This window comes from Acinonyx jubatus, chromosome B4 (genome assembly GCF_027475565.1).
Source record: "Acinonyx jubatus isolate Ajub_Pintada_27869175 chromosome B4, VMU_Ajub_asm_v1.0, whole genome shotgun sequence".
NCBI lineage: Eukaryota > Metazoa > Chordata > Mammalia > Carnivora > Felidae > Acinonyx > Acinonyx jubatus.
This window is the reverse complement of record NC_069387.1, coordinates 111,961,360-112,033,448: the sequence shown is the minus strand read 5'-3', so window position 1 is coordinate 112,033,448 and position 72,089 is coordinate 111,961,360. Positions and strand designations below refer to the sequence as shown.

General features: G+C 41.3%; 1 long non-coding RNA gene across 1 annotated transcript; it reads right to left on the bottom strand.

The window, feature by feature from the left end:
* Nucleotides 1-23,434: 23,434 nt before the first annotated feature.
* On the bottom strand, nucleotides 23,435-29,230 carry LOC113602884 (uncharacterized). The gene is made up of 3 exons (XR_003424415.2): nucleotides 29,094-29,230; nucleotides 26,567-26,711; nucleotides 23,435-24,899 (listed from the first exon to the last, which is right to left on the bottom strand). It is a non-coding gene; the product is annotated as an uncharacterized LOC113602884 (long non-coding RNA).
* Between the last annotated feature and the right edge of the window lie 42,859 nt (nucleotides 29,231-72,089).

Below are 72,089 nucleotides of genomic sequence, written 5' to 3'. Positions count from 1 at the left end.
GATGAACATTTGAGTGGTAGACTGAATAAAGAAGATCAACTTCACCAATACAAGTGGACATCCACCACTCAACCCACTTAGGAGTTGAATAGAATATCAAGGCAGTGGAAGGGACAATTTAACTCTGCTTCAGCTGACCTATCCATCTTCTGCTTTCTTCACATCAGTGTTCCTGGTTCTTGGGCTTTTGGACTCAGACCAAGATTTAAACCACTAGTTCCCTAATTCTCAGGTCTTTGGACTCAGACTGAATTACACCACCAGCTTTCCTGAATCTCCAGCTGGCAGACAGTAGATCATGGGACTCCTAGGTCTTTATAAATATGAGCCAATTTCTACACTAAATCACCTCTTATGGCTATCTCTATATATTTCATTGGTTCAGTTTCTCTGTTTCTCTGGAGATTGATATAGAATGTTAGATGTGAAATAATATAAATGATTTGAAGGTAAAATTTTGCAAATAGTAGGGAGTGATTCACAAATTACTGTGATGAATATTTATTGAATGCTTATTTTATGGCATGTCTTGTACCACGAACCCCCTAGTGGTTAAGAGTAGAACTGACCCTATTCTCATAAGGAATTTACCATCTGCAGGAGACAGACATTAATCAATTAACCTCACATATGATATGAAATTTAAACTTGGGTGAAGGTACTGCAGGAAGGTACATGGTGCTGTGAGAGGGTAAGATAGAGGAGTCTGACTGTCATGGTGGAGTGGACCTGGAGGGAAATGGATGGGTGAGAGAGATGTTTTAGAGGGATAGCCAGCAACATAGTAGATATGGCTGCCCCCTTCATTCCATCCCCTATCAGGGCTTTCGAGGAGGAACAGGGATTCAGCATATAGGTATGTAGGAAGAAGGGATTTCAGATTGAGGAAATAATTTATGCAACTGCATGGAAATAGAACACTGCATACTGAATCAGGAATTGCAAGGTATTTAGTATGGCCAAGGTGGAAGGTACAGGGAAATGGTACAGAATGAGGCAGAAGAAGGAGGTAGGGATGACCAGGTCAGGAAGGATCTTGTATGTTAATCTAGGGAGATTGGACTCATCATGCAGATAGTGGGGAAACACTGAATAACTTGAAGCAGAGGAGTTACAAGGAAGTTGTGTGGGAAATGGCCAGTGGCAGAGGGATGGGACAAATCTGGGAAAAGGGAGGCCATTTAGATAATTACTACAAAATCCCAGAAGGGAGGTGCCAAAGGTCTGCTCGGAAACTTGGGCATTGAGATCTTGATGTCTTACTTGCATTGAATATTGTCAAAATGAGGGAATGATTCTGTTCTCATACTTTGCAGAGTCTGGCTTTTGGGATCTAGGTTTTCAGATGAGTTCAGTCAAAGATGGGTTTCCACGATTATTTACATTTGGACTTTCCAGTTGCAGACCTCAGAAAGGATTTGAATGTAAGCTACTTATTGGGGAAGTGACCCTAGGAAGGGTTGTTAAGGCAGTGGAGAAGTAAAACAGTGACAGACAGAAAACATCCAATAAAGAATGTATTAGAGATGAGATTAGTGCGGTGGGCAATTGAGAGTCAATCCCTCTAGGGATCTCTGGAAGGTAGTATAGACCATTCGTCCCAGAATTATCCCATCTAATGGTGCTGGAGCTTATGTGTTGATTCAAAATTCTATCGTTACTTGAGGGATGGCTCTTCTGGACTGCCTGTTTGTAGTAAGAGTGGGCTCCAACCTCAGATACAGCCATAGGCAGTGGGAGGTCAATGGTATTTTTCTAGGCTTCACCCTAGATTTGTGGTCTCACATGAAATAAGTCTTTGAAGTGATCTGAGAAATTCCAGGCACGTTGCAGGAAATTTCTATGTCACAGGAGACTTTTAAAAAAATCTTTGGCAATCTATCTTGTGGACTCCACTGAAGTGTGTAACACTGGGTACAACTATGGCTCATGTAAGTAACTCCACAGGGTACGGAGATCAATAGTGAGAACATTAAGAAGGCATTTCTTCTGGTGGGAGAGATCTAGAGGCAGAACAGGAGGCACAGGAGGAACTCTCACAGATTACATGTCACTTACGTGCTAGGACAGTGCTAGATAATTTCATATACCTTATCTAATTTTATAAATTTAGTCATAGCAGCCACCTTGTGAAGAAGTCATCGTGCATCTGTTTCGCAGATGCGAAAATTGAAGGAAACTAAAGCTTGCATGGTAAAGTGATTTGCCCAGTATCACGTAGGATATCGGTTATGTTTGGCCACAATAATGCTGCATAACAAAACCCACAAACAAAACCCAGTGCCTTAAAATAGTGTTTATTTGGTTCCCCAGTCTGTAGGTTGATGATTTAGGCTGAACTCAGCTGGGCAGTTCTTCCGGTCTGAGCTGGGCTCACTTAACATGCCTGGACATCGGCTGACTGCCAGCAGATTGGGATTGCTTTGGCTGGGATGGCTAGGATATCTCCATATGCTCCCCTCATCTTACATTATCTAGTAGGCTGGGCCGGGTGGGTGCTCATGGCAATGGCTGAGTACAAGATCACAAACTGAAATATGCAAGCACTTGTTCAACCTCTGCTTGCTACATGTCTGATAAAAACCTGTTGGCCAAAGAAAGTCGTATGGTTGGGACGACAGTCAGACCTGGACACAGAATTGAATTAATGTCATCAATCTACCGAGTTGGCCAGTAGGTGTCACCTGAGGCTTGAACCCAAAGCCTGGCAGGCTATTTGTTGTGCACCATGATGCTTTGCAAAAGGAAGTCCCTTGTTATCTGAATTGGGCCTAGAAAATGTCATTACTGGTTTCAGACAAGGTGCATTTATTTAATTCTTTGCATGTTTGTATTGTTTCCAATTCACCCTCTGACCCAAGATGAATTAGACTCTATTTTTAAATTTTTATCTTGTGTTTTGTAAAGAGAGAACGAGTTAGGAGAGAAGAACTCCAAGGCCATTTTTACTGATTGAAAACTTAATTCAGTGACCACTGGACTCAAACCTTCCTGATGGACCATGATGGATGCGTATAGTTTTATTTTTCAACAGTCATTTTGATAGTTCTAAGAGGAGGGGTAAGGAGATGAGTATGGTTAATTTGCATTTAAAAGGACTTTCTTAGAGTTCAATATAAAAGGTCAGAAATATTCGTCCACCAACCAAGATAGTGTAGCTAAGGAGTGCTGGGTTTGTTCCCACTGCCCTGGGAAGCCTCGATTTAGGAATGCATTCTTCCTTTTCCTTTTAAAGAGAAGTTGTGACCAACTCTTTGTGACCTGGCAGGAGAAAAGAATAAGATTTGACCTCCTTTTGTTCCAACAATAGCCCGCAACTGCCTCATTCCATTGTCTCAACGTGCATCATCTGTCATTCATCAACTGTCCTTCCAGGACAGAGCTGCATTCTCCTTGTGTTATCGCTCTGCTATGTGGTGTCCTTTTTCATCTGGTTTCGGAATTTAAAGGGGAAGAAAAAAAAAGACCATGAAAAATGTGTAAGTTGGATGCTATTCATTCACTTATTTATAAATAAATGGAAACTGACAGGCACCTCTTCAGAAAATGTTTACTATATGGACAAGTGTTGATGACATGGGCTGAAAGACACAGTCTGGTGCCACCAGGACCAGCTGCTCCTTCAGTAGTTACCATTGTGTAGCCTCGCTTTCGTTTTGGCTTGGCACATGCATTTTCAGCCTGCCTTACATTGTGTCTCCAGGATACTTTATCTCTGGCACTGTCTGCCAGAGACAATAGATGGGCCTTTTGACCAGGCCTGAAAGCTTGGGCTTTGTGTGCTCTTGATCTCTGGTGTTACCGCTGCTTACATAATGGACCTTGCCTGATGCCAACGGATGCATCTGCTGTTGGCCCAGTAACTTTGCTTCATGGAAATGGCACTCGTTTTTGTCCTCATGCTGCTGTGCTGACATTTGCTAAGCCAGACGCATGTTTTTGTTTTGGGAGGAGAAGGAACACTGCTCATTGCTTAGCAAGGGGAGCAGTGGATTAAGCTGTTGGATTTATAGTAGATCTCAAACTGGCTCAAATCACAGATCCTGGGTGATCCCTCCTCAACTCTTCTAAGTGGTGCCATTTGGGAGGCTGTTGGGGAGTTGGTGGTTGGATTCCTTGAGGATGTGTTGCTCCCCTGTATGAGGTCTAGATTTTTATGGGTCTGTTACACAGTTACAACAGAAGAGTTAAGTCCTTGTCTATCAATCAACCAACCAACCAACCAACCACCAACCAACCAATAACCATATACACAGTAGCCCTCGAATGCAGGGAACTGTGTTGGCTTCTGGAAACATAAAAAGGCATAGGTTAAATCCTTGCTTTAGAGGTCTACAATTTGATTCCGAAAAATTATGCACATGCATACACACATATCATCTATCTATCTATCTATCCATCAATCATTTATCTATCTATCTATCTACATACACACACACACACACACAAACACAAATTACACAAACACACATAAGGTATTGTTTATTGCATTGTGGTGGGGAGGGAATTCAGAAAGGGGAGATCATTGTGAGTGGAAATGTCTGGGGAAGGCTTCCTCAAGAGAAACGAAATTTAAACCGAATGTGAAAGACCAACTGATACGTTGAGAGTTGAGTGAACCCAGATGGATAAAAACACACAGTCATAAACAGAGCTATTCTTGGATGTACAAAGGTTGTCTTAGAAAAAACACCCTATGCCTTTAAACATCACATTTTTAATCCACAGGATGCACCATGTCATTTGTGTTTATTTGTGGTATTCTCTAGAGACCTCAGTAAGTTGAGGGGAAAGACCTTACCATCTTCTGTTTATTAACCACCGTTTATTAACCACCTTCTGTTTGCCATGCACTGTGCTATCTGCTTTAGTATGTTATCTCATTTAGTTATTTTGTAGTCCTGTGAGCCATGCACTATTGTGCCTCATTATAGATGAGGAAACTCAGGCTCAACGAGGTTAAATCACTTGCCCAGCTCTCATGGTTTTCCAGTGACCGCTCTCTGCATTATTTATACACAGCCAATAATCTACTCGACTTTTAAGTTAGTCGAGAGAGTAGCAAAATACAATATCAAGGCTGTTTCCAAACAAATACTTACAATGCTGTCTCTGAGGTATACGTTGTCAGTAATGACAGAAATGAATTATGTGGAAAAAAAGAAAAATAACTGCAAAAAGAAATAAAATAAGACAGTTGATGGGTATCCTTTTGGGACACAAATGCCATAGAGCTTGTCATGCAGCACAGGTGAGCAGGATGTGTGTGCATGCGCCCATGTGTGGTGTTGGGGACTAGAGTCTTCTGAATGTGGTACACTGCACATTTTGGGGACTTACTGATAGAGTCAATGTCTGAGGTCTTGGAATTCAGTCACAAAGTGATGAAGAGCACTTCCACTCAGACTCTCAAGGTGACAGATGCTCTATAGTTAAAATATTGCTGTGGGAAAACCAGAATAGATCCACTGCACCTAAAATAAGAAGCCAAAAATATAAGGGAAAAAATAGAAAATGGAGACTCAATGGCAAGGCAGAGCATTATATGTGAGCGATGGTTCTCCGATTTTCTTGGGTGGGTCATACTCAGTTCTGGACCATCTGTTCTCGCATGGGCTCTTCTTGTCGAGTTGTGGCCCTTCCATACTCTTGGCCCCCCAGCCTCTGCTGTCTTGCATGAATGGAGTAATGGAGATTGCTGCATGCCAGCCCCCCAGGCAATGGTTTGGCAGAGCAACAGACTAGGGAATGTCATCATGTTACTTGTACAAGCAGCTGCTTGCAGACTATACTTTTGCCTGGTGTCCTTTGCCTATTCTTGGTAAATTTCCAGAAGGATAATCCCTTACGGTAAAGCCCCATTCCCTTCATGACCTCTGTTTGGAAACATCACCTGGCCCTGTATATCTTGCTCTTGCATTTTGGGCTCCTGCACAGATCAGCTGAAGTGAGCATCCTTGGGGCCTACAACCAGGGCTAGGGAGAAGATGACGACTTAGTCACTCCTATGCCACCTTCTCAAGTATTTGTCCTTTTGGATCTTGCTGAAAAGTAGCTCAGCACAAGTGTTTCTCTTACAGGGACCGCCTGACTCTATAATCTATAGCAGGCTGTATTTTGTGAAAAGAAATGGCCAGACTTTTGTTTTAAAACTTTGTCATGGGGACATAGGACACACATACAGAAAAGTATACCAAAAAATGTATATGTTAATGAATTATAAAGTGAATGCTCATATGAGTACCACTTGGGACAAGGAATAGAACATGGCCAGCATCTCAGAAGCTTGCCGAGTGTTCCTTTCCAAGGAACAAGATAGCCCCTGTTCTGAGATAATTTGGTAATCATTCCCGTGTGTGTGTGTGTGTGTGTGTGTGTGTGTGTGTGTGTGTTGATCATTTCATCAATAAACACTACAGTTTGGAAACTGACAGGCTTTTTGGGCCTTTGACTCCCTTTAGCTTAACAAGGTGAGACCCTATAATACATAATAAAACACTCAAAGCACTACATGATTGGTTTTTAGAGCACCGATTATAATACATATTTATGAAACTATTAATGTAATTATTTTTAAAATTTCTAACTACCTCACCCTACCCCAGATTGTCAGATTCTTGAAGAAAATATTTGTGGCTTAATTTTTTCCCACTACTTTATCCTTGCTATAAACACTATGTTGAGCCTGTCATAGACCCCAGTAAATGCTTGCTGAATGATTTCATCTATCTATATAAAGTGGGGGAAGGCATTTTAGGAAGAGGGACAAATAAACAGAGTGAAGGCACCTGTGGGAGCCCTCAGGGATTATGATAAACTGAAAGGGCAAAGTACCATGCCCTATTGTGTGACAGCAGTGACAGAAATAGTCTGGCCCCTCTGTATTTTACATTGTATCTATATCCAAGAAATAAAGTGTTCCATTTCCAAGAAAGCTTTTCAAATCTTTGAAAGTTGTGGGTGATTTTGCAAATCACCTTCAGTGAGTTCTGCTTATCTTTCTCTCTGCTCACCAGTCAGAGCCTGTGACTTTCCTGAAAGATTTATTTGCTCCTTTTTTGGACAAAGTCATGGCCCTCAATCTGGTGGATTTAGTCAGTCCCTGTGTCCTGCTTTCCTCTCTCTTTATTCTTAGTTCTAATTTCCTCTCTTTTTGCCACAGTGTCATCAAATGCATGACTTTTTTTCCCCCAATGTCCCACAAATGTTTCTTGGTATTTTCCTCCCTTCCACCCTCCCTTTCTCCTTCCTTCCTTCCTTCCTTCCTTCCCTCCCTCCCTCCCTCCCTCCCTCTCTTCTCCCCCTTCCAATAGAAGCAAAAATATCCCTCTTTATGCATATCCACACACCCTGTATCTCTGGAAAGCTCTAAAGACTTGGACAACCATCTTCCTTCAATGATTCCTTATTTATACTTTTGGTATTGTAAGACTTGTGCATTCTGTGCATTATGAAAGTGGTAGATAATAGACATTTCGCAGGGCACAGAGGCTGGGGCTGGGGGTGGGGGTGGGGGTGGGGGGTCAGTCCCAGTGAAGGTTAGGCTGGGGATGCTCTGGGCTCCTGAGCGGGAATGAGAACTTGATGGACTCTTTGCCTGCAGCGCCCTCACCGCACCTGCCCGAGAGCACCCGCTGCAAGCTCTCCATTCGCGCCACTCAGTAAAACCATTTGCTGAGTACTCCCTGTGTACCAGACAAGGTGCTAGCCATATTTCTTGAGGTACGTATTGTATCATCATTTCCCGTGACAAATGCTGTTGGCGCCCTGCCCAGCTCCCCTTTACTGCCACTCACCCATCCCTTGGCTGCTGTGAGAAATGGCTGATTAACAATTTACCACCACTTCCTTGGGGATGGGGAGCAGCAGGCTTCCCTTGGCCAATGGGAACAGCCTCCCCACCCAGACTTCGGCCCACGACTGACTGACCCGGGAGTACAAAAAGCCCGTTCCCTTATCTCAAGGCCAGACAAACCGATGTCATTTATGCCTCAGAGTTTCCTTGTTTGGTTTTTTTTTTTTTTTTCCCTGCCCCATCCTGCTTCCCCTCCTCCCCTTCTCTGGGAAATACTCTTTCCCAATAAACGGCTTGAATAAAAGTCTCCAACTCAAGCTCTACTCCTAGGGAGCCTGACGTAAAACACCTCCTGTTTTACAACTGAAGAAATTTGAGCTCAGAGTGATGAAGTGCTTTGCCCAAATCACACAGGAATACGAAGTCCAGTTCCATATGACTCTGTTCAATTATCGTTTCGTAATTTTTCCAAACGTCAATTTTGAACAGCCAACTTCCGCCGCCAGGGGACATGGAAATTTGCATGTCCCCGTGGGCAGCTAGCTGGGGGCAAGCCCCGAGCTGCCGAGCTAGGAGGCTGTGATCTAACCAGGGACCTGGCAGGTGCTGTGTGTGAGCAGAGGCTTTACAAAAGCGGTGCTTCCCCGCCGGGGCCGTGCTCTCCCCTCTCCCCACCTCAAACTAGGCTCAGTTTGGAAAGGTGTATGTATCCGTTTTTCTGCTCTTCACCTACACCGTAGAAGGGTCCTAACCTTAAATGAGCACTGCCAGGGATGTTAAAGCGTCTGCCACCTCAGGGGCAGTTCTGCTCGACAAAGAATTGTTCTGCACCGAAGGCTCACAGGGCCCCTGTTGAGAAACACTGCAAAGTGTCTGGGGTCAAAGAGCCAGTGAGCCAAATGCAGTCCTCAAGCCCAAAGGGCAAGGGAATGACGGGAAAGAGAAGACAAAGCCAGAGCAGAGACGGCGGGGCAGCTCTGGGGCTGGTGCCAGCCGTGCAGAAGGATGGGGAGCAAGTGTGGCCACTGGGCTCACAGCATGTTGTTCTCAGCATCCACTCTGGGGGCCACAGTCAGGGCTGCTGTAAACGTTCAGGACAAAAGGAGTCAGGGTGGATGCGAAGGGAGCCCAGGAAGTAAGAAACGATGTGGCCTTATAGCCATCATTCGTGTAGTTATTCCGACAAACAGGTAGTGAGCACTAGAATTTTCTGGTGCCGTGGTGAGCGCTAAGCGGACCAACGCACAAGAGAACTTGGCTTCCAGTCAATGTGAAGCAGTAGGTGCGGCAATGACTTTTGCTGTATTTTAATCTTGGCTGCCCAGCATTTGAACCTTATGCTATGGAGGAGTTCTTTACGTTTTAAGTCTTTCTGGGCACGAGGCCATCTCTCATGTGAGAAGCTGAAAGTGCTAGATACCAACCTTCCTTCCTCCCTTGCAGACAGGCCTGGGGAGCCGTCCCGGAGTTTTTGGGGGGAACTCGTTCCCAAATTGTCCCAAACTGTGGAGGGAGAGGGCAGAAGTGTCTTTTTGCCAGATGAATGCTGTCCATCCGGTGTTCTTTGGGGCGTTGTTCCTAGCCGCACAGACCTAGAGTCTGGAACTTCCGGCTTTAGGGAGATTCTGGGAACTATCCAACATTTTTTCATTTTATTAAAAAATTTTTTTAATGTTTATTTTTGAGAGACAGGGCATGAGCAGGGGAGGTGCAGAAAGAGAGAGAGAGAGGGAGAGAGAGAGAGAGAGAGAGAGAGAGACAGAATCTGAAGCAGGCTCCAGGCTCCAAGCTGTCAGCACAGAGCCTGATGCGGGCCTCGAACACATGAACCGTGAGATCACTACCTGAGCTGAAGCCGAACGCTCAACCGACTGAGCCACCCAGGCGTCCCCTACTCAACATTTTTAAGATGCATTCTTGTCTTGCTTAAACCAGCCACTATTAGTTTCTTTTGTGGGCAGATATGAACACCTCCTATGTACCAGCTGTTGGGAAAACAAACATACATCAGACAAAGATCCTGTGTTCTCCGTCTGGGTGACAAACAGGTACCCCAGCCAGACTCAGGGAGTGATGCCATGTGGATAGAGCCAAGAACTGAGGAAGCCTGGAATGGAAAACAATAATGATGACCCCTATTGCAGTCAATTAGTAGGGGAGGCAAAGAACCAGGGAAGCTAGTATGAGGCATTGAAAAATAAGACAGAGAGAGAAACTCATGGACATCTTGGTATGATGAGGTATAGAAATGAGTCACGTAACAGACCAGCCTGATTTTAGGAGTGGATGCTGCAAGCAGAGTTTATAGTGGGAGAGGGCTGCAGGTGCTGGCTTCCTGGGCTCAGGTTCCTCTTTGCTTTCCTGAGAAAACAGAGGACTAAAAGCTGTGTACATAACAGTCAAACTTTTGGCCCAGGCTAGCAAAGATCCTAAACTTTCCAGAGATTGCTTTATTTCTTCCACTGTAAGTTTGAAATCTTATGATTTACAGTAGACAATCAGCCTGCTATGGTGTGTGCTATCTTGTATAAATTAAATGGAATTTCATTTTAGGGAGGTGGGGTAGTTTAGGGAGGAGGGGAGTTCAACGCTCAATTTCCCTTTTACTATGTCACTGTCATTCATTGAGCATCTCTTCCGTGACAGGATGTTTCCACGTGTTATCTGTAATCTTCAATCCTCCGTGAGGTCTTCCGGGGTTAGTTTTACAGGGGCGGCCTAATGAGTTGGCCAAGACCACAGAGCTGGTTGGTGACAAAAAATTTGAACCCAGGTAAGCCTGGATCCAACTTGACCTGCTTTCCATGACACATACCACAGTGTCTCCTTCCCAGATATTGTAAATCCAGAAATCATGCATCCTGCCCTAGGGATAATATGTCCATCGATCCATCGGAAGTTTGTAACTCATTCCTGGCAGGTGTGCCTAAAATACGTATCAAGGGTTCTTAAGGGATTGATTAAGATCAATGACATAATCAAGAAAGATTAGTGGTGCATAAGTCTTTCTGACTTAAAAAAAATTCTAAGATTAGGACACTGGATTATAAAACCTCTTTCAGGCCTGACTTCCCTGAATACTGATTAACTTGGAGAATGCTGCTGATAGTTGGAAGAATACTGTCCTGAGGTCTGAGGCACGACAGTGGGACTGTTAGCTCGGATTTGCCCCCCCCCCCCCAATGCTCCAGGAGGACAAGAGGACAAGCTAGTGGGAGAAAACTGTTAATAGGAGCGGTAATGATAATAAGTAATACTGTTGACCGCTCACAATGCGTTAGCACTGCAATGCATCATCTTTAGTTCTCTGCACAAACCTATGAGGTCCCACTTTAAAAAAAATTTTTTTTCAACGTTTATTTACTTTTTTTGGGACAGAGAGAGACAGAGCATGAACGGGGGAGGGGCAGAGAGAAAGGGAGACACAGAATCGGAAACAGGCTCCAGGCTCCGAGCCATCAGCCCAGAGCCTGACGCGGGGCTCGAACTCCCGGACCGCGAGATCGTGACCTGGCTGAAGTCGGACGCTTAACCGACTGCGCCACCCAGGCGCCCCGAGGTCCCACTTTTTAAATGAGGAAACAGACTCCCAGAGGTTCAGCAACTAGGTAACATCACAGCTGATGGGCTATCAGACCAAGAGCTTTCTGCCTCTAAAGGCAAAATCTCAGGGTTTCTGTGATATTACCATAGATAAGCGGCTCAGGTACACCTATGAAGAGTTACTTTTTTTAAAAAAATTTTTTCTTTAAGCTTATTTATTTATTTTTGAGAGAGAGAGAGAGAGAGAGAGAGAGAGAGAGAGAGAGAGAGAGAGAGGAGAATGAGGGAGGGGCAGAGAGAGAGGGAGAGAGAGAATCCCAAATAGGCTCTACACTGGCAGTACAGAACCCAACACAGGGCACCAACTCATGAACCACGTGATCATGAGCTGAACCAAAATTGAGAGTCAGGCACTTCACTGACTGAACCACCCAGGCGCCCGTGTAAAGAGCGACTTAAGAGCCTTGGGGTACTTGGGTGACTCAGTGGTGAAGCGTTCGGCTCTGGTTAGTTTGAGCTCTGCGTCAGGCTCTGTGCTGACAGCTCAGAGACTGGAGCCTGCTTCGGATTCTGTGTCTCCTGCTCTCTCTGCCCCTCCCCAACTCATGCACACGCTCTCTCTCAAAAAACGTTAAACAAAATTAAAAAACTCAAACCATTACCCTTTTATTCAACAATGCCTATTTTATGATGAGCAATATCCTCCTGAACAAAAGAGAGATGGCCTCTGCCTACATGGCTAAGGAGAAAATAAATCGAATAAGCACACAATTACACACATAATTATAAAGCATGCTGTGCGCTACAATGGAAAGGCACCAAAAGGTGGGACAGCAGGTCACAAGGGGACCTAATCTAATCTCCCGGGCCAGGGAAGACTTTTTTTGGAAGCAATGGCAATTGCGTAGATACCAGAGGGATGTGGTGGACTAGGAGGAAGGGAAGGGGAATGGGAAAGAGGATTATCGGCAGAATGAAAGACATGTGCAAAGGCCCTGAAGCAGGAGGAAAGAGTTTTTTCGTCTGTGGTCATTAGACTGCTGGCCGGGGATAAATTTAGTTTGTGGATATTTGTTTTGGCTCACAGGTTCCTCTGGAAAAATTCGAGCCTCAAAGAGGAAATGTATAAATATTCTGACTTCAGACTCTTCTTGAAAAAGCGTAAGATCTGGCACCCCTTGGTCCTCAGGGCTTCTCGCAACAATGACAAATTCCAGGTGTCTGATCAGCTTGGGTGGCACATACACTCCCCGCTTCCTCAGCGTTCCTTCTCCTTATTGTCTTCCCAGCACTTCAGTTACCACTCATCATGTTTGACCTGCTGTTTTTCTTATAGTGGAGTTTTCTCTCTATCCTGGTCTTGATCACAGATGAAAGGCACACCAAGAAAACCCTGTGCCTTTCCCGAAACTCAGAGTGTGCCACTCATGTACCATTTCTTGGTGCCCATGGGCGTTTAAATTCCCCCCGCTCCTACTTTGGAGGAGACGAAATAAAGATCAGTCGCACATACTGCTATGCAGTGGCTTAAAATATGTTGACTTTTTTCTCAACATACAGAGCTGCAAATACCTAGTGAGAACGGGATGTACTTTATATGTTACAAATTCTACCACCATGATAGGCAGGGAGAGCTGAAGATTTGATCAATTTTTAATGAAATGTATAAAAAATGCTGGTTCTATGTTTCTAAATGTAGTTCTGCACCAGTTTTTAATTGCCCTTCAATTTATGAAGCAGTTCGACTACACTGAGCAAAGTAGATCATAAGATAGCCCTGCTCCAGAGACATCTTTACCCATTCCTCCCTTGGCCAGATAAAGTAATCTTGCTATCTCCAAACCACTGCTCCTTACATGTTAGCAAGACAGCAAAAAATTAATTTTGAGTTTTTTCTAAACATTTATAAACATGTCAAGTAATACAGACACCCCCGGTATGGTGTAAGGACCCTGGGCTGTGATGCAAGTAACCACTTTGTTTTACACAGTTAATTCGTTCCTGAAAGACAGAGTGAAAGTCACATCGCATGTTAGGAGCACAAGAGAAACTCACTGGGGGACCATGTGATGGACCATTTTGCAAAGCAGAGAATTTGAATGCAATATGCGCAATCCCTCATTAATATATCCTTTTTGTAAGAAGAATGTATTTTGTTAAGAGTTAATTACGTATCTATGCATCAGCTATGTGGCATGATGCCTAAAATGTCCATTTCCTTTCACGTAACTAAAATTAGTCGGTTTTTATTTGTGTTTGCCTTTTACCTCCTGGTCTAGAGTTTTCACCTTGCTTTCTATTCTCTCCTTTCCATGTATTATCAGTGGGACTAAGCCCTGCTACAAATCAGATCTTCAGCGCAAAATCGACCAGCAGAGGGTACTGTTTGAGCACTTAAGTGGACTTCTCATCCTTGTCCTACCCCATCCAAAGAGAACAATATCTGAATAATAGCCAGAGATGATATTCAATAGGCAAGGTGCTGGCAAGATAATATACATCAGTGATCATGTTTCAGCATCATTTTGCAGGAAATTCCCTTTGTTCTCTGCTGCTCACAAAGGACATTCCACGCAAAATGCACCTGTGGCTCCTGGTGATAAATGTATATGAAGGTAGATGAGGAAAGGTTGTGGTAGTGGAGTGCAATTCACTTCTAAATTTACCAAGTACTTATATCCACTTTAGTTTAGGGTTCTGAATCAAGATATCAGCCCCATGTGTTCTCAGCTTGCTGGTGAATGATCATGAATAATTCCTGCAGTAGCAAATGACATAATAAAATAATCAGGCAGCCCGTGCACATTGTAAATCGATGAGCGCAGATGTCTCCAAATGGAGGGGAAATTTGAAGATACATTACATCTTGGGTTTGGAACACGTGAGAGTTCGTTAGTGACTGTTTACCAAAATAAAGTGAGCATCTCCCCATTCTGATAATATGGTTAGTTTTAGATATAATTAAATGTATTGGAGAAGAATACTTTGTCACTTAATTTTTACAGAAATTTGATCAGTTTGTGTATAATGGTGGATTCTACATTTTGAAATAAAATCTATAGACTTGGATTTTTATATTAATAATTAAAGAAGGTTTACCAAAGCAAAACTGCACAGGGCAACAAATGCTAGAAGCGTTTACACTGAAAAGCAATAGTTCCCTGTCCCATCCTTGTCTTTAGTATCTTCTCACATGTGACTTATAACTTATATAGCATTTCTTTTTGTTACTTACCTCTGCATCTCTAAACAGTACTCTTGTACTACTCATTCTTGGGTTATTAGTTTTAGTTATTGTACATTGTCTTCTTATGCTGATAGATGAGACTGTAACTCAATTAGGTCACTCAATACCTTCTGTTAGTCATATCTTTGCTTTAGATATTTCTTAGTTACGTATGCAACTTTAGATAATATACTTATTCCTCTAATAATAGACAATTTAAGTCCCCATCTTTTTAGTACTTCTCTTTCACTTCTCTATCCCAATTATTGTAACCTGTACTTCTACAATATCAAGGGCATTAATGTTTGCCTTCTGCTCTATAATCCAATTCTGACATCTTGTCTATAGGTTGATTCTAAAATTGTAAAGCAATAAATGGTGTTTACCTTTGGGCTCTATATGGTTTATTGCAGCGTTACATAGTGTATTGTTATTATACTTCTTGTACAGCTTTTAATTTTCCTAGAGTTTCTAATTGCATTTTTTTCCCGTATCCTACTTGCCTTTCTTGTGTTCTCATTTTGCTGTTGTTGTTGTTCATCCAGAAACTTCTTTCTTCTGAGCCTCTTCATCTAGCTATTCTTGTCTGTACTTGTTCTACAGGCCTGCTACACAGCTATCATCTTAGTGTTACCTTTTTTGGTATATTTCCTCATTTCTGGAACTCAAGTCTTTTGCTCTTTGTTTACTTCCTTTTTGCTGCAGTACATATTCAACAAAATTCTGAAGAAATTGTGAGATGTCACTGTTCTGATTCTTTGAATGTAGGAAAATCAGCACACACAAGTGTGGTCTATGTTCACATGTGAATAGTAATTTAGTTAGGTGTAGAAAATGTAGTTTAACAATAACTTTCCCCAGAATTTTAAAGGCATTGTTCCTTTTTCTTGACCACTCAGTACTGCTGATGTGAGATTTAATGCCAGCTTGGTTCTTATTCTTTGATAATCTGATTTTTATTTTTTTTAAACTTATTATTGAAGTAACTGACATCCAATGTTATTTTGGTTTCACGGGTACAACATATTGACTCAACAATTCTATACATTACTCAGTGCTCACCCCAGTAAGTGTAGTTACCCCATCTGATTTTTCTTTCTGCTTTTTTCTTCCAGCAATGATCCAGATGGAGGTCTTTTTACAGCCACCGATAGGCTAGTCCAATCTCGGCTATTAAGTCTTTCAGTTATCCAAAATTCTCTTGTGTCATTCAGATTAATGGCTTCTTCCCCTCCAGTTTGGCTACTTATTTTTTGTAATTCCTACTAATTATCTATTGGTCCTCCTCATTTGATCCTTTTGTCTATTTTTATTTTACACTCTGAGAGATTTTCTTAATTTTATATTCTAAAATTTTTCTTTTTCCTCTTAGCAATCATTTTTTTTTAAGTCAAGTTTCCTTCTTATTCTGTTTGTTCTTTTTTGATGGTCTATCTTTGTTTGTTCAATGGATGCAATGTATTCTTGGATCTTTCCAAGGATATTAGAATTCGTGTAAAAATATCTTGTCTTCATATTCTTTCTCTCTCTCTCTTTTATCAGTATTTCCCATTTGTTTATCTTGGTCAGAATCTCCCATATTCGAGACTTTCTCAAATGTATGGGAATTGTTGGTTTTCTGTTCACATTTTAGATGGAGGCAAACATCATGACTGGGGTTATGATTTATATACTGGCTAAATCAACTGTCCCGTAAACAGAATTTTGATTGACTTCCCCGATTTTTCAGTTTTATGTGTCACTCCCACCCCTACTGTGTCTGAGTTTCAGAATTCTGAGCATCTCAGTGGTTCTTCTAGACAGCTTATCTCCATCTCTGTTACTACACCACCTGACCTTCCTTTATTTTACTCTAAGCTAACCTCTTCAGATGCCTTTCATCTGTTAGCCTGTCTCCATTCACTTGTCACCTTCTAAAAATTTGTTGAAATTTTTTTTATCGGCTAATAACCACTTCTTATTCTTATTTTATCTTGTGAGTTTTTACTCGTTTGCATTCCTTTAGTGACATTTTACTGGGCTTCTGGATGGCAGAGAATATAAATATAATGCGCACGAGCTGCTGTCTTTATCTGGAAGTTCGTGTTAAGTTTTGAAGGCACATTTGTACGACCTGAAATTTCTAGATGCATACTCAGTATTTGTTTATGGCCCGCGTCATTTGTAAAGCTGCATTTTCGGTGGACGTCTTTAATATGCCTTTTAATATGTGTCCTCTCTTTGGCTATTTTTTTAGCATGTGGAGGCGTGATAACGAGGCAAACATCTGCTTAATGCGTTTGAGACATAAATGACTTCAAATGCTTACATTCGGTCTTTAAAATAGCACTGTGAAGTAGGTATTGCTGTTTGATTTTCCGGATAAGAAATGGAGTTTCTGAGAGGGCAGAATGACAGGCCGAAGAGCATAGAACTGCCGAGGGCTGACCTGGTGCTTGGATGGGAGCCTTCCAGTGCTTTTCCTCTTGAGCCATGCCTTGTCCCCTGTGTACTTGATAAAACCCAACGAATCCACCAGCACACATAAAATAACTTAATCTGTCCACAGAACAATTTTCTGCTTCCGTAAAGCTTCACGTGAAATGCTTGGTTTTCGCCCTGGCTGCGCTTTTTAACCGCCGTTTAAAATTATTCCTGAAAATGCGATCAGAATGTAGCATTCCTAACTTCTCCTCTCGGTGAGCTTCCTGAAACCTCACACTGACAAAATACGTCATGTTGCATAAAGGAAAAGCTGCTGTTTCCCAGCATTGGGGGCGGGGCTAAGAGAGAGGCCGACTATTCCAATTGCCTTCAACTATTATAGAGCTTCCTACATTTTAGGTCAGATAATCTGGCTCATAACATTCAAAACTGCATTAATTATGGGATTTCATAAGGAGGTTATGCAGTATATGTTTGCCAATTGGGAAAGAAAGATAATTACGCTTGAATGTAGGTCACATTTAAGAAACTCTCTTAGGCCTAATGGGAACCATGTTTCCTTAAAAATCAAGAATTAATGACATTCAAGAGAATGGTGTCTCTCTCATCCTGTGACCCAATTCTTCTGGTCAGAGGTGTTGTTTCCCTTTCCCTTTTCTTCTTTTCTTTCTTTCTTTCTTTCTTTCTTTCAGCTGTTCTTAGGGAGAGAAATTTGCATAATTTCCCATAGGGCATTTTGGGCCATTTGGGGTAGCTGCTGAATTGGATCTTGTTGGTTGTAAGGGACTGGTGAATGAAGTATTACCAAGCAGGACACTGACAGGCACATTTCTAGAGTCGATACCATAAGCAGATCATTCTAACTCACCTCAAAGTGTTTTACGCTGACTTTTATATGACAAGAAGATTTTTGTTCGCCGTGTGTTTGTCTTAGTCTTTGCCCTTGAAACATTGCTGGTATGTTCAAGCTGTCAGCGTTTTCTGTTTTTTGCTTTTTGTTTCCCCTTGAGCTATTTTGGTTTCAGCATTACCAAATGGCATATCTGGAGAACCCCATTTAAAGGGGTGCCTGGGTGACCCAGTCGGTTAAGTGTCGAACTCTTGATTTTGGCTCAGGTCATGATCTCAGGGTTCCTGAGATCAAGCCCTGTGTTGGGCTCCACAGTGGGGAGCCTGCTTGGATTCTCTCTCTCTGTCTGCCCCTCCCCTGCTCATGCAGGCACTCTCTCTGTCTCTCTTTCAAAATAAATAAAAAAACGTCAAAAGCAAAAAATTAAATGGGTGTGACCTCCCCTTAAAACTTAGAAGTTTGTTTTAAGGATTTGACAAAATTTTGTAGCATCTAAGGAATCTCTTGTACCCTAGTGAGCCAGTTTAATTGAAGCATGAAAAAATGCTCCGCTGACCAATTTCCCAACCTCTGCCCTGCTCCGCCCAAACCCACTCCTCACCACCAAGAGAAAGGCAGCAAAGAAATGACTGACAGTTTAAAATTTGTTGCATGGTCAAAGAAGAAACAATGGTATCCCTGGATTTCCTTGGAAGGGTGGATGACTTTACAAGATATGTAACAAAATAGATCTCAGCTCCCAATTTCCAGAGCAAAGCTTTGATTTTACCACTATAATTTAAGTGGGTTAGTGGTTTAACTTGTATTGAGGTTGGGGTAAATTTTCCTTTTAAAAGAAAGAGAAAAAAAGAAGAAAAATAAAAGGAAAGCAGTTAAGAAAAAAGAGAGAGAGAGAGAAGAAATCTAAATTTTAATTTATAATCTTAACTGGGCTGTGATTCTGGTCAGTTTGAAATGTGTCTGTATTTAGGTAATGTGTTCATCTTTGCTGTATCTTATTGCTAATAGAATATTATAGTTAACCAGTAAGCTGATAAACTATTCCAAGGATGGATTTTATAGCCTGCATTTCTGTTTGTCTCTTTTCCATCTTTAAAGAATTAAGGTGCTTGAACAAGCTGCTTTAAGGAACTAACAATATTATACAATGCACTGTACTTTAAGATTTTGGGGAATTTTTCAGTCAGACACCAAGTCTTGGAAAGACATATGACACACAAAGAATGATCAGGGCGATGGAAAGATCTAGGTACTGAAGTGGCTCTCCTGATTGGATACCCAACTCCTCTTCCCAGAAAATACTTGGCCTGCAGGGCTAATACTTAGTTAGCTTATACGGTATATTTATTTCCCATTTCTCATCCACCCCACTTTCCCATGGATATTTATGCGCAACTAGTTTCCTTAAACTGGTTTGATTCTCTCCATTGGCTTCTCCATGAAATGGACTGAACATGACAAAAGCTCACAGCAAACTGTGCATGACCTGGATGCATGTCTTAGCTGCATATTTAGACCAAAAAAAAAAAAAAAAATCTTGGAATTGAGAATTGAGAGAATACAGTTCTTTCTAGGTCTATTCAGACCCATCTAGCTGTTAATTTCCACTTCGGATTTCTTTTGTGATGATGCATGAGTGATATGGGAATTTCTCAGGGTTTTGAGCTTTATGTGAATAAAGAACTCTGAGATCAGCTCTCATGAATAGGTGAGCTGGCGTAGTAATCCAGCTGCTACTTGTCTTTAGGGTCTAGTGTGTTTAGCTAATCCTACTGCATATAATTCTAACTGGGTGGCTCTTGTTAAATCTTCGAGGAAAAGATGTAATCTTCAGGCGAAGAGCACATGAAGAAAATACTCCAACTCCCCATGTCTCAAAGCAAGGACTCGATTCACGCCTTTAAACAAGATTTATAGGCTGCTCAGACTGATCTCCACTCCAACATTGTGGTTGGAACCTAACCAGGATAGTAGAAACATCGCTTTCATCAAGCAGGGCATTGCTTAAGGTTGTAATGCAGGATGAAGTTGAGAAGTAATGTATATCATGCTTTAAAGACATGTCTAATTGCTGAGAGATCATTCATGCAGGTAGCAGCTCAAAGGTTCTGCCCCAGTGATTTGTGGGAAGACATTCTTCATGCTGGGGAAGAGGGAGATTTTTAATAAGGGAAAGTTGGTGCTCAGCTGAGTCTCCTTAAATTCTTCTCAAAGCCCTGGAATGACTTGTTAGGGTGTGTACCTGACAGAAGAAATGCAATTGTTGCTGAGGCTCCAAGACTCTGTAAATAAGGGGCTTTTAGGTAGATTCAAAAGAATTTGGAGTAGCAGAAATGGCGGGGTCTGGGTAAAGAGTATCACAGGGCGAAAGTCTAAATCTGGTGGAAGTAACAGATTCTATCTTTCCCTCTTTGAATCACATTCAGTTTTGAAATTATAATCGTGAGACCTTTGGAGAAAACTTTAGACTCGAGAGCAAGGTGTCTGTTTTAATATTCAACATAGCAATTTATTTCTCTGAGGAGATGAATCATTTTTGGATGGTTTTTGGGTTTTTGAACACCATATTTGGTAACTCTATTACAGACTTCTGGATATACATTTCACTCCATAAAATAGCTACAACAATTTGGAATTTTTTTCAATACCCAGTGCCGTTACGTGCTATAGTACTTGGAATTGACTCATAATGCTTCACAGTCCAAAGCAATCTCTAGAGCCCAAACCCTGGGACTGATTCCAACAGAACAGTAGGTCAGCCCTGGAAAAGAAAAAAAAAAAAAAATTGTTCCCCCATTGCCACAAATGGAAACAAGAGAAGAGGAATACTTATGGGGTAAATAAACTCTAAGTCTTATTATTAGTAAGGGGGCAGTGAGTGGGTGGAAGGAGAAATAGGTAGAGAACTGACATTTACCAAGTACTCACTCAATGTCTCACATGTTATTAGATGCTTTAGCACATTTTGTTTTTCATCTAGTCCTCGCTAAATCCTGAAAGGTTTATCGTCTTGGTTATTACTGATCAGGACACTGAAGAGACGTTAAGAAAATTGCCCAAGGCCACACAGCAAGCAAATGGCGGAGATGTTTGTTAACTCAGCTAACTGGCTCTAAAACTGAAGCTCTTCCCAGTCTGCCGCCGGAGGGTATTATTTCGAGGAGTTGTTATTCATGTCTGTTGTAGATCTATAACTGCTTAGATCAGTGTGCCGTGGCCATGGGTGATCAAATCATCCTGTTTTCTAGGGCTTGATAAAAAATGCAGGCATAGAATACATGAAGCCTCGGTAATCAGAATTAGCCATACACCTTGGGCTCCATTCACTCATTCAAATAAATATTTGTTGAGTTCCAACCGCATGCCACGTGCTGGGCTAGGTCATGCTGCTGCAACAGGAAATAAGAGAGAGGTAACTCTGGTCTTCATGAGCTTACATTCTAGAAATAGTCCACAAGTTAAGAGGCAAACACATTCAAGCCATGAAAACATTAGATCACATAATGTTATTCTAGTGTGCCAGGTTGCTACAGGAATGAGATGCACAAGGAAACAGAATGTTCTGGTTGTCTACACCGACTTTATCAAAAATTGAATCTGGCCCTAACTGCATGGGAAAACCGATGGATTGTTTTACCTCTGTATTAGCTTCTATAAAACGGTCTTCCTTGTCTTTCTGTGGAGCTACCACTCAACTTGTTACTCCTTTAAATTTTTTTTTCCTTTGGGGGACTTTCCTTAATTCCACTGATACTAAAACGATACTAAAACCCTTCAACAGAGTTATGATATCTTTATTTTGGGGTGGGGGTAGTTTTTCAAGAAAGGGAATGGGCTCGTCTTTCAAAGGTCACACTGTTTTGATTTAGAATGCTCTTGAAGACATATGGGTAAATAGAAAAATACAATTTGATACAATTTGCACATTCATTTAAAAAAAATCTATCAAACCATACTGCATATTTTTAAAGACACATACATATGCAGAAAAACATCTAGAAGGAGACACATCAGAACTTGGGGAGAAACTTGGGAGTGCAGCTGGTGGTCAAATGGGATTTTGTCTTATTCATGGTATTTTGCTATTTTATTTACCTATAGAGTGTATTCGTATATTATTTTTGTAATAAAAAAATAATGTGAAAAGAGGCATTTAATGGAGACCAGTTAAGAAGCTGTTGTAGTATCGCAGAAAAGAAATGATTCCGATGTGAAAGAAAAATGGAGACAGTCTCGCCTAGCAGTTTTAGAGAACAGAGAACAAACCCCACGTTGCTTGGGCTTGAATGTCAGCTCTCACACTCACCAGCCGTGTGCCAGCTGGGTAAATTACCTAACCTATTTGTGTCATGGCCATTTCATCTGTAAATGAATATGCAAAAAATAGCACCTACTCATAGGGCTGTTGTGATAATTAAATGACTAGTACATGAAAAGTGCTGAGAACAATGGTTAGTACATCATGAGGCTTCTATAAATACTAGCTCCTATTTTCGGGGAATAAACAAGATTGGGTTGGGGAAATGGGAAGAGTGACGGACAACTGAAGAGGCTAGTGCATTGGGTACCAAATTGATGCTGAATATCTTGTCAGGTCTTGTGAATCATCATGCTTTTATGACCGTCCCTTCCCACCGTATGCCTGGAGGTCACAGGGCTGTAGAACAGCTTATAATGACTCTCCACTAATTCTGTGGCAGGTCCTGGAAGTTGCTTTTCTAATCATGAATTGCAATCTGGAATGAGATGGTCACATCACTTAGCCTCCTGTCGAGTTCTCTAATTAGTAAGTTGGTAACCATGTCACTTATTTTTAGTGCTTAGATTTTTTTTTTTTTTTTGGTAATTAATAAGGTGACTGTACACGTTTCAGTGGATATAAAATGCCTCTTCTCCAATTTCCCCTGTGTACTCTATTGCATTTTCAGTCACTGATAAATCTGCTTCTCTGGATAATGTTGTGGAAAACAAGACAGGTCAAAGGAAAAACTTATTACCTCTCAGGGTCTGTTTGTGTGAAAATACAAAGATAAATATCACTTGGGGGCTAATGTGGGGGAGACTCTGGCACAGTGCCTAACACTGAATTATTTTAAGGATCCAATAAGGAAAAGTATGCTTAGAGAAAATGTAAAGCACTGTGTACATTAGGAGTTAGTCTATTGGCTTTCTGTTTGTCTTTTATTTTCCTATCCCATGTGAAAATACTATAGAAGAAATTCTAAATGGCTGCATTCTAAATAAACAGCATCCACTGAGTTCGTATTTCTCTTTAGTTTTGTCTACTTGCCTCATCTTTGAGTTTACTGACTATTGAGTGATTGTTTAAACCTTGGCATTTTATTCCCTTCAATCTTTGTCCCACACTGGTAGGACAATTGCTGAATCTTTGGAAAAGGACAAATATTTAATTTAGATGTTATTCTACCTTCTCTACTCAATGTATCCCTATACATTTTTTTTCTAATTATGATACTGAATAAACTTTTGATGACATTAAATCTTCCTCATCTGTGCTCAGGAGACTCTTGAAGCTTTTTCTGGAGGCCCTAATTTGCCTTTTATTTGTCTTAACTTGGGTCAGAATGTAGCCCAATGTCTAGCCTCTTATATAAGTCTACAATAATCTACAAACTATAATCATGATTCTAGTCCTTTCTCTATGGTGGTCCATATTCCAGCTCAAAATGCCTTCTTTCTTTCTACCATAAGAAAAAAAAAATGCTTCTGTAACTATTGATTTTCTTCTTCTTCTTTGCTTACCAGCAATATTTACATATATCTGGGCTTTCCTTATCTTGTCTCTTCTCACTTATGTACCAGGAAATACCTTAATATGTTATCACGAATTTGAAATTTGGTTCTCAACTCAGAAGAGACTGATATTTTGAAAAAAATTCTAAAACATGCTTTTTAAACATACCACTTTACTGAGTTACAACTGGTATATAATAAACTGTACACATTTTGAACGCATAATTGAAAACCTTCTTTTGAATAATAAACCTCAACTCATTTTCCACAGAAGCCCTGATTTAGGTACCAACCTATCTTTCTCCTTGTCTTCAAAGCTAAGCTTGTCAAGGGCACTGTTTGAACTCACTTTCCTTAATTACTCATCTTCCAGTAAAGTCCATTCTTTGTCCCTCCCAGTCATGCTTCCGTCCTCATTCCCCAACTAAAATCGCCGTGGCAGTGTTCATCTGCCAAATCCAGTGGATATTTTCTGGTCTTTTCTTTGGATTCTTTGTGACATTTGCCACCATTGACCATTGTCTATCATCTTGAAAAAGTCAACTTTCTTGGCACCCACAGAGACACAGGTAGGTTCCTCTTCTACCACTGACATGGTTCCTTCTCAGTCTCCTTCTACCTGCCCTCAGCTGGTGGCAGCACCATGGCTGTGCCCTTCACTGCTTATCTTCTCCATCTCTAGTCAACCCAAGTGAGCTTGTGCACTCAGTTTCCGATTCATCCTGAACATATGTTGGCGAATCACAAGTAGGCAATTTCAGTTTAGATTTCTCTTCTGATGTCAGATCCATAAAAATAAACTGCCCAATAGACATTTCTACCTGCATCTACTATAAGCAGGTAAAGCTTAATATCTTAGAAATGCACTTCATTATCATTCTTTCGCAAACCTTCTCTTCCTTCTCTATCCCTTGGCCTACGACATAGGCCTTCCCTGTGGGAAACTTATTCTCTTGGCTGGTGACACAAGATACAAGTGCATGAAATAATCACAAACAAGCTTGTGTTGTTAATGTCAGCTTGCTATAATAAAGCAGCGAAAGACTCAGTGGTGCTATATGACCATTAGGGAAGAGAGCCTTAGCGAACAAAGTCCTGGTGATGGGGGAACGCTGATAAGTGCAAAGAATACTCACGAAGGTGAGAATGTCAAAGTCAGGAAGGGAAGGTTTATCAGGGAAGATTTTGGAGAGCCAGTGCAACTTTATTCCTTCATTTATTCCACAGATGCTTGTTGAGGTTTTTCCATGGGTCGAGAACTCAGGTTCTGGTCTCAGTGGTCTTCTTGCTCCCATGGGGCTGATATTCTACCATGAAGAATGAGACAGTGAACATGGAAAACATTAACAAAAATACAATTTTGGATAGAGATAAATACTACAGAGAAGTTAATGGGCTGTAACGAACTAGAAAGTGATAGAAAGGTGAAGGGATTCCTTTAGGCATGATGACAAAGGAAACCTCAGAAATGTGACATTGGAGCTTTTTGCTGAATTAGTGAGTGTATCTTTCCTTCTTTCTAAGCTCTGAAAAGAAAAAAGGTTTAAGGACCAAATTGAACCATTAGAAGAATCCACAGAGTGGGTGTGAGGCACTGAGTTTATTAGAATCCCACCAACAAACGTGGAACAATTGTGTCTTTGTTCTACTTTCTTCGACCTCTAAGGTAAGACGCAGACTTACTGGACTTTTCTTTCTCACCCAGATATTGTGCTTGTGCTTGCAAGGTGGAGAAAATAGAAAAGTTCTGAGTGAGGAGACCCTCTCTGTAGTGTCTGAAGTGAAAAATCCTTACCAATGAGAAAACTTTGGTCTCCTATTTGTCGTAACGTTATCCAAATCTTAGTTTCTCCAACATATAAGAGAAAAATATAACAGAACTGTTTTGCAAGCGGCATCCTGAATGTTTATTCAGGGAATTGAATTCAGCATGCTGGTTTCTGGGGAAATAGCAATAACTAAGACAGATTCACATAAAGGTCATATCTTCTAGTAAGAGAAGAAAGACAGGAAAGAAGTAAACAGATCAAAATATAATGTCAGAAAGTGATAAATACTATAGATACATAAAATAAAGGGGAAGAAGGTTAAGTGATGGAGTAAGAGCAATTTTAGGGGGTATCTCCTGGGAAGTGATATTTGAGGGAGACCTGAAAGATGGGAAAGTACCAGCCATACAAGGGGGGCGGCGGTCAGGAGGGGCAGCGAGTCAGTTGGCTGGGAGTCTGGTTCATTCGGCAGACAATTTCTCACTTCAATACTTTGCTATCTACACCACACTCTTTCTACAAATATGACATTAGACCAGAAAGGGAAGTTCATTTGGCCTACAGACTTCTTATATTAAGAAGAATTACATTAATTTTCCCCCTAAAGTTGTCTCATCATTTTTAATGAACTGATGTCCTCAAAAAGTGCACACTCCATTCTTCTGTAGGAAATAAGATTTATAAAGAGTTGGTGCACTGCATATTTAGTTTTGCTATAGCAGCAGGAGGAGGATAAAGGGGACTAAATACGAAACTGACCTTTTATGGTCTTGTTGACTTTAAATTCAGTGATATAAGATGTAAAAAAATGCAGGAGCCTGGGTGGCTCAGTCAGTTAAGCATCTGACTCTTGATCTCCACTCAGGTCACGATCTCAGGGTTCGTGAGGCCGAACCCTGCATCCGACTCTGTGCTGACAGTGTGGAGCCTGCTTGGGATTCTTTCTCTGCCCCTTCCCTGCTCATGCTCAGTTTCTCTCTCTCTCTCCCTCTCTCTCTCAAAATAAATGAATACAATAATGAAAAAAAGATGTAAGAACCTGAATGCGCACTAAGCATTGTTACAGGGGAGGAAGGAGAATGCCATTCCTCAAAGTTTCATTTCCTAAGCTTATGTCTCTTTGCTCTGCCCTTGGAAAGCCCACAACTCCCCTTGAGGGTTTTAGTTTTTTTCACATGGAAAAAGGAGAAAGAATTAAGACTCACCACCACTGAAGAGAAACCAGCAGTCATTGGTGTGCTTGATTTTCATTGTTTTTGGTTTCTGTTTGAAGATGCTCGCTCTTGGCGAGCACATACGCTGACCTGGGAAATTTCTGCTTGAGGTTTTCAAATGATCCAGATGAGCTGGCTGACAAGACAGAATGCTTGTCTTTAAAGAGCATTTTAAGAAGATGATAGGATTTGAAGTCAGAGCCCGAGAGCTGAGTCCTGTCACACATTATATTTGCTTTCGGCGAGTCACAGAACCCATGTTTTGGAATACCGAGGACCCAATGACTATGGTGTTTGGAAGTCACAAAACACTTTGAAAACATTAGTTATTGGCCATTATTATGCGGATAATCGTTTGTTTGTTTTAAATCGTCTTCACAGATTTCTCTCTCTAGGGATTCATTTTCCCCAACAAATTTACTCATTTCAGTTTCCCCATACCATCCTTGTTTGGAAGGAGTGTGTTCAAATTACTTAGTTCAATGCAAAGGTCTAATTTGAAAAATAAAAGGAAATTACATATCAGAAGAGGTCAACAAGACACAGGAGACATGATCTTAATCTAACGCAGGCTGAGAAAAGAGCCCAGGAGGGGGATTTGAGTCAAGAGTTAAAGGAACGGATTTAAGTCAAGAGTTAAAGGGTATGAAGGGTGAGCTCCGTCGTGGAGAACCAGAGAGAGACGCCGTGCTGACGTGGCGGCATAGAGAGTGCTCAGTTATACGCTCAGAGGTAAAACAGGCCGAGAAGAGCCCCGGCCTGGAAGTAAGCCAGCCCCCTGCGTAGGGGCAGGCGTGGGCCAGAGTGGGCAGGAAGTCCAGAGTTGCACGTATGCTCTGTGTCTCATGAGCATGGCAGCAGCTAACATGTGATTTTCCAGTACAGCTGTCAGCATCAGAAGGCTGAGAGCAGGAAGGAAGAGCAAGTCCCCACAGGCCTAGTGACGGGGGCACAGGAGTGAGTGATAATAGCAGCTTCTGGCCGCCAGGCAGCAGCTGATCAGGACCAGAGAATCTGGCCTGGGTAGCAGGATCTCAGGAAGCTTTCTCACCATCACCCCTCCCCTCCCCGTCCCACCCCCCTACACACACACACACACACACACACACACAGCCCCCAGTGTCTCTTCGACTGAAAGTAGAACTATCTATCGAGCACAGCCTCTGGAGTCAGAAGGCCTGGATTTGACTCCTGGTTCCATCATCTATCGGCTGTGTGAACTTGTGCAAATTTCCCAAAACCTCTGCAACACGGTCTACAGGCTGTGCAGGGATCCCCAGGGGTGCTGTGAGGAGTGTGAGATCACGTGTGGTGGGCTGTGTACCACAGAGCCTGGCACATAATACATGCTCAATGGATCCGATGAACGAAAATGAAACCGGTGCTGGAGGCAAAGCTGGGTTCACATTAGGAGATTCAAGATGGTCTTGCATGGAGATGTACTTGAGTCCCGAAGCCTGGAGCAGTGGCAAGGATTAGCTAGTGCTACATCTCAGAGGGCCGGCTGAGTTACCTTTATGTCTCCCCTGCCCGATTCAAGGCGCTTCTATAGATTGACACGGGGGGCCCTTCAAGTGAGGGTCAGGGGGAGGGAGGCACCTGTCTGGGAACCTGACAGGGGCATGTATGCAGCAGGACAAAGGCACACACACAGTCAGGTGGGGAAGCCAGGTAACAAGGGCTGAGGGAGGAGGGGGTCACTAGGAGGAGAAATCAGTGATCCAGCCGGCAGGTCCCCCTGTAAAGTTCCAGAAAGTGGGAGGTTGGCGAGAAAGATAATCAAGACTGAGTGAGAAGCCTTCAGGAGAGGGGAGACTCGAGGAAACTGTTGATTTAGGGATACACGGCGGAAGTGAGAAAGAAATTAAATAAGTAAGAGAGAGCGTGACTGGTGGGACATGTTTACGGAAGAGAGAAAAGGAGACGGATCACGTGGTTAAGTTGGAGTCACTTTTGGAATGAAGACATTCCTCTCCCAAACAAGGAAGGTGAAGATGTAGAAAAATAGTGAGATGGAACAGAGAGAAGGTGAGGGGCCCTTTACCCAGTGGCCGCAATGTGGGACAAGAAGAAGAAAAAGTCATCTGGCGGGGAGGGCGGGGGATGGGAGGCAGAGGCTTAAGTAAATGGTGTCAAATAGTTACCGCGGGGAATTTGGTAGGGAGCCAACTGGGGTTGAATCAGTCCGCCGGCGTGATTTTGGTGCTTCTGGAATGCACCTGCCCAGGCGGGCTTGGATGGAAACTGAAAGTCGCCTATGCGGATGGCCTGAAATAGCAAGCCCAAGCTCATCCCGCCCTGCTGCTGCTAACACAGACTGCTGCACCCACCAACCCCACTTCCTACCGCAGATTCGCCCCTTCTCGTCCTCTCCAGACAGCAGGCGCTGCTCAATCAGAGGTCGCCCAGGCAACCGGAGTAAATGCTGCCCCTTCTCACTTCTCATTCTTACTGCCATCCCCAGAGAAGCAATATCCTCTTTCTCCTTGAAATGCTCTCCCTCTCCTTCTCCCCCTACCTTTTGCACGACAGGTTCCTTCCCATTTTGCAGGTCTCCTTTTAAAAGTCATCAGCTCAGAGACGGCTTTCCTGAAACTCTAACAGATGGTTCTTTCCTATACTGTGTTCTTATAGAATTCCCCTCTTCCACTGCTGTAACATTAAAAAAAAGAAGAAGGAAGAGATCTGTTGGCTTTAAAAAAAAAAAATGTTTATTTATTTTGAGAGAAAGAACACCAGCGAGTGAGGGGGAGGGGGAGAGAGAGAGAGAGAGGGAGGAGGGAGGATCCCAAGTAGGCTGGGCACCATCAGCACAGAGCCTGATGCGGGGCTCAAACTCACGAACCATGAGATCCTGACCTGAGCTGAGATCAAGAGTCAGATGCTTAACCGACTGAACCACCCAGCCACCCCAGGAAAAGACCTGTTGCTTTGCTCATTTTCTGGGTCCCCAACTAGCCTGTAAGTTTCCTGAGGCCAGAGATCCAGCATTTAACACATAAATATGTGTAGAATGAAAGAATGGACAAATGAATGGATTAACTTTGTATCACCCCTTTCCCCTCCCACTTCTTCTTGCCATTTTGTATCCTTACCCCTGACTGACGGTGGCAAAAGGACCAATCGCCACATCAGAGGTCCCAGTGTAATCTTCCCACTGTCAGTTCCATCAGCCTCGGGATCCCTTCCTCTGTCAGGCCCCTCTGGTCCCCTGGGCTGTCCTATGAAGGCATACCGTCCAGTTCTGTCCTTCCTTTTGAGAGCCTTCCTTTCACTAACACATCTATTACTCTAGATGCAGACATTTCTTGTAACTTCAAATACTTGCAAGAATACACTCTCCAGCTTCCCGACAAACACAAGCGTGAGACATAACGAGGGCCGAAGAGATAACCTGATCTAGAGGCAGCCCTGAAAACTGCAGCCACGATGTGCAAGCTGGGAAGCAGACTGAGCCCTAGTGGCCATAACGGTGAGCATGAGACATACTGCGAGCAGGTAGGTCAGGTAGCAGAGAATGGGCACTACTCATGAGTCAGACGGTGGTTTTCTGCAACTATTTCTCTCAGCCTCAGAGTAAGCTGATAGGGAAGACTCCCGGAGAAGCAACTGCTTAGGAGTGTGGCCTCTGGAGTCAACTGCATAGAGGCAAATGCCAGAGTCGCCTCTGACTAGCAGGGTGACCTTAGTCAAGCCACTACATCTCTCTGTCGGTCAGTTTTCGTAGCTGTGAACAGGTGACAGCCATTGTGCTTAAACCGTAGGGTGTTTGTAGATGTTAAGGACTTAGTGCATCAGGCACTTAGATCTGTGCCCGGCACGTCGTAAGTGCTCATAAGTCAGCTTTTAGCCGTGGATGAGAGTCCAGTCATAAGCAGAGGGCCTCCAGGTACGGTGCCCGTGGGACAGGTACCTGGGCTCCGTGCATCAGAACCAAGAAGAGTGCCTCACACCCTGAGTTTCTGGTCTGCAGCACTGGGTAAGGCCCAGAACATATGCATGTGCTCCGGGCTGAGGTTCCCACCGACCTTCCTGTGAGTTCTCTGCTCACATGATAAGCTTCCATTGTTCTTCACCAGGGTTGGGCCCTTCCTGGACCCCTAGTCCCGCTGGCTGCCTAGGTCTCCTCCTTGATCAAGCCCATATGTGTAAGGATCACACATGAGCCTCCCACAGATTCTGCCACGGGAAGAAGGGATGGGGGCACCGAGGTTCTAGTTACCCTACTGAGGAGAAGTTAAAGATCATCTTTCCTGCCATTTTAATCTTTCCCACATCGCTCTGCTTGCACTCCTTTGTGTAATTATGAAATCAGAGATTGGGGTGATTATGGAACTCTGCAGTCAGCCCACACCTACGTTTCCAGAATTTTTTTCTGTGACCATCGTACTAGCACCTTAAATGCTTGCAAAACTTGTCTATCTGCCATCCCCCAAGCATATTTGAGAAAAACTGTGGAGTCTTTCTCTTCTGAACTTTGGCTGCTGCTTTTCCTTTTCCTCTGCCCTCACATGGCCCATAGTGAGAGCTCAGCCACGTCTGGAGCTCCCTTGCAGGGTGACAGGAGTCCCCCACGGACATGCCGTTGGTTTCTGAAATGAGTGATAGACCCTTTCTCTGAAGTCCTAGACGTTTCGGTTTAAAGCATCATTTGTCAAATGTGCCTACCAAACACTTAGGGAATTTTGGTGAAACGCATATGGGTCTGGAAGTTCTTGGTGGGGCCCGAGACTCTGCTGATGCTGAGGGTCCTTGTGCCCATTGATGACACTTTCTAATTGTGTCCTAAAAGTGTTACCTGTGCTGTTTCTCCCACTGTATTTTGAGCTAGTTGAGGGTGGCATCGGTACCTTTATACATCTTTATATCCTCCTAGGTGCCTGGGCCATTGTCTCATTGTTAGTGCACAGTAAATATCTGTAGAATTCATGGCAAGTGCTTAAAAGCTCTACTTTGTGTCAGACTGGGCTTAGATAGCCAAAGCTGCCCTTCTCCCTTACTTTTCCTTTATTGGTATATCCCGTGTCACTTCTACTAAAACATGTAACCTCAATCCTGGGCCCAGTCTGTCACTAGAAAGAATCTCCTTGATGCTAAATGCTGACGATTTTGAAGTATTACCTACCTCATGAATATCTGACAGAAAAAAAGATCTCCTGAGAGGTCAATGTTTACCATAGATGATACAACATCATCTATGCGATGTTTCTCGTGTTGCTCTAGGTAATGAATTTCATAGCCTCTTGCTGAGCAACAGCTCTCCTGGGTATATCTGAACCATGGGAGAAACTTTCCTACCACAGAACGTTATTAAGAACTTCCAGGGGCGCCTGGGTGACTCAGTCGGTTGAGTGTCCGACTTCAGCTCGGGTCACGATCTCGCGGTCCGTGAGTTCAAGCCCCGCGTCGGGCTCTGGGCTGATGGCCCGGAACCTGGAGCCTGCTTCCGATTCTGTGTCTCCCTCTCTCTCTGTTCCTCCCCCGTTCATGCTCTGTCTCTCTCTGTCTCAAAAATAAATAAACGTTAAAAAAAAAAAGAACTTCCAGAAACGGGAGATCTTTAATTATATAGATACCAGAGTTGGATAGACACTCACAGTTCTTCTTCTACCTGTGCTTCTGGATAACCACTCACCTACCTGGTTACCTGGGGTGGGTTTTTGTGGTTCAGGCTTCACAACTTGCTGCTGTCCTGGCTCTCTGGTGAGCGGGCTGGTGGTAGTTCTCTCCATGGTCCCACACGGCGTCACAGGGTATGCTCAGTCTTGGAAGACGGAAAATAAAGAAACAAACAAAACATGTCTAATCCTTCCCAGTGGAATTTCTGGGGCTCGTGCTGCCTTGGCTTCAGTTGCTGCTTTTAAGAATTGACAGGCCTTGTGGTACCTGTGTGGCTCAGTTGGTTGGGCGTCTGACTCTGGCTCAGGTCATGATCTCGCGGTTCATGAGTTCGAGCCCCGCATCGGGCTCTGTGCTGGCAGCGCAGAACCTGGAGCCTGCTTTGGATTCTGTGTCTCCCTCCCTCTCTGCCCCTCCTCACTCATACTCTGTCTCTTAATAATAAATAAACATTAAAAAATTTTTTTGAAAGAATTGATGGACCTTGTAATCAATGCATAGCCTCCTTCCTTGTAATCAATGCATCTCCCTCCACTCATGGCTCAATGTCCACAGATTCAGACGCTGCAGGGAAGAGAGGGAGAAATCAGTTCGTTTCAGACAAGAAGTCACTTACTTTCACTTTCTTTACCATCTGAACTATGGCTTGCTGGAGAGAACTTCTGGCCCCCCCTTGGGGCCTCCTTCATCCAAATGTCCCTTTGCCCATGTCAGCCCTCCAGCCTAATGTCCCCTCTGTGGCACATACCTCTGTGACAGCAAGGACATAAAGAACTGAGCTCTCATAATGGGATTCCAGGGCCTTTAACACTTAAGCAGTAGGACATATTTGAGCAGAGGGGGTCTTCCTAGGCCCCTGACCCCATTCCACGTAGTGAGTCATTCCCCGTGCCTATGCCTAAGTTGTGCCCTGGCCAGAGGGGGGCATCTCATTGAATGGATCGTTACTTTGGGATCTGCTTTGTCCTAGTAGCCTCATGTTGGCACAACAAAGTTTCTGAATGTGGCTCTTTCTCAGGCTACAAACAGCCTCCTGCCTTGAACAACTGATGTATAGAACTGCATGTGATGTAGTGTGTAGGGCAGTTTGCCAATGGAATATCACAGATTGAGACAAAGAGGCTTTCAGAGCCCTCTTCTTTAGAGATTCCTTGCCCATTACCTCAATCCTCCAGTGTCAACCTTAGTTTTTATTCTGGCCACATTAGTAATCATTTGCCCTCACACAAAACACAGGCGTCTTTGTGCATCAACATCACACCTTATTCTCTTCTGTGGGAGAGGGTGAGGCTGTCATTCACTCATTTAAAAAGAACACGTTCAGGGTGTGGCCAAAGGCTCATCTGAAACCCTAGAAATTGTAGGTGGAGGGTATTTCACAGCATGTTTGGGGAAGGCCACCGGGGGGAATTATTAATAGTCATGAGCAATAACAATCATGTCGGCTGTTTCAGAAATTAACTTAATGTGAAAATAGAGGCCATCTGACTTGCTTAAATGTCCAGAAAAGGAGCATATGGGCCCAAATTTGGCTTCAATTTCCCTTTGAAGTTAATGGGTGTGGCAGGCGCTTATCTAATCATTACATGTGGACCAATGTTTTGCACATTCAGGACTTTGTAATGAGATGCGGTGTTTATTTATGTTCCATACGTCTCCCTACAGACTGTAAACACACCCTTTGCAACCCTGTCTAATCGTTGCCAGTGCTGACAGTCAAAGCTAGTGACAGAAGGTAGGTTTATGGGGCAGTAACACTGCCCAGTTGGCATAAAAGATCTATTCCCAGAAAAAAAGGTTTGAGCAATCATGTGGACTTCAGTCTAAATAAGGGAGCTTCAGTGGCCTGGTGATTCCAAAGTAATGATCTTTTGGTCAGATTGGTAGTGAAATAGGAATGTGGGAGAGGTGGGGAAGGTTGTAGTTGATGGTTGTTAAATATGGAGAACATGAGTCTCATCTCTTTCAAGGTCACCCTTAAATCCCAAAGTCTGTCTGGTGTTTCCACCAAAATGCTCACTGGTCACTCCCTGAATTAGTTTCTATTTACTAAACATTTACTAAATACTCACTAAATTCTAGGGGCTGGGGGAGCCTCAGGGAGTCAAAGAGAAAAAGATGTGGGGCCTAGATTTAGGAGTTCTGTGTCTTATTCTGAATCCCTACAGGACAGTTTGTATAGAGAATGATTCCCAAACCCGACTACTCATTGGAATCACCACTGTAGCTTCTAAAATACTGATGTCTAGATCTTTCCCCAGATATATCAAATCTGAATCTCTGGAACTAAGGTCCCCAGACCTATATATTTAACGAGTTCTTGAAGACAATTCTTATGCAGGTCAGCTCTGCAAAAGTCTGCAGATCTGAGTCTGGGGACCACTCACCGACACTGCTTGCTTCATACATGGCAATGTATTAATTGTTTTATGTGTCAAGCTTATACATACAGCTTGATTGAAAATTACTTGAAGGACTGCTTCTTATATTCTCAAAACAAATCACAGTTTTGTGTGCAAACCTTTGATAAATCAGTGTTTTTAAAACCTTGAGTGCCTATTAGAATTTTTTGGAGAGCTCTTAAAAAATGCTGATACTAGGACCTCACTCCATACCAACTAAATCAGAAATTCTAGACACTGACTCCTGAGCATTGATATAACCAAAAAACCCCCACCAAATTTTATATATTATATATATAATATATATAATTATATATATATTTATATGAATATAAATTATATATATATATATATATATATATATATATATATATATATATATATATAATTCTCCAATTGATTCTAATATGAATCCAGAGTTGAGACCCATTGGAATAAACATTTACTGTTCATGAGAATAAACTTGCGAAATTAGTTTCTTCCTGGAACCAGCATGCAGCTTTTGATAATTCCTTACATTTGTGTGGTTATTTTCAGCTTTCAAAGTGCTTTCATCTGTCTACCTAAAATGTTGTGAACCCCTGGAAGAGACCTTAGAGATGGTCTATGCCAGAGGTCAGCTAACATTTCTACAAAGAGCTAGATAGTAAATATTTTAGGCTTTATGAACCTTATGTCAAAACTACTCTGCAGCTATGGAATGAAAGCAGCCATAGGGAATATGTAAATGAATGGGTATGGGTGTGTTCTAATGAACGTTATTTACCAAACAGGTTGGAGCTGGACTTGGCCCTCAGGATGTTATTTACTAACCCCTGGTCTACCCAATGTTCTAATTTTACAGATGAGGAAACCGAGCTCCAGTTGGTGATGTGTGGGCTTAGATCTCATGGCTAGCAAAAGGCAAAAGTGGGCCTGAAGTTTAGGTGTTTGGACTTAAAAAAACCAAAACAAACCCAAACAAAGACCCATAATCAGCGAATAGTATTTTTTTAAATTAAAGCATTTAAAAAAAGTTTTTCTCCTCCTTGTCCTCTGTGTCTGACTGGCTTGTGTCCTGGTGGCTGTGTCCATGTTTATCACTGTACCCAGAATGCAGGCACCTAGAGACTAGAGGCGGAACTTGTCCAGTGATGTCCCTGGGGCCCGGGGCAAAGTAGTGCCCAGTCCATGTAAGTGAACTGAGTGTATCAGAGCCGTGAATTTGGAGCTCTGTCTCAGGTGTTTATTTCAAGGCAACCTAACCCCGGCTGGCTCATTGACTTCCTTAACTATCTTATGTTAATATCTAGCTTACTAGGCTGTGCTTGTGCTCTTTGTAACTTCAAATAATGTTTACATAATGACAGAAAACGTTTTGGGGCTGTGGCAGTAGATAAAGCAAAGGTCAGAAGTCTAATTATTTTGAAAAAGTTGACCTTCGTGTTTTGCCAAAAAACTGTAAGAAATCAATTTTTTTAAATTTATTTTTGAGAGAGAGAGAGAGAGAGCGAGCTGAGGGGGGGCAGAGAGAGAGGAAGACACAAAATCTGAAGCAGGCTCTAGGCTCTGAGGTGTCAGCACAGAGCCCGACATGGGACTCGAACTCATGAACTGTGAGATCATGACCTGAGCTGAAGTTGGACACTCAACCGACTGAGCCACCCAGGCACCCCAGAAATCAATTTGACCATCATTCTCTCCAAAATTGTTTCCTGTTCACTTTTTCCTCAGTCCAGGCATGTAGGACATATACAATATGTTTCTCTCCTATGTTACATCCAGAAACCTTTCTCTCTGCACCCCCTCTCCCCCCTCACCCCCCCCCCCCCATTGTTGTACAGTCTCTCCAGTTTGACCTTGGAAGAGACTGTTTACAGTTGGGTGAACCTGGGACTCTCCTTTCTTGATACAAGCTCAGCAAATGGGCAGGAAAAACCTGCAGAACCTGTTCAGCAATTTCAGACTATAAGCAAGCAATCCAAAGGGAATAGGGGGTGGGTATTACTTTATGAAAGCAATTAAAGCCTTCTCTCCCTAAGTTGTCCACACACCAGGCTGAGCAGCAGCCTGAGAAAGTTGCTCATTTACCAGGCAGGTTTTCTGGTTCGCATGCAAACGATGCCATCCTGCTTGTAAAGTGCAACATGCTGTTATCCCGTGTCTCTTGCCTTATCAAAACATGTTTTTCACACACATAATGTCTTAGTGTGGAAAAGGTGCAAAACAGAATGTTATGGCCTTGCAAGGGACAAAAAATTTTTTTAAAATTTTTTTTAAGCTTTATTTATTTTTGAGAGAGAGAGAGAGAGAGAGAGAATGAGTGGGGGAGGAACAGACAGAGGGGGACACAGAATCCGAAGCAGGCTTCAGACTCCTAGCTGTCAGCAGAGTCCAACATGGGGCTCGAACTCACAAATGGCGAGATCACGACCTGAACTGAGCCCAACTGACTGAGCCACCCAGGCGCCCAACAAGGGAAAAAAATTTTAAAGATGATTTATTCTGGGGAAGAGGGAGTTGAATGTTTCGGAAATAAATGAGGAGGAAAATTTAGCCAACACATACAAAGTATGGCTCTAAAGTCATAGAATTTTTGTGTCCATTGTATAGAAGCACATTATTTGAGTTAAAATGTTTGTACCACCATCCGTAACTTGGGAGATAGAAAAAAAAAAAGGAAAAGAAAAGAAAAGACAACATGATTCCTGTCCTCTACTAGCTGACAATTATTTGAGGAGAAAGAACAATAAATGTGTGGGTAACTGAATGAATACATAGCATATGCATTTAAAAAAATGACAAAGATCTCAGATGAATAGAACAGACCAGTTTTAAATGGATTCAGAGAAGAATATGGCTGAGAGAGGGTAGTGTTTGATTCAGTCTTGAAAGACAGATTTGGAGGGTAAGACGTGCCAACCTAGAGGCTAAACTAACAGAGACAGAAGTGAAGCAAGCAATCTGGCTTGGGTAGTGCATTTTCCTGGGGCATGGAGTTGCCTTGGTTGTAGAGAAGGGGGAAGTGGCTTGTGGAAAACCAAATCATGTCACAGGAACATCTGTGGGCTTGGATTCAAACCCCAGCTCTGCCACTCTCATGACTTGGGGAAAGTAGCTTACTCTTTCAGTTTCCTCGTCTGTAAAATTGGATACTATGAGTATCCATTTCATCGGTTATTTTGAGGACTAAATGAGATAATCCATGTTAAACTCTGTGCATGCTTAACATACAATAAGCAGCCAATAATAATAGCTATAAATTATGGCAGATCTTGAAGGTCAAAGGGAGTCATAATTTCCCAGACTCATATTTATCTTTTTAAGGCATTTGCTTGGGACCTAAAAATCACTTACTTCTTTTCACTCTTAACCCTAATTTAAGTAAGGGTGTCTCCATCATGGAAAGCTTCTCTGTGAGATCACGGCAAGATGCTCTGAGACTAAACATTAGACTGGCCATTATGAACCAGGACTTAGGAGTTCTTCTTCATTTTTTTTGACCTAATATTTTAATGAAAAAAGTTAAAAGTATTTTAAACAGAAAGGAACTCAGAAGAGAATCCATGAGACTTAAAGAATAATCATTGCTTACCACTGAGAATTTGATTTCAGAGGACCTCATTCATGATACATAAATATATATGAGCAATTATTAGGCTGAATATATAGACTAGCTCTTGTCCTTCTTTTATGAAGATAACAGAAGAGAAGTTAAATTCAAGTGATATTAATTTATAAAAATTAAAATTAATTTAATTGATTAAATACATGATACAAATAATTTTTTTAGTCAAAATGATATTACAAGTATGTATTTATTGGCATGGTTATGTTTTAATACTAAACTGTTTATCAAGTAGCCACTAAGAAATAATTTCTTCTCTGAATAATTTCCTTTTATTAATTTCTTAATAATGTAAATTTCCAATTTTAGGTGGGATACCAAGCTTTCAAAATATGGTTTTCTTCCAAGTTTTTATTTAAATTCCATACAGTGTAATATTAGTTTCAGGAGGATATAGTGATTCGTCACTTACATATAACACCCAGTGTTCATCATAATGAGTGCCCGCCTTAGTACCCATCACCCATGTAGCCCATCCCCTCCCTTTATCAACCCTCAGTGTGTTCTCTGTAGTTAAGAGTCTGTCTTGGTTTGCCTCTCTCTCTCTGTCTCTCTTTCTCTCTCTCCCCACCCCCATGTTCATCTGTTTTGTTTCTTAAATTCCATATATGAGTGAAATCTTACAGCATTGTCTTTCTCTGACTGACTTATTTTGCTTAGCATAATACTTTATAACTCCATTCAAGTCATTGCAAATGGCAAGATTTTATTCTTTTTTATGGCCAAGCAATATTCAATTCTCTCTCTCTCTCTCCACACACACACACACACACACACACACACACACACACACACCCACCCACACACACATCCTATATATACCACAATTGCTTTATCCAACAGTCAAAGGGCATTTAAGTTCTTTCTGTAATTTGGCCATTATTGATAATGCTGCTATAAATATCAGGATGATTCCCTTAGAATCCATATTTTTGTATCCTTTGGGTAAATACCTAGTAGTGCAATTACTGGATTGGAGGGTAGTTCTATTTTTAGCTTTTTGAGTAACCTCCATACTGTTTTCCAATTGGCTGTACCAGTTTGCGTTCCCACCAGCAGTGCAAGAGGGTTTCCCTTTCTCTGTATCCTAGCCAACATCTCTTGTTTCCTGTGTTATTTTAGCCATTTTGACAGGTGTGAGGTGATATGTCATTGTAGTTTTGACTTGTATTTCCCCGATGATGAGTGATGTTGAGCATCTTTTCATGTGTCTATGGGCATCTGTATGTCTTTTCTGGAAAAATGTCTATTGTCTTCTGCCCATTTCTTTACTAGATTATTTGTTTTTTTGGTGTTGAGTTTTATAAGTTCTTTATATATTTTGGATACTAATTCTTTATCAGATATGTCATTTGCAAATATCTTCTCCCATTCTGAAGGCTGCCTTTTAGTTTTGTTGGTGGTTTCCTTTACTGTGCAGAATTTATCTTGATGAAAGGACTTGAGAATTCTAATCTGAGTGATATAACTGACGCCTTCTCTGTGCCTTTGATGATCTAGCCTGTCCATCTATAAAATGGCCTTTGATGCTGATACAAGGAGATAATCAATATCTCCCTATCACCATCTTTCCACTCTCTGAAAGGTATAAAATTCTAAGTAAGAGTAATGTATCTCTTTGTATGTATGCCTTATTGAATGTGTGCTGAGCCTCAACTAAAAATTTTAAAAGGGAAAAATAAATAAATTAGGGTAGGAGTATTCCAAAGAACTCACAAGATGTCCCCTTAAAGAAAAGGTTTATATATGAGGAAACCGAAGTGCAGATGGCGGACATAACAAGCTCAAACTCACACGGAGCAGATCTCCTGATGTAAATTGGAGGGCTCCTTGTCCATCATATTAATTCTATTTGCTGATTTATAGAGGTTTTAGCCACTTTATCTTCCCAGTAATTAGGACCTCAGGACAGAGAATAACTCTTGTTCTTGGGTCCAGAAAGAAGTATGCCAAGTAAAGATTACACATGGAACTTTTGTTATGCAAAATGCTGCCCTTCATAAATACAGAGACCCCAGGGGCTGTGTTCCCCTCCCTGGGCCTGCCAATGTGTCTCAATTGCCGAGAGCGCCTCCCACCAGCCTACGGATATGGGCTGCTCCTTTGATAGGCCTGTCATCGCCGTTTGATGGCTATGACATACCATTTAGAAGAGGGGTTAATGTCTTTTTGTTGTTGATCCTTAACCTTCCCGGAGCCTGAGCCACTGAGGGGTCTGCTTTCATGCCATGTGTGCAGAAAGCTTTTGCTCGGCCTGAGCCAGTCCGCTGCTGGTTGCCAGGGCCAGCGTGCGCTCACTGCCACTGTGTTTCCCACCAGCGCCAGTGGGGTCTTTTTCTTCACACGTGCACCCCTGGGGCAATTCTTCCAGGGCAGCGTTGTGTGTGTCCCTCTGCGGGGCCGCCCTGTTGGTGGCTGGGGGTTATGTGCATCCAGCCCTCTCTCCCCTCGTGTCTGAGCTCTTCCGATCTGACTTCCAGGGCAGTTGCAGCTTGGCCGCTGCCCGGGACATCCTCTTGAGGCTTACCCTGTCCTGTGCTGTTTGCACAGCCTAGAAAAGTCCCTTGGGAAGCTTATCAGATGGTCTGATGAAAATAGCAGGAGTCTGTTTCCCATAGTCAAGTTGCCATTTTCATCATCGTCTTTGCTGCTGGGTTTCTCTTTCAAGAAAAATTGTAAGACAAACATACTCTTTCCCAAAGAAGTGTGGACTTTTATCGTGACGGTTCAAAGGAGCCTCCCTGTGTAAATACCTCCTTCCCACTCTCATGTGGCAACTTCTCTGTTTGCTTTGAACCTGGCTGGGTGAGGCCAGGTGGTTTTATCATCTCTCTTCTCAGCCTTTGGTCTCCCTGGGTTTCTGATTCCCAGGCAGTGCGCTTGAGAATGGGTTGGGCCAGGTAATTTCTGAAGGTATCTGGACACCGGAAGACCCGGAGTGGTCACAGTGACCACAGAGCAGTACATGATGTCTGAGAGAGACTGACCAGGCCTGAGGTCTGGGAAAATTTGACACAGTAATAACCGTTAGCAAATATTGAGCATTTATGGTTTGTCAGACCACAGAGGAGCAATTTATAAGCATCATGTTACTGATGCTCACAACATTCCAAGAAATTGTTTCTTCTTCTTTGTTTTAAATATTTATTTATTTTTGAGAGAGAGAGAGAGAGAGAGAGAGAGAGGGAGCATGAGTGGGAGAGGGGCAGAGAGAGAGAGAGGGACAGAGGATCCAAAGTGGACTCCACGCTGACAGCACCGAGCCTGATGCGGGATCTGAACTCACAAACCATGAGATCATGACCTGAGCCGAAGTCGGATGCTCAACTGACTGAGCCACCCAGGCGCCCCAGGAAAGTGTTTCTTCTATTATTCTCATTTAACGGATGAGAATATGGAGGCTCTGAAAGGCTAAGTGAGTTGCCTGAAACCGCATAGTTACTGTCAGAATCAAAATTTGATCTCCAGGGCTGTTGGACCCTGGTCCCATACCCTTCACCACTATGTTCTAATGATTTAGTTCTGGTGTGTGGAGACACTTGCCAGGCTTAGGGATAAACTGTATCTGTATATAAATAAAGCACCACTGAGGGTATGTCCTGCTCATGGGCACATTCCTTTCAAACTCCAAAGGCTAAGAGGTTATCCTCGTGACTTCGATAGGAAACAGAAGACAGGTTGTCAAGCTTCTTGGGTAATTCTAGGTATTTGGACACCTGTTCAGCTATTCTGGGATTCTGTGGTCGAGTAAGGGGAACATGGGGAGAGTGAGGTCATTATTGCAAAAACCATTTCCTGAGGGCTCGACTTCAGGAAATGCTGGGGCATTAAAAATACCAGTTGTTAGGTCACAAAGGATTTGGGGGAACACAGGGGATATTCATACAAGATTGTGTGTGGGGGCGGTTCTGTATGAAATTTTTAGTAGGTTGAGCAGCATGGTCAAATTTTGAGAAGAGTGACATTTAAAATTTTCCATGGAAATGGTGAAACTTGACTCATGCATTTAGACACGGACTCACAAATAGCAGTTGGCCACCTACTAAGTGCAAGGCCTTGCCCTGGGTGCTTGGGGGTGATGTAAGAGGAATTAAGCATGGTCCTAGCCCATCAGTGAAGTCTTTATGAACCAGTGACAGTGAGACAGGCTGTTTCTCGAATTCCTTTTGTCTTTCACCTCGTGACACTTTGAGTAAAGGAGGATTCGTTCTTAAAGAAAAACATTTTGTATTCTTTTCTAGCATGAATAATTTCCAAAACAATCTGGTCTGGAAACTCCTGGGGCTTCTTCTCAGGAGGCTATAGCCGTCAGGAGGAAAGAATCAGGAGCCTGGCCTGGCTTATGTACCTCTGGTCACTGTAGAATGAGGCAGGGGAGAGAGAATAGAAAGTATTAATTGACTGCCTCACGTTCTGTACCTTTGAGGATTTTTTTTTTGCTTTGTTTAATAGTTTAAAATTACGTTTTTATATAAAATTTGACACATGCTAGAATATACTAATATAATGATGACCCACGAAATCACCATGCAACCTAAGGACCAGAATATTATCCATCACTTGTATCTCCCTGTGTGTTCCTCCCGTGGCTCTAACCATCTAACCACCCCCTCCGGCCTCTTCTCCCAGAGGTAGCCCCTACCTTGGAATCTGTATTTACTAGATAAGAGTGTGGACATTTCAAATCTGTCCATCTGTATGAGATGAGGGAAACAGAGACGAAGCTTAGTGTCCAGGGCTCACTTTGCTGCTGCCGATAGATTTGTGACTGTGTTTGTTTCCAGACAAGGACACCACTGACCTACAAATGAGGTCCCTCCTGGAGAGGCTGCATAGCACAGGGGTAGGAGTGTGGAACTAAAGTCTGGTAGATCTAGCTTCAACCCTCACCTCCATTGGCGTGAAGCTCCGATGTGACCTTAGGCAAGTAACTCAACCTCTTTGAACTTCAGTTTTCTCATCATTAAAATGGAGAAGAAGCAGGTAGTACCTGTATCTCCTGGTGGTGATAAGAATTAAAGGAATAAGTGCAGGGAAACTGTTTGGTATGTGGGTGGCACTCAATGCAAGACAGTCAAAGGGAAAACTAACTGTTTGAAATGCTGTACGGTGTCTTATCATTACTAGGGAAATATACAGATTATAAGTTTTGTAATCCATAGTATTTCTCCTTTTGCTTTTTACTTTCCCTTCTTATGGTCTTTCACTTTTCCCCACTGGGTCTTAGCACGGTTGTCAATATTATATACAGGTCATCAAAAGAAAAGTAACTAGAACAGTAGATATATTTTAGGCAAGATGTGATATGGTGAAATCCTAGGTTAATAAATGCTAGTGGTGAGCAAAAGTAATGTAAATTAAATATAACCGTAAGGACTGATTTAATTCGCTCTCCGTTAGTTGTACTGATTAACCAAATTCACTAATTTTTTCAAGTATGTTAATACAAGTAAAACATTTTTTTAAGTCTCCTTATTTTTTCCTTAGTAAGCAAAACTTTTCTTCCTCTTTGAAAAACTTTGCCCCTGAGTAACATATATATGTATAATGTGGACATGTAAGTGTATACGTATGTATTTGTGTATTTACTAGGTTTTCAAGTTCCTTTTGCCAGACTTGACAAAGAAAGTGGTATTTGGCTGTGAACTGTTGCTCATGAATTACCTACAAATAATTTTAGTTTGCTTTTTTTAAATTAACTGAGCTCTTTCATTCAATACAATATTCAGCAAACATTTATTGCATAATTATGAAACAAGTGTATTTTCAAGGGTTAGAAATAAGTCATAAATGCCAGGAGACATAACACTCTAGTGGTTTTCAAGTTGGATTTTAATCACAAAGTCAGTACATTTAAGAACTATCCATTTGAATACCCACTTATAATAGAAACATTACAAATTTAGGAAAAGAAAGATAGATTCTCTTAATGGATAAATAATGCACTCTGGATGGAAGTAAAATGTAGTAAATGTCGTGCATGCCAGGTACTTTACACCTGATGTCTCAGATATTCCTATGACCTTGAGAGGTAAGTGTTCATATCCATGTGTTATTGATGAAGAAACTGGGGTGCAGAGAAATTGAGGGATCTGTTCTGGGTTTCCAGCTAGTAAGAGACACCATCAATTCCAAGTAAATGTCAAATCTTGTTTCAATGTCCTTTCTCCTGTTAGAAACTTTCACTTTTAAATCAGTAAGAAATAAAAATGACCAGGGGCGCCTGGGGAGTCAGTCACTTAAGCATCCGACTCTTGGTTTCGGTTCAGGTCATGATCTCAAGGTTTGTGAGATTGAGCCTCATGTCAGGCTCTGTGCTGGCAGTGTGGAGCCTGCTTGGGATTCTCTTTCTCCCCCTCCCTCTCTCCCCCTCCCCCACTCGCACTGTCTTTCTCTCAAAATAAGTAAATAAACTTAAAAAAGAAAGAAATAAAAACGACCGTTCTCATATGTGTTCAATATTGTTTTGGAAGTTCTGTTCACTGCAGGAAGATGTCAAAAAACTAGAAGAATTAATATTTGCAAACAAAATGAAAATGCCACTTTTAGATATTGTGATTGTATTCTTTTAACTAAAAAGAATAGTCTAAAAAAACTATAGGTGTCAATAAAGCAAAAAGATGAATGCAAAACAAATACAATATATTAATCACTAGGAGCTCTTTATCCCATGTCAGAATAATGACATGATATCTACATGATTTAAGAATAAGAAAGTTGCATGTCTTATTTAATATAATCATAAGCATAAAACTTTCTTGAATATTAAAGATGATGCATAAAGAGGTATACTATTGTCCTTGAACATAATGATGAATCAGAAAGACTTCTATTCTTTCAATCAGTTTACATGTTGAGCATAACCCATCTCAAAAAAATCTCAATAGGACTTTTGACTTTAATGAGTATAATTTTTTTTTTAATTTTTAAAAATGTTTTTATTTATTTTTGAGACAAAGAGCATGAGCAGGGGAGGAGCAGAGAGAGAGGGAGACACAGAATCCAAAGCAGGCTCCAGGCTCTGAGCTGTCAGCACAGAGCCCGACGCAGGGCTCGAACTCACGGACTGTGAGATCATGACCTGAGCCGAAGTCGGTGGCCCAACCGACTGAGCCACCCAGGCTCCCCTAATGAGTATAATTTGTATGTGCACAAACAGATACTATTTATTCAGCACTTACTTTATGGCAGGCACTATTCCAAAGGCTTCACATACAGGAAATACCTCATATAATTGTCACAGAAAACAGAGGCCTGTTTTTATTACCCCCATTTTACAAATAGGGAAACTAAGGCCGGCAGAGTTTAAGTAACTTGCCCAAGTTCACATGATGACTAACAAATTGCTGAGCCATGGTTAAAATCTAGGCTGCCTGTCTCTGGTGACCACGTACTTACCACCACCATGCTCAACTAAGAACATTAACTAGTATTTTGCAAAATGAAACATTAAAGTAGAGCTAGGTCTTTCCTGAAAATGCATGTTTTCATTTTCATGAAAATGAAATGGATAAATGGAATAGCATAAATAAATAAACAGATAAATGGAACAGCATAGTTCAGAACGAAGCATACTGTGGGTAAGGATATAATGCATAACAAGACAGATCTCAAAGGAACAATGAAGAATTATTTAATACTCATTATTTAGGACACTTAACTAACACTTTTTTGAAAAAAAAAGTCAATTCAATACCCCAATTTCATACCTCATCATCAAAATACGTTTTATTTATTTTTTATTAAAATTTTTTTAAATGTTTATTTATTTTTGAGAGAGGGAGAGAGACAGAGTGCGAACAGAGGAGAGGCAGAGAGAGAGGGAGACACAGAACCCAAAGCAGGCTCCAGGCTCTGAGCTGTCAGCACAGAGCCCGATGTAGGGCTTGAACCCGCCAACTGTGAGATCATGACCTGAGCCAAAGTCGGACGCTTAACCAACCAAGCCACCCAAGCGCCCCAAAATACATTTTAAATGGCTAACGTGATAGATAATAGAAAACATGGGAGTAAATATAAGTTATTGCCTGTCAGGTGTCTGGAGAAGCCATTATTTTATTTTTTTATTTATTTTTTCCTTTGAAGTGACAGAGGAAATCACAAAGGAAAAGACTGACAGATTTGGCTACATAAAGAATTGTAAACACATGTCCAGCAACAAGAGAAAAATAAGGTCAGCAGATGGGAGAGGATCACATCAAACATGACAACCAGAGCTATCGTCTGTGGTGAAAAACCTCAAAGGAGAAGTGAAAGCAGTAGACTGGTTCTTCTCCATGTGCGGGGCTGTGGGGGTTCAGGAGCCCCAGCTTCCAGCGGGAGGAAGTGGGGCTGGTGTCGCGGGGACCCAGCTGGGAACTCCCCATGGCACGTGGAGCATCCACAGGGACAGGGGGCTGACCTGATGCCTGCCTCAGTCTAGCAAGGCTCTGGGGAACCGGAATGGTCTGAGGGTAGGGCAGGATGTGGTCACCCAGGCATCTTGTCTCCTGGGAGTATCCTTAAGTCAGTGCGGAGAAAAGAAGGGAAAATAGAGGATACAGCACTGCATGTGCAAAGAACTGGGAGTCCTGGAAAATGACCTCAGTGATAAGGACAGAAATTAGTTCCCCAGACAAAGAGAAAGACAGGAATTGTGTCGCTCAAAGCCCTTTGGAGGGTGGAGGGTCTGCAAGCAGGTAAAACAGGATCCTGCAGCAGGTGGGATTTTCTTAGCCGTCAGTATATTTTTTATGGGGTGGTGACAGGGCAGTGATTGCTAAGGTTAATCAACTCAAGACTCAGGAGGCCACGTGGGAAGTTGGAGGGAAATAGAAGCTGCGATACATCTGATGAGGCTTCACATTAAGAACTCACGTGATACATGGAAAAAATGACACAAATGAGTAGTATGCAAGACTGCAGTGACCATCAGCCAAGAAGCACGGAGTGGTGATCGCCTTCACATGCAACCAAGAATGAGGGGCTGATGCAACACTGAAAAAGACGTTATGTCAGGGCGCCTGGCTGGCTCAGTTGGTTGAGCGTCCAACTCTTGATTTCAGCTCAGGTCCTGATCTCACAGTTTTGAGTTCGAGCCCTGCGTCCAGCTTTGCACTGACAGTGCAGAGCCTGCTTGGGATTCTCTCTCTTCCCCCTCTCTCTGCCCCTTCCCTGCTTGCTCTCTTTCTCAAAATTAATAAATAAACTTTAAAAAATTAAAAAAAACCTCAAATGACTTTATATCTGGTAAACCAGCCTCCTTCCACAAAATCTAAGTACCCTGCAGGAATTTTGGGTTTTGTTCATATAGTAGATACTCAATAAATATTTATTAAATGTAAAACACAATGCCTAACTGTCCCATTTGAGACAAAAGCTTAAGAACTTAAACACTGCCGATGGTATGTGAAACTAGTTCATTATTTTGGGAAAACAAGAAGGCGATGTTTCATTATATCTATGCAGATGTTCAAGTCTTTGGAACCCATTTGTGGGCCCTTGGAAATTTATTCTGAGAAAATGACTGATATTATGTTCACAAACCCCGCAGGCCAAATCATCGAGCTCCTCCCTGCACCGTGTGTCCAACTGCAAGTGAGATCTTTTTTAAAAAAGTGCTTGCTTGTTTGCTTATTTATTTGTTTGTTCGCTTATTTGTTTGTTCATTTGTTTATTTTGAGAGAGGAAGAAAAAGAGCATACATCCACACGGGAGGGGCAGAGAGAGAGAGGGAGACAGAGGATCCAAAGCAGGCTCTGCACTGACAGCAAAGAGACCGATGTGTGACAACAGGGAGCCTGATGCAGGCTTGTACTCACAAGCCCTGAGACCGTGCCCTGGACTAAAGTCAGATGCTTCACCGACTGAGCCACCCAGGTGTCCCATAAGTAAGATTTTCTTAGGAGTTCTCAAAGTTCCTCATGGAAATCTACCCCCAGTGGCTGTGACTCTGGGCATGCCCCAGCATGTCTGAATCCTATGCTGGCAAGAACTACTTAGGCGCAAATTAGGACCACTGATAGGAAAATGATCTTTTTGTTAAGTAGTGAGATGAGATATGTGCTTTTACTTGAACACTGTTCTTATATTTTATACTTACATTTTAATGTAAAGTACAGAAAAGTGAAAAATCACTGCTACCTGTTAACTTCTTGACGGTTCTCAACTTACAATTTTGTATTTTGTTCTAATATGTTTGAATTTAATTTAAGAAGTATAAGGTAAGGAAGGTTTGAAACCATCCAAAGATTTACAAAGGAAAAGTTGATATTCTTCCCTATGCCATCCAACCCATTTTACTCCATTTGATGTACGTCTCTCCTCACATTTCTTTTTCTGTTTACTTAGACAAGTAAAACCTAAATGTGTGTCCTCTTACATGGGAAGGCTGTGTGTGTTGATAGAATCACCCTATACACATAAATTTGACACCTGCTGTTTTTTACTTATCAATTCATCAGGACATCTCTTCTGGTCAACTAATACAGACCCCACCAATTACATTTCTAGGAGCATAATATTCTGTAGTATAAATGATTCATAGTTAACTCAGCTAGTTCTCTATTTTTTGAACAATCAACTTATTTTTACAATAACTTAAAAATGCTACAATAAATACTCTTATATATCCATATTTTAAATACATATGTAATTACAAACATACATATTTGCACATACATAAAAAAATGTTGGTAGTTTTGTTTCTCTCAAATATGAAATTGACATTGCTTCATCATGTGTTTTACATTTTAACATCTGTTGCTATGTTTCCCAAAATAAGATGGTAATTTACAACCCCATCAGCCACATACAAAGTGGGCACATTTGTTTCCTTATCTCTTCACTGAAATTGAGCACACCTTCATTTTTGCCAGTTTGATGGGTGAAAAATGGAATCTCACCATTATTTTGAGATTTTATTATTTTATTTTAGAGACAGAGAGCGTGTGAGTGAGGAGAGGGGCAGAGTGAGAGAGAGGGAATCTCAAGCAGGGTCCATGCTCAGCTCAGAGCCTGATGTAAGGCTCCATTTTATGTCCCTGGGATCATGACCTGAACTGAAATCAAGAGTCAGACGCTCAACTGAGTGAGCTACCCAGGTGCCCCTTTCACCATTATTTTAATTGGCATTTCTCCAACTATTGTTAGGTTGTGTATATTTTCATTAGTTTATTGTCTCTTGAATTTCTCTTTCTGGTATATATATTTGTTTATATGTCTGTCTATTTTTCCTATGGGGCTCTAGCTCTCTGCTTATGTTTTTGTAGGAATTTTTTTTATCATATGCATACGGTCTGTGGTAAAGCGGAAGAAAAATTGTTTCCCTTTACTCATCTTAGGTTCATTGCCTGAGGCCCTGCAAATTAAACCTACGAAAGATAGTTTAATAAGAGAAAGACAAATAGATGTGTATTAACATGTGCATTGCACATACACATGGGAGTACACAGGGATGAGTAACTCAAACAGGTGGTAAGAAGTTGGCCTTACGTAGCACCTTAACAAAAGAACAACAAATTCTTGCAGAAGTGACAAGGAGAAGGAAAAAGACTTTCAGTTTCTAGGGGGACCGACTGAGGGAAGATAAATACATGCGGGAACTAATGGAAGATACAGGCTAGTCAGTAAAGTTTGTTACATAGATTTCTCTGACTTTTAATCTGGGCTGATGAGGGTCTGGAGTATCTCTAGTAATTAATTTCTGTCTTTCCTGGTGGAGGAGGGGGTGGAACAGCTTTACAAATTTATGTCTTGCTTTTATGCAAATCTGGGGAGAACAGAGAGCTTTTCTTGCATCTGCTTTATCTCAGTTGCCTCCAGCTCCAAATAATCCTTATGCCAAAGGATTGGCATATTTTGGGGTGACATATCATGCTACCTTTCAGTTGTTTACCTTTTAACTTTGTTCAGTGGTGTAATTTGTCATTAAAACATTAAAATTCATGGACTTAAGTACAGTTGTCTTTTCCTTTATGATTCCCAAGGGTCTTATTTTGCTTTTAGGAAGAACTTCCTTCCCTCGATTATTCAAATTGTTGTCAACATTCTCTTTTTGTTTTCTTGTTTACTTTTAAAATGTTTTCTGGAAATCCAGTTTTAATTTTCTTCTTACATTTCTACACTGTTCCCAGATGATCTCATGTATTCTCATAGCATTAACTCTCGACAATACACTGATGTCTTCTAAATCCGTATTTTTACTGAATTCCATAACTCTTACCATATGTCCAGAGCAAGCCTCAAGTACTCTCCAGCCTACTGAGCGTCTCGCATGCACCAAACTGAACTCATGATTGTGCTTTCTATCCTCTCCCGACTTTACATTCCTGCCTCCCTAGCCTTGGATGGCTCCACCATTAACAAGTAGCCCAAGTCAAGAAGACTGGCAGGGAAGCTTCAGTCCTCCTTTTCACATAACTCAAACGTTCAACAAACCTTCGTCTCCTGTCCCACCTTTCCAGTTAATTGCTCTTGAATCTGTCCACTTCTCTGTTCTCATTTCAACTACCTGGGGTACCGCAACAGCCTCCCGACTGCTTTCCTTAACAAATATTTTTCCCTTCCAGTTTCACATTAAAATTGTCATTAGGATTATTCTGAAATGCCAATCAGATTTGACCTATGTCTAGAATCCTTCAATATTCTCCCCTTTGAAGCAAAGTCTAATGTGTAAGCATGGCCTGAAAATAAACTCTTTGAGAGTAAGTCCACATCCTATCTATTTTGGTATAGTAACGTACTTAGTACATATTAATGGGATAAGTGAATATATGAAAGAACACATTTCTGGAAAAACGCTATCACATACGTGTATTCCATTAATGTCAGAAGCTAGAATTAATTTTATATACCTCCTTTGTAGCAATTTGAATAGTTTTCTATCGAATCATAAATAAGAACTAATGTTCTAATGGATGTAATAAAAAAAGGCTCAGATTGAAGAATATAATAACGTGTTTTTTGAACAAATGCTTCAATGTGAAGTTATCATGCTGATTTTATGTCTTGAAGGCTCTGATGTGTCTTTCCAAATTGATTTTGTAAGATTTTGCTCATGCTTGAAACACCTCCTGCTGCAAATTAAAATCTTTGAAATTGACGTATCATGATGTTTGCAACTAGCTTTGAAAGAGTTCAGCAAAAAATTGTATATATTGTATATATTATACATGTTTATGCACACACATGTATGTATATATATAAATGCACAGATGTACATATGCATATATGGAGGGAGAAAGAGAGAAAAATAAATGTGGCAAATGTTAACAATTAGTGAATATAGTTGAAGGGTAGATGGATATTTATTCTACTATATATTTAAATTTTCTGAAAATTTGAAAATTATCAAAAGAATATATTAGGAAAAAGAACCCCAGCGGCAGTGTTTGAAAGCATTCATTTAAAAAAAATCTCAAAAAATAATAAAAAAATAATAAGACAATCTCAACAACCATAACATTATAATAATAAAAAAATCTTTTCTGATTCAATAGAAGTTGTATATAATTTTAGTTTTACTTTAGCTATAAAGATGAATGTTTTTCATATGTTTATAATGAATTTGATTTCTCTTTTCATGAATGGTCTTTGTCCATATTTCTATAGGTAGTTTATTTCTTTTCTTTTCTTTTCTTTTCTTTTCTTTTCTTTTCTTTCTTTCTTTCTTTAAAAAATATTTTTATTATTTATTTTTGAAAGAGAGAGAGAGAAAGGCAGAGTGTGAGTAGGGGAGGGCAGACAGAGCCGTAGACACAGAATCTGAAGTAGGCTCCAGGCTCTGAGCTGTCAGCACGGAGGCTCCAGGCTCTGAGCTGTCAGCACGGAGCCCGATGCAGGGCTCCACGGCATCATGACCTGAGGCCAAGTCAGACGCTTAACCAACTGAGCCACCCTGACACCCCGGTGGTTTATTTCTTAAGAGCATTTTATATGTGGGGCGTCTGGGTGGCTCAGTTGGTTAAGCATTCGACTCTTGATTTCAGCTCAGGTCATGATCTCATGGTTTCGTGAGATTGAACCCCACTTCAGGCTCTGCACTGACAGTGTGGAGCCTGCTCGGACTTCTTTCTCTCTCTCCTTCTCTGTCCCTCCATCCACCTCAAAATAATAAATAAATTTTTTAAAATTTAAAAAAGAATTTCATATGAAAATGTATTCATGCTTTGTAATATATAAACAGATAACAATGAAACATACATCACTATTCAAGAATTTCATATATTGTAAAGAAAGTACCACAAACCAATGGAAAAGGAATGAATGGGAAAAGTTGGCAAACTCACACCCACCTATGAGATTTTTACCATATCTCACACTAGGATAGATAACCAAAATTAATGCCGTATGAATAAAAACTTGGTTGTCAGAAAGTGTGAAATCTTAAAGCAGTTAAAACAAATATTGGTTGATTTTGGAAAAGAACTTCCCATAAAAACAATGGAAGAACAAAGGAAAAACTGGCTATGTATTAGATTACATACAAACCTAAAAAAAAAATACAAAGACAAACACGAGAGTTGAAGAAATCCTTAATATAAATTATTGAAATCGATAAAAACAATAGTATCACGATAGAGAAAAACATTAAAAACACCAGGAGGAAGGAAATTCAAGTCATGAAAGAAGAAATCCAGATGTCATAAAAGCAGATGAGCAGATATTTCAAAACAGGAATGCGAGTCATTGGTTCAGTTGGCTCTGGGCAGTTTGTATGAGGGAGATTCAATCTCAGCTGATGAAGATCCAAGAAAACTGGCAACAATGCTTTCAGAAATGCTAATATAATTCTTAATTCTCCTTTAGCAAGAGCACAGCAGGCAAGAAGGGCAGATCCTCCAGCCATACTTGGCATTGGTCAGGCCCTTATTAGGGTAATGCAATCAATGTGGGGTTCCACCCTTTAAAATGCATGTGGAGAAACTAAGAGGCACTACCAAAATGATTACAGAGAAAATCAAACCGACTGGGGAAGATTAAGGGGATTGTATTTATTTAGTCTAGAGAGGAAAACGCTAAATAGTGAATAGTTATTTTCAATTATATAAGTATTTGAAAAAAATGATTATCTTGAGGAAACCTAGGTTATTCTATCTATACGATAGGCAATAAACTCAGAGGAATATGGCTAAATTGCATCAAAAGACTTTAATTAACATTAAGCCTTACAAAACTTAGGGCAGACTAACAAAGAAACAAAGGAACCTCTGTCTTTGTATAACTTTCTGAGCAATTTAGACAACTGCCTATCTTGTGGCTTAGTTATAGAATGGCAGGTGGCTGGGTCCTTGATTAGAATTATAGGTTTATAGAATCTTAGAACTGAAAAATAGCCTCAGTTTCTCATTTACATGTTTTGTAGATTTCTGTTGCCACCCACTCACCAATAACATATACAAAGAAAAGTATAGGATGTGAAGCCTTGAAGGTTAGAGTTTTATCATGGTTGAGTGACTGGAGCCTTTTAAAGCATCTGCTCAAATAATGTGAACAGATCTTAGTTAGCTGGTATGAAAAAACAAACCTAATATGAAAAAACTACCAAGTACTGGGTAGTACTTGGATACTTAAGGGATTTTTTAGTTTTCAGACAAAAACTAGTCTTTTATTCAAAAGAAATGAATATGGTTACATGCACCTATCCATGGTCCCCAGGTCCCCAGATGTAGTGGCCAAGGTGGAGGCAATGTGATACAGTGGTCAAAAGCACAGCAGTTAGACTTATTATATTTATATCTACGTTGAAATCCTTCCTTTCTTCACTTACCAACCTTACAACCTTAAGAATGGTAGTTCATTTCTCCACTCCTGTTTCCTTGTTTCTAAAATAGGAATAACTTATTTTCTTCAGGCATTTTTTTGGATGAACATTAATTAACAAAAAAAGGAAAAAAAATTAAGTAAATAGTTTGCTGTATAGCAGATGCTACAGAACAGTGTTTTTTCCATTTCTAGCTGTGATCCACTGTAAGAATGTGGGAGCGAAATTGATTCAATAAGTAATTAATGATTGATGTTAAAAAATGAAAATGAGTAAAAAAAATTAATTGCACTTAGTAATCGCAAGCATTGCTTTGAATATTGTTTTTTTTCTGTTATATATATGTTTGTGTGTGTGAGAGTATTATGAACTTGCGTACTGGTGGTGGTAGAAATATAGTATTTCTTACTGCAGATCACGGTCAAAAAGCTTATCGTCATTACAGGTTACTGTTTTTGTTGTTTTTGATTTTATCCCTTTGTTTTAATTTTCTAGTGCTTTCTGTAGGACCACGGGATAGATCCCCACCTCAAGACTGTCTCGTTTGAAACAACATGACAGCACTTTATACACAAAACAACACTATATATGTTGCCTACATGTGATGTACCTACATCAAGATACCTCTTATAGCGATATACCTGTGTCTACCCTCTCTGGCCTTGGATGCCATGATCCTCACGTATTTTTACTTCTACACGTGTTATAAACCCTATAACATACTGCCATAATTTTTGCTTTAAATGGTCAGATTTCCACCAAATAAATTGAAAACCAGGAAAAAAAAAACACAACCCTTCCACATTTATGGTGCACTTCAGTGTTTCTTGTAGATCAGGGCCGCTGTCCTCGAGGAAAGGTCCTCCCTCAACCTAAAGAATCTCCTCTGGCATTCTTTGTAGTGTGAATCTGCTGGCAATCACCCCTCTCAATTTTGACAATCTAAAAACATCTCTATCTCCTCCCCACAATTAAAGGACATTGGTGTCGGTTATCAAACTCCAGGCTAAAATCGCTCTTTCTCAACACCTAAAGGATGCTGTTCCATTGCCATCTGGCCTACTTGGCTTTTGATGGAAAGTCAGCAATTATCTCCATCAGTGTTTCTCTATATGCCATGTCTCCTCTTTACTTGTTGATATAAGATTTTCTCTTTATCCTTGGTTTTCAGCAATTTGACCATGATGTACCCAGTATCGTTTGGTTCTTGTTTTTTTCTGGCTTAGATTCATTGAGTTTCTGGGATCCTGGAGTGGATATTTCTAATCAAATTTGAAAGTTGCTCAGCCATTAGCTTTTTAAACATTTTCTCTCTTTTCTCTCCCTCCGAGACTTCAATTGCATGTCTAGTGGACCTTTTGACTTGATCTCTTAGGATACTTTCTGTTATTTTTAACTCTCAATCTTTTTCCTCTCTGAGACTCAGATTGGAAAATCTCTACTGATCTGTCTTAAAAAAATTTTTTTTAACATTTTTTATTTATTTTTGGGAGACAGAGAGTGACAGGGGGAGGGGCAGAAAGAGGGAGACACAGAATTTGAAGCAGGTTCCAGGCTCTGAGCTATCAGCACAGAACCCAATGTGGGGCAGGAAATCACAAACCATGAGATCATGACCTGAGCCAAAGTTGGACGCTTAACCGACTGAGCCACCCAAGTGCCCCTTTACTGATTTGTCTTTAATTTTACTAATGCTTTCTTCAGAAGTGTACAATCTTCTTGTGTTAGTTTGGGTCCACTAAGAAGTGGATGCAAAGATGGGCTTAGACTTCTGAAAGCATATTGGGAAAATGTCTGTAAATAATAAAAGATGAGGGAGTAGGAGCAGGTAGAGAGAAACTTCAGACCACACTAAAGTTTGATGCCTGTGAAAAGAGAGGAAAAGGCAAAGGAACAAAAGATTATATAGGAAATTTAGACTTTTGCATAGAAGTAAACAAGTTTTCCCAGGCTGATGAGAATTTCTCAATCGAAAGTCACCCATTTGGAGAAGCCCAATGACTTATAGGAGTGGGCCTACATTAATACCCTTGTCACGCCATTGGCTGGGGGCAGCCTATAGGAAGCATGGTTTTGGTGTGATGCCATGATAGGTCCAGAGAAACAGCAGCTGGGCTATTAGTCAATTTTTCTCCCCATAGCAGGAAATCTGAGCACTACACATCTATGATTAATCTATTGCTGTTAAGCCCATTTAATATTTTAAAAATAATCTTAGATATTGTGTTTTTAGTTCTATCATTTTTTTTTTCATTTGGTGTTTTTAGTATTTCTCTTTAGTATTTCTCTTTAGTATTTAATTTGGTATTTTTTAGTATTTCTATTTCTATCCTTGAAAACCCCCTCTCTTCATCCTTAACATCTATCTTTTCCAGTAAATGCTTTCATATGTTTATAATAGTTATTTTCAAATCTTTGTCTGCTAATTCCAACAGTTTGATCGTCTGCTGGCCTGATTCTTTAGATTATATTTTCTCTTAAATATGGTCACATTTTCCTGTTTCTTTGCAAGTCTCATAATTTTAACATTGTTTTCTGGATATTGTGTGTAAAAGTGGAGATGGAGGTATATTATTTGTTGTTTTCTTTATTATCCCAGAGAATGTAAGTTAGGGTGAGGAAATAATAATTCAGCTCTCTCCTAGCGGGATGTTGAGTTGGTGTTAAATTGCAGCTTTTACTAGATTGAATTCAACTGTGACTAACCACATTCCCAACTTCCTTCATAGACTTTTGACCTTTCCAGTATTTAGGCTGAACAAGGTTAGTAGTTTCACCTTTGAATCAAAATCTGAAGGATCCCTGGATTTCGAGCATCATGAGAATGCGAGAGACTATGTCATTATGTTCTTTTTGTCAGCCTCTCCTGAACTGTCTCTTTCTCACTATAATTTGGAAGTTGGGACAAGGAGAGCACTGTCAGGCAGAGTGATTTATTTTTTTTTTAGTCAGGGCTCTATCAGATTCTTATCCTCCTTGCCAGGTTTCATTGTTGAATAACACCTGGCTGTGTGTCATCTCCTCTGAGAATCCTGTACAGAATCCTTTAGAGCAGAAGTCAGTATATTTTTTCTGTGAAGAACCAGAAAATAATTTAAGTTTTGTGGGCTGGTCTCTGTCATTAATACTCAACCCAGCCAGTGTAGCATGAAAGCTGCAGGTTACAAGCCTCTGATGGTCATTCTTGCCGTCTTGCAGGTTCTAAGGTCACTACACAAATAAGATGTAAAGGATGAGCATGGCTATGTTCCCTCAAAACCTAATTTACCAAAACAGGTTGTAGTTTCCTGACACCTCTCTTCAATAATCAGTAGACCTAAATAATTATGCTTACCAAATTATAAGGTGGTTAGTTATTCATTTGGGCTACTTTGAACATGGTTGCTGTGCAATGGACTCCTTTCCTAGCACATATGTTGGGCACACAATCATTCTTTGCAGAATACATGAAAGAAAGGAAGAAAATGTGAGATGACTGTGAAAATGGAAAGAGAGAAGCAAGTGAGGAAATAACAGTATTTGATGAATAATGCTAGTCTCTGTAACAGATACCCTCCCCCAACTGACGCCCCGCCAAACCTCAATGTCTTGACCCAACAAAAATGTATTTCTTGCTTACATCATAGTTCAATGTGGAATGGCAGGGTCAGGCGGAACAGACTCTGTTCCACACAGTCATTTGGGAACCCCAGTCCTTCCACCTGACGGCCCCACCAATCTACTGTAGGGCCTCAAAGTCTTCTCCATTCATCCAGGGAAAGAAAGCAAGGAGCATGAGTGGAACGTCTTAATGGCACCCATCACTTTTGCTTGTTCTGTCGCCAAGATCTTAGTCACAGGCACTGCCCTACGGTGGAAAGTGGATGCGGAAAATTGTGTTCTAGCTCTGTGCCTGGAAAGAAGAGGGGATGATTGCTGTTGGTGAGCACTAGATGTCTAATTTGGGTTGCACTAAAAGAAGGCAGTGAGGGGATACGGCAGTTTAGATGAGAAAGCAGTCAAGATGACACTTCCCAGAGGGAGGAGACAGCGTTTTCAGTGATGGTATCCAAGTTAATTTTCTCAATTGAAGCTTGTAGAGCTTGTAAGTGCTATCGTTTGCAAATACATCAACGATCGCAGATAAATATAATCGTGTGTCAATATAGGAAAAACCTTCCCCAAACTATGATTGGCCACACTCCAAGATACACTAGAACACTGTGGCAGATGTATGGGAATGTACCTGTCCTTGGGCTGAGTGAGGTTACAGGCACCAGGTTATTTTAAAGCCCAGGGTACAATTATCAATCTCTGAAAACAATTTTATCCTAATTTAATCTTAATTACGTTGAGTCTCTTTCTCCGTAGCTGCAATTATGTCTTTTCAAATAATCCCACTAGACATTTCTCAGTATTATGGAGAACGCTTCCTTATCAGAGTTGGTGGGAAAGAATGGTAGGAATGGCAAGGCAGAGCTCCTCCTATAAGAAAGCACTTTAGAAAGTACCTCATGAAAGAAAGACATTGATAATGCAGTGGTGTGTGGTCATTATCATATTATCATCATCATTTTAGTTTATTTAGTTCGGTTGAATTGCTCATGAAGTTGAAATACCAGTAATGGTACTTGCCTAAGGGAGATTAACCCATGAGACTTACTATTATTATTTTAAGTAAGGATTACAGAGAAGCTGTCTTCCTGGTGATGCAAAAAAAAAAAAAAAAAAAAAAAAGGATGGTGGGTCCCTTCCAAAACCATACTTCCTTTAAAAATCTGGTGTCAAAGTGGGCTTTCCGGGGCAATGGATGATCTGGAGATGCCACAATTTAGCAGTAGTTCCTGGGCCTGAATTTCTGTTGTCCCTATAGTGGTTTATGGCACAAATGAAAACTATCTGGAATTAGATTCAGGCCCTTGAGCTGAGACAGCTTGAAGAAAGCCACCGAGGAGGTTGGAAGAAAACCTCACCCTTTCATTTACACAACGATGAGGCATTTCCACTGAAGTCGCAGTTCTTTAAATAGGCCCTCCATTTTCTCCCTGACAGGTCTGGAAGTACCTCCGACTGCTCTCCCTCGTGGTCTCCAGGAAGGTTGCCAGCATTTCACCCCTGCTGTCATGACTGTGGCCCCCTTGGCAGGATGTGTGAGCCTTCTCACTGCCATAGAGCATGGATATGTTTGGCTCGGTAACCATGCTTAGAAGTCGGGTCGAATGGATTGTCGTGACCGGCTTCTGTTCTGTCTTTTCTCCTAGGATGTGAGTTATCTTGGTTGACACTGAAGAATGAATAGAATGCAGATGTAGTAGGGGTGAGTGGAGGCTATAAATTTGTTTTCGTGATTGGCAAATTTTCATTTTGTATATGCAAGGAATTTGCGTGCGCATAGAAGAATGTAAAATTTACCATTACAAGAAATTAGAATGACAGATGTAGGTGTACTATAAACTAATGATTATGCTAACCAAAGAAAGGAAACATCACTATTAAATAGCTAGTTGAGATTTTATTTCACTTTGGAAAGTAGAAATTCATGGGAAGAATTCTAAGCGAAGTGTGAGCTACGCTAACTGGGGTCTTAGAAACGCAGCAAGCTCTCAATAGGTGATAGTCATTAGTAATAATTTTAGTTAATATTGATTGAATGCCCATCATGTGTCAAGCAATGTTCCAATGACTCTAAAATGTAAGGAATATGATTCCCGTTTTGTAGATGAGGAAACTGAGGCATAGAGAATTTATGGGTCTTGTCTAAGTCCACAAAGTAAGCTTAGAGCCAGACTTCAATCCCAACTGGCCTGACTCCAGATCCCCACCTGATAACCTTTCCTACATTCTATTGCCCACCAGCCTGGCATATGGGTTCACTTTCCTATGCCCTTTTTCTTTTTCCTGATTTTTCAGGGTGTAGTTCTAAGAGAAAGAGGGAATCGACCTTTCTCACATGATGCCCACAGCTTTTCTCTCCTGTTCAGGCAGCAGCCCTAGCTCCAGGTGGAAAAGGCAACCTACTCACTGAGAAGGTTCTAACCTCTGCAGCCCCTGTGGGAATCAGGGTATTTGGAAGAGGTAAGGAAGCTCTAGGCTAATGAGAAAATGGAAATGAAGGGCCTTCTGCTCTCTCCAAATGCCCTAAAGGCTCCAACATAGATTAGCTGCAATGGGTGTCTTGGAGCATGCAGAAAAAAGTTTTTTACTGAGAATAAGTAGACACAAAGAACGTCTCCCCCTCCACTATCCCCAGATACACACGCTCACACATACACACACAACACACACACCATACGCGTTCGAAACTTTGTATTTCAAGTATCAATAAATTGAGATTTGTTGGCATTGTGGCTTCATTGAACAGATGAAAATCATTACAGCTTAGATATTTCTGCCCTTTTTGCACAAGGAATAAGAGAGATAATAGTCTAAGATGTGTAGCGGGAATGCTTTCAGCTTTGGCTTCAAGTCACTTTATAGAAAAATTTTAGAGATATACTTGTAGAAGTGTAAGCTGTATGATGTTGGTCATTCAAGGCAAAAAGACCAATTTTCCAGACGTGTGCCAGAATGTGTTCACACTGACAAAAGCAGTCTTTTCCTGGAGTAGAAATTGGAAGGCCATGGGCTTATTCCGATGTTCTTGCCATGGCTAATCCAATTTTCTTTAAATATTAAAAAAAAAAATGATTGATATTATTTCCAAATGACATTGATTGGTAACAGATCATTGCCCTTTGAAAACAAATTTTATGTATTTATTTGGAATTTAGTACATGTTTTTTAATTTTATTTTTTTTAATTTACATTCAAATTAGTTAGCATATAGTGCAACAATGATTTCAGGAGTAGATTCCTTAATGCCCCTTAACCATTTAGCCCTATTTATTTTTTAGTAGGAGGAAATAACCAGGAACTGAGTCTGAAGAAAATGTGGGTGATAAAAAAAAAAAAAAGTGATATGGCTATGGTGAAACACAGGGTGTGACTGTAATAATAAGATTAAATTTAATTGTGTGAAGTTGTTGCTGTGAAGGTGATTTCCAAAAAAAGCAAATACTACAACAACAACAAAAATTGTGCAGATGTGTGGCAGCATTGAGTTTGTGGTGTCTTGATAAGTAACAGGTGTCTCCTTGATCTGACAGTCGTCTTGTGTAAGTATGAATTCACTTGAGGATGTTCACAAGATTCAGTTTCATCTTTTATGGTCACATGATGTATGTATTTGAGTAACAATTCCAGTATAGTATAGGTTTAATAGTAGAAAAAATTAAGGTTTTAGCAATGTCTGATAGGAAGAAAAGTTAAATTAGGTCAGCATATCTGGTTAGAGATAATTTTACGATGAAGCCATGTCTTTCTCTCTTGTACCTCCTATGTAATTCTTCAGCTTGAAGGAATATTCAGAATGGGTAAGAGTAATGCCAGAAAGTAGAGCAGAAAATGTATGGACTTCTCTTGGCAGCTTGAGAGATGACTAGCAAGTCTTTTATTTTTTTTATAGCCCAGGGGAGGAAATGAACATACTTGAAACTTCTTTAGTAGGACTTCATTTTTATTACTGCTACTAGATTTAAAATTTCAAAGGGATAGTCTTGAGTTCTGAATCCTGATGGAACTCCTTATGGAAAGCTTCACATTTCACACTCCTTACTCTCAGGTTCAGCTTTGACAGCTAGTGTTGGTTCCCCAGTGACGCGGCAGAGACGAAAGCCCTGGGTTAGGAGTTAACAGATTTGGGCAAAGTCCTTTCTCTGTGTTTGTTGTTACTAGATCTGTGCTTATGTTGGACAAGTTAGCCCTGCCTCCCTCGGTCTTAGGGATCACATCGTTAAAATGAATAGAACGAACAAGATGTCTCAAAGTTTCTCTTTAGGTTCTAACCTTCAGTGACTCGGTGTTCTCTCAAGTCACGAATTGGGTATTTTGTGGTGTTGATAACACAGATACCCTAAGATACTGGCTTACTTGGCATCTGGCGTTAAAGGAAAGAGCCAGCTCAGCAAACCCATTTTGTCTTCCCTCAGAGTGTGAGCTGGGGTAGGGAATGACCTACCCAAGCACTGACACAATCATCATTTTTATGGTGAGGCAACTTAACAACTAGCTTGCCTGTTTCTTGGTTGACATACCCAGAAATTATCATCATTACATGCTTCATGTATTGCTTAATTGATGGACTGTAGTATTTTTGGAGTGGTGAATTTTGCAATACTCCCTTTCTTTTGATGGTTTTAAACCAGAGAGCCATTATGGAAAATCAACTCTCTTCTGCATGTATACATAATTAGCATTGAATTCTCATGCAGATCAATCTGATTATAACTATTCTACATTGAACTGGAGCAATTAGAACAAAGAGCAGTTCATCATACTCATGGTCATGCAATTGTAAACCATTTACGTTTTTTGTTAGGTTACAAAAACATTGTATATAAAACCCTTCTAGAAGTCCCTAAGTTCCTAACTCGGCAAACAGGGCTCTCTTCACTATATAACAAAGCTACAAAAATAAAGCAAAATATTTGCCGAAAGTATCTCAGGATAACTCCCCAGATTACCAGAAAACCTTTGCAAATTCAGACACCATGGCACATAAATCGAACTGCTCCTACTCCTGGTTTAAAACGTGTTTCAGGAACTGAACACGCAGGTGTCTGAACTGCATATCAGTGAGAAGCTTCCAGAAAGTGATTGACTTGAGTGATTGAACGGTACATTCAGCTTTGCAGATACACCTTTTATTGACTATTTTAAAAACTCGCAAACATAGGGGAAGGGCAATATTGCTTGGCAATAGGGAGTAATAATTGGTAATGGGCACCACAGTTGAAATTCAGGAATATTGGTAGGTGCATGTGGATGTTTGGGGGAACTGACCTTGGGATAGAAAGCTCATGGCAAAAAGGCTCTTCAGTAAAATAATCCACACTTTTAAAGTGCAAATTCTACATGAAGACAGGATTTATGGTCTTAGCAGGTACTCAGGGAAATCTTGGACTAAAGCTGTTCATGGCCGGGAAAGCCTGGGGAAATGCGAATACACTTTGGCATACTTATAAGAAAATGTCAAAACCCCTCAAATATCAAGTGGTTTTTGGAGGATTTTTCAAACTGTAGAAGTTTAAGGTAAAGCAAGTTCTTTTAATATTTTAGAGTTATGGACTAAACTCCTAGAAATAAAAGTCTATTTAATTCATGTTTTGCGGGGCGCCTGGGCAGCTCAGTCAGTTGTGTCTGACTTCCGCTCAGGTCATGATCTCATGACCTGGTGAGTTCAAGCCCTGCAATGGGCTGTCTGCTTTTAGTAGAGCCTGCTTTGGATTCTCTGTCCCCCTCTCTCTCTGCCCTTCCCCCACTTGAGTTCTCTCTGTCTCTCTCAAAAATAAATAAAACATTTATTTTTTGCTTTCAATAAGGAACACATCTATATCTCTATATCTACTTTATGTATTACCCTTGCATCTTCCAAAGGTGGCTATGTGTGGATTTGAGGTAAAGACAAAGAAGAAAGATTGAGAAGGGAAATGAAACAGGAATGGAGGAAGAGGAAGGGGAAGGAACATGAAGCAAGAAATTAGACAATTTGTACAAACTTTCTGTCTTGAATGAGTTTCTTTTATACTTCTCTATGAGATGTTACTATTAAAAATGATATTATGACGAGATCTTGACTATTCTTGTCTCAGTATAAATCAGCAGATAAATCTCTTTTTTCCCCCATTTCCTTTCCCGTCTGGTGTTAGGAGTGTCTTGTTACAAATTTTCCTCCATATCTAAGATGGGACCCCTCGGTGCCTCCAGCAGTTGTAAGGCAAGCCCGCTTTCATATCTTTGAGGTAAATGAATACAGAAGCTGGTCCACTTGCTTCAGTGGTTGAGAGTTCCACTTCCCCATGACTGTATTTGTGCCTTCCTGCAGCTGTCCCTTTGGATCACACTGATGGATGACTCACTCAAACGGGAATGACCATTTTCTCATTAGGTGTAGAGTTCTAAATTTGAGTTGAGTGGTATCTAATTTTTGTGAAGGAAAGCATATCAGTCATCTTTTGTTGGGTTATGCTGCAATAATAAATGACGCTCGAATTTCAGTTCCTTACAAGAATGAGAGCTAGTATTTTGCTCATGTTCCATGTTGGCTAAAGTCAACTATGGCTCGGTCCCTCATCCTCTTCACTTTGGGATCCATGTTGATAGAAGATTCCCATCTGAGAACATGATGAGCCTTGTGTCAGAGGTGGAAGCTCACAATGGCTCTCAAAGCTTCTGCACATGTCACTTCCACTGCCATGTCACCTGCCAGAGGAAATCACACGGCCAAGTCTGATAGGAATGTAAAATCATCTCGCATGCGGACACAGTGAATATTTTGAAAAATAACAAAATCTATCGGAAAGACTGTGAGGCAAAACTGTTTTAAATCCTGTTCTTTGCTGGAGGACTCAAATGACAACCTGATCCTTGCCTTCTCAGCCTTTCTTGTAATTTATAGCTTTATCTGTATGACAACAAAACAGCAGAGCTGAGGAGCAAGACTTGTGGGGAAAATCTTTTGTTGGCACTCAAGGTACCAAATGTCTTTCAAAAAAGAAGTGTCATAAGAGATCTTTAAACTATAACCAAAAGACTGGTGCCCAGGAGCCTTTCCTGAATTAGCCCCAGTCTCCTACTCACCAGTTTTTTAAAATAAGAGTCCCCTTCCACTGCTCTTATCCCATCAATGAGCCATTCTCTTCATGGCAATATAAAATAATGATGAACCCATGATTTACTACTTGATTCTATTGGATTAGAAGTGATCTAAGAGCAGAGGTTACTACACAGCAGAGTGAAAGTCACTGTTTACCTGTAAAGTTCCTTAAAATCATAGACAATTCTGACTTGGTTTTTCTGTTCATTTCTCAGAAAGAGAAAATTATTTGGTTTCAAGACCTTTTATTCCTTAGTTTTTTCTTTTTAAAGATATAGAACAAAACATAGGCACCATCCATCCATCCATCCATCCATCCAACAAATATCAAAAGCCCATTATAGTCCACGCACTAAGTCAGGTACTGGGTTATGGTACCAGAGGCTCACAGTTTCTGCCCTTGTTAATTTTACCTTTGAGTGGGAGTGACCCAGACAGATCAAATAACCACACAGGCGTAGTTATAAACTGTGATAAACATTAGGAGAAAAACTTAAAGCATATTTTAAGAACATAGAGAAGACTGACTTATTTGGTGTCTCTGCAAAGTCTTTTCTGAGGAAATGACAGTTGGGCTGAGATCTGAAGGAAAAGTGGCAGTTGTCTATATAAAGAACGAAGACAAAACAATTCAAAGAAGATGCAGAGGCATGTGCACAGACCCTAAAGTGGGAGGAAGGGAAGAAAAGGCAGTTGTGAGGGAGTACAACAAGCAAGGCAGCAAACAGTGTGAAGCACAGGTGGGGCCAGTTTACTCAAGGCCTTCTATGCCCTTTTAAAAGTTTAGGTCTTTATTCACTCAAAGGTATTGAGAAGGGACATGCCAAAACTTGAGCTTTTAAGTGTCACCCTGGTTGGCATGTGAAGTGGATTGGAGAGTGGTAAATGGATGGCAAGATGTCAACATAAAATCTTTTGCAGTAATGGAGATAGAAATTTTCACGCAGTGCAAAACTAGCCCCTAAAAGGTGGATAGCACACTACTGATAATCTGGATTCTTAGTTCTAACAATTGATTTTTTAAAATTGTTCTTAAAATTTTTTTAATGTTTATTTATTCTTGAGAGACAGAGAGACAGAGACAGAGAGCACGGGTAGGGGAAGGGCAGAGAGAGAGGGAGATATAGAATCTGAAGCAGGCTCCAGGCTCTGAGCTGTCAATACAGAGCCTGATGTGGGGCTCAAACCCACAAACCGTGAGGTCATGACCTGAGTTGAGTTGGATGTTTAACCGACTGAGCCACCCAGGCGCTCCTCTAACAATGAATTTTTAAAACCTTAGACCCGAGGGCACCTGGGTGGCTCAGTTGGTTAAGCATCCAACTCCGGCTCAGGTCATGATCTCAAGTTCATGGGTTGGAGCCCTGTCTCGGGGCTTACTGCTGACAGTGTGGAGTGTACTTCAAATCCTTTGTCTCCCTCTCTTTGCCCTCCCTCACTCATTCCCTCTCTTTCTCTCTCTCTCTCTCTGTCTCTCAAAATAAGTAAATAAACATTAAAAAACTTAGAGCCCAGTTTAGCACAAATCTAATTTAACTAGTTCATGGTTCACGATTTACAACACTATTCGAAATGCACCTCTCAGCTAAATAATCTCAACTACACCACAAGTGTAGGTCTATGACCCTCTAGTGATTTCAGCGGATGGGCTTCAGGGAATCCATGAAGATTCTGAAATTCCATGGAAATTATGTGTGCCTATGTTTATATATTTTTCTAGGGAGAAGGTCTATCTATATTTCATCAGATTCCTGACCCCAAAATGACTAAGAAATAACTGATTTCTCTTACCACTTGACCAACACATAGTTACTCTATCACCACAATGCAGTCCTAGATAATATGTCTCGAACTGGTGGAAAAGGTTAGCGGACTGACAAAGGTTTGAGCTCCTCTTTCCTCGTGCAGAGGGGTTGCTGAGAAGTGGCTGACCAGCCAGAGACTGTATTTCCCCATTCCCTTGCATCTGTAAGGGGGCTGTGGGGGCACATGACTACCTCTGACCAATAGAATGCATGTAGACATTTTACTTGACACTCGGTGTGCAGTTGGGTATGTATCTGATAGCCTTTCCCACACAATTCTTCCACCGTCTCTAGTGACCTTGGAGGTCATGTTTTGAAACTGACAACATCACAAGATGGAAGAATCCTGGATTTCTGAGTCATGGCGGCAGCCAGGAGAGCTGTCCAACTACGAACACCTGCATCGGATTTTAGTGATTAGGAAATAAATTTTTATTATCTCATGCAATTGAGATTTAGGGTTATTTGTTGCAGCAGTTAATCTACCCTGGCATACAAAAAATAACATCTCACACAGGAAGATACAGTAATATGGATGTGTTGGCTGGAAAAAGTCCTCTTTGGATTTCTTCCTGGAACAAAGAGACAGCACCGTCTTGCAGGCCATAGTTTCTTCGTGTCATTCCGCAATGTGTAAGTTACTCTGAGTTCAGATTTCTCGGAATCCAGGTCTTGGGTGCGTGTGAGTACAGTTACCATAGATAGCTAATGTAAATGGCTCTTAGTCACACAAGAACAATTTTAATACAAGAGACACGTTTTTAGCGGGTAGCCATATTCATTTAGCAAATATTTGTTTATTGAGTTTCTTTCATGTGTTTTAAAATGTACCTGAGGGTTTTTTTTTTAACCAGGTATGTTAACTGGTTTTTGAAAAGATAACTTTTCAAAGTTATCTTCAGGTAACTGTTTTTGAAAAGAGTTTTTTGTTTACAGTTCACAAGAAGGTGAGACACGCTAAGCCACGCGAACCACGTGGAGAAGCACCAGGGTTGGTCAGGAGGCAGGAGTGAAGGGAACAGCATTTGTTTTGGTTTTCATGGGAAGACATGGGCGAGGCAGGGTAAGCTCCTGAGCAGGTTTGGGATTAAAGAGTTTGAATCATTTTGACAGGCTATAGGGGCCACCAAGGCAGAGGATAGTGTCCCAGACAGTGCCTGATAAAAGGAGGTGGGGGAGAGTACAGACTCCTGAGGGGTTGCTTTGCACATGAAAGCTGTGCTTGCAGGCAAATTGTTTATCATCTCCAGGAATTAGCAAATCCTGGGAGGAACAGGTCCTCCTCAGTCCACAAGGACCCCGGATGTCAAAATATAGGAGATAAAAAAAAATTGGGGTGTTTGGATGGCTCAGTTGGTTGGTTACGTGTCCAACCCTTGATTTTGGCTCAGGTCACGATCTCACGGTTCATGGGATCAAGCCCCACTTGGGCTAGCCTGCTTGCGATTCTCTCTCTCTGCCTCTCCCCCGTTCATGCTCTCTCTCTCTCTCTCTCTCTCTCTGTCTCTCAAAATAAAAATAAAAAAAATTTTAAAAAGATTAATACATAATGTGCCAGACATATTTTAAAAAATGAGTCACCGGGGTCTCTCTAGGTAAAATTAACTAAATCATTATGAGGACACAGACTTACGAACATTTAATAGACATAATTAGTGACTCATTACACTGTGGAAGTCATTAAAAAAATTTTTTTTAATGTTTATTTATTTTTGAGAGAGAGAGAGCATAAGCAGGGGAGGGATAGAGAGAGAGAGACAGAGGGTCTGAAGCAGGCTCCAGACTCTGAGCTGTCAGCACAGAGCCCGACATCGGGTTCGAACCCACAAACCGTGAGATCGTGACCTGAAGTCAGATGCTTAGTCTGACTAAGCCTCAGTCAGACTGAGCCACCCAGGTGCCCCGTGGACATCATTTTGACCACTGGACATTTTTACCAAAATTATTCACTTAAGTATATATGTCAAGTTGTTCAAGATCAAACTAAAGTCATGGATATTTCAAATTACTAACAGGAAGTCCTTGAGTTGTGTGACTACTTCAGGGTTAAATTAGAGTTTATATTGAAAACATGAAGTTTATATTGTTTATATTGAGTTTATATTGAAACATGAACCTGGAAAGTATGCAGAGTCTACATTGGTTCTGGAAGGTAAATGCAATTCCCCCTTAACAAATACCTCAAGTTCCCATCCAAAAACCACCCCCATCTTGCCCAAGAACAGCATTCTAGAATATAATCTGTGCCTAAATGTATCAGGGTTCCTCCGTTGTTTATTGCCAACATTTTCCAACTTCAATCCTTTATAGATCACCTTCTCAACTTTTGCTATAGAGCATTCTTTTTCTATCTATATAGCACTTTTTTTTTTCTGTTTTCTTAACTCTTTCCTACAGATCAACTCACTGTGGTACTATGTGAGCCTCATCTTCAGCAGTTTTTATATCTGTGTAATTTTGGATTTAAAGTGCTAATTACAGGGGAATAAAAAGAGAGAGAAGGAAGCATACCATAAGAGACTCTTAACATAGAGAACAAACAGAGTTGATGGAGAGAGGTGGGTGGGGGGTGGGCTAGAAGGGAGATGGGCATTAAGGAGGGCACTTGTCCTCATGAGCACTGGGTGTTGTATGTAAGTGATGATTCCCTAAATTCTACTCCTGAAACCAATATCACACTATATGTTAACTAACTAGAATTTAAATACAAAATTGGAAGGAAAAAAAATGCTAATTACACATTTTCTCTAATTTGTATAAAAATAAACATAGAGGTACTAAAAATCTTTAAAACACTGTTTGTGTGCCAGATAACAACACAGCGGTGGCAATTGCCAGTCGTGTCATTGTCACCCGGGGGGCAATCCCAGCTGGGAGGATGGTTCAGTCCACTGAGCATACTTTTTAAGGCTCCTCATTGTAGAGCCCCTGCCTCTCTCCCTTTTCTACTATCGTTTTCAATTGTCTGGGCATCGATGACTGACCTTAATTTCCTGACAAGTCCTACTTTTTGTTTCTATGAGCTCCAGAACCGGGTCTGTGCCTTTAATGCTGCCCTCCCCCACTCCAGACAGGCCCATAGCTGGCCTCTAAAAATCCCCTCAGCTCTGCTTCAAGGCTTCTTCCAGCTTCTCCCTCCCACTCACAGCCCCAACCCTGTGCTGCCTCCAGCTCCTGCTTCTCCCCCACTGGGTTTGCTGGGTTTTGCCTTTCTGCTCAGTCCCTTTAGGACGTTGTGTGGGTATTATTTTTCTACAGGGTTTAATCCTACTTTTAGACCTGAATGCTGCCTTTGGGGGCTCCTTGGTTTCAAACTCTGAACCCCATGAGCCAATTCTATCCATCCCATTCAATTTTTCATCCTGGGTACTGAGAACCCCAATCAGAATAAGGCATCGCAGATTTGCCCAGTTACCCAAGGGGAAAACAAGGGGCTTTTCCACGGCTCATCCCTTTGCCTGGAATGCTCTTCCTCTTCCTTGGTCTCCTGGTACATTCCCACTTAGTTCACACCGCTCAGTTCCAATATCACCACTTCCCAAGAGCCTTCCATGCCCTCCCTAGGCAGCGTTACTTTTCTCCTGCTGTGTTGCATCATAGAGCTCTCTGCAATTGTGATTATTGGTCTGGATACCTGTCTCTCCTGTTCATTTGAGGACTACAAGGCAGGGAATATATTTCAGTGATCTTTAATTCCCCGGCACTTAACACAATGCTCAGAGCACAGGCAGCGTTTAAAGGATGTTTACTGAATGCATGAATAAATTAATAAACTGGAAATATGCTAATTAATGTGTACTTTGGAATAGTTTTGAAATCTAGTTCCTGGATAGGATACCGGAATGGGAAGATAAGTGTTCTTACAATAAAATAATGTCAGGAATAATTGTCATTAAGTTTCCCTCCCAACCCCCACTCCTGATCCTCCCAGCCCCCACTCCCATCTCCCCTCCTGGGCACAGGAGACCCATGGGATAGGAGAACTTTTACTTATACATTGGAGCAGGAAGTGGCCTCTGACCCCGGGGTGAAATGTCACGTTCACGCCCAATCCCCAGAGATCCACTAAACTAAGTCCTGTGAGGAATTTTGGTAGGGCTAAATACTAGGAAAAACACTGAATATTTACACAGTACATTTTTCCCCAGTTTAAGCTGAAGAAAAAAAAAAAGTAAAAAGGAGGGAAAGCCAAAATTAAATAAGCCAGCTGGTTTAGCTTCTCTTTTTACATATTTTCCATTGCAATCCTTCTCTTAGTCATAAAGTCTTTCTCAACCACTTTACTGCTTTTCATTTGGCTGAAAGTTTTTCAGTTTTTTTCTACATTAAAAACATACAGATTGAAAGGTTGAATGGATTTGACTTTATCCTCTCTCTTCTCTTCTTCCCCCTTCCACTGCACATACACACACACACACACACACACACACACACACACTCGCACACACTGTCCAACTGTGTTTGGTTAAAATCGGTTTCTGATAACAGCTATCCAGAAACAGGACCTCCGCTCTTTCTGGGAAATGAAGCCCCATCATTGTGGAGGTGCAAAAAATATTAGATGTTACTCTCCTCTCCCCCGTGAGCCGGTGCCACGCTCCATCCCCGGGTCTGCCTGCAGAGGCCCAGCTTCAGAAGTTGAGCCCTGAACAGCTGCTGAACAACAATAGTTCCTAACGGAGCCAGTAAATAGAGGAGGCCTAATTTTCTTGACCTTTTCCACCTCTGCGCCATCCTCAGAATAGTGTTTTGATTCTGGGCTGGGAGGGGGAAGGGAAGAAGGATAAGGGAGGCTCCTTTTTCACTTTGTCTTTCTCTGTCCTTAAAAATAAAAGAGAGAAGTGCTCATTGGGAAATTCTGCTTAGTAATTTAGTTCCCAGTCTTAAAAAACAACCAAAAAAAAAAAAATGGTATGTGACGTGTGTGTGCGTGCGTGTGTGCATGTGTGTGTTTGGCACTTCCATTTGAAGAGAGTGCTGATCCATAAAAAAGACCACTCTTTCGGAGGCTGGGTGATTTGCTCAGTGGAGGAGACTCCCTGGTGTCCTTCTAGCAGGTCACTCCACCTGGACAAGCTGGCCAGGGAGGGGGACTTTGGCCATTGGTAGCAGTTCAGCATTAGTGGGTACAAATAATGCTAATTCTTTCAAAGACTCGAACAGGAATCCATATGCTCTGTTCAGCTCTCAGACAAGGACCAACCCAATAAAGGCTCTCGCCATGTGATAACGAGGCATTTCTTTCAACGTAGAAGAAAGAACGTTCCCCACTCTTCTTACCAGGTTGGGAACATTTTATCTTTATGGAGCTCAAATGAAACCCTGGCCTCCTGGCTGCCAACCGAATTCTGGAGAACGCCAGTCACCCCAATCCATCGCCATACAAGCTTGCAACAGAGCAGCCCTGATGCGGGGGATTTTTTTTTTTTTTAAAGTCAGTGAGTGAGAAGTAAATCAAAGCTTTGAGCTTTGCCAGGCTGCCCATGTGTGTGAAGCTCAAAGGAATTGCTTCTCTCCCTCTCCCCCCTTACTAACAAAAGACCCACTAATCCTGATTCCCTTACACAAAAACAAAGTGTAAAACCAGCCGAGGGACTGGAAATAAAATGAATGCTGTGGGAGCAGCTGGCACATTAAGGCCCCCCAGAGCACTCGCTGGCACCTCAC